This window comes from Lissotriton vulgaris, chromosome 3_1 (genome assembly GCF_964263255.1).
Source record: "Lissotriton vulgaris chromosome 3_1, aLisVul1.2, whole genome shotgun sequence".
Classification (NCBI taxonomy): Eukaryota; Metazoa; Chordata; class Amphibia; order Caudata; family Salamandridae; genus Lissotriton; species Lissotriton vulgaris.
In genome coordinates, this window is record NC_141689.1 from 1,683,297,123 (window position 1) to 1,683,369,211 (window position 72,089).

A 72,089-nucleotide genomic window follows, 5' to 3' on the forward strand; every position below is an offset into this window, starting at 1 on the left:
TGTTAGTGGGTGCTTCAGCGTCAGAGTAGGTGTGTGAGTGGGTGTATCAGTGTCTGAGTGAGTCAGTGAGTGGACCTGTTATTGTCTTAGTGGATTTGTGAGTGGGTGAATCAGTATCTGACTGGGTCAGTGAGTGGGAGTGTCACTGTTCAAGTAAATCTGTGAGTGGATGTGTCAGTGTCTGTGTGGGTAAGTGACTGGGCATGTTAGTGTATAAGAGAGTCTGTGAGAGGGTGAATCAGCATCTGAATGAGCCTGTGAGTGGCTGTATCAATGTGTGAGTGGGTCTGTGAGTGGGTGTCTAAATCTCTGAGTGGATCTGTGAACAGGTGTATCAGTCTCTGAGTGGGTGTGTGACTTTGTGTGTCAGTGTCTGAGTTGTTCTGTGAGTGTTTCAGTGGCTGAGTGGGCCTGTGAGTGGGCCTCTCAGTGTCTAACTGTGACTGTTGGTGTGTCAGTGTTTGTGAAGGCCTGTGACTGGGTGTGCCAGAGTCTGAGGGGATCTGTGATTGGGTGTTGCAGTGTCTTACTAGCTCTGTGAAAGGATATGTCAGTGTCTAAGTGGGTCCTTTTAGGGGTGCAAGAGTCACTGAGTAGGGTTGTGAGTGGGTGTTTTAGTGTCTTAATGGGTCATTGAGTGGGTTCATTAGTGTCTGAGTGGGTGTGTAGGTGTTTGAGTTATTCTGTGAGGATGCGTCAGGCATGAATGGCGTTGTGAGTGGGTGTCTTAGTGTCTAAGTAGATCTGTCCATGGGTCTGTCACTGTCTGAGTGGATCTTTGAGTGGATGAGTCAGTGTCTGAGTAGATATATAAGTGAATGTGTCAGTGTCTCATTGGGTCTCTGAGTGGGTGTCTAAGTCTCTGAATGGGTTTGTCAGTAGGTGTATCAGTGTCTGGTTGGGTCTGTAAGTGAGTGTCAGTATCTGAGTGGGACTGTGAATGGGTGTATCAGTGTCTCAGAGGGTTTGTAAGTGGGTGCATCAGTGTCTGAGTGGATCTGTGAGTGGATGCGTCACTGTCTAAGTGGGTCTCTTAGTAGGTGCATCAGTATCTGACTAGTTCTTTGAGTGACTGTGTCAGTGTCTAATAGGGTCTGTGACTGGGTATGTCAGTGTCTGAGTTGGTCTGTGTGGGGCTGCATCCGTTTCTGAGTAGATCTGTGAGAAGAGGTGTCTGTGTTTGAGTAGGTCTGTGTGGGGGTGGAATAAACTCTGAGTGGGGGTGTGAGTGGGTGCATCAGTGTCTGAGAAAGTCTGTGAGTGGATGCATCAGTGTCTGAGTGGGTCTGTGAGTGGGTATCTGAATCTCTGAGTGGGTCTGTGAATGGTTTCATGAGTGTATGAGTGGGTGTGTCAGTGTATGAGTGGGTGTGTGAGTGGGTGTGTTAGTGTCTGAGTGGGTCTTGGACTCGCTGCATCAGTAACTGAGAGGGTCTGTGAAAGGGTGCATTAGTGTCTACGTTGGTATGTGAGTGTTTGTATTAATATTGTATGGGTTTGTCATTGGGTGTTTTCAGTGTCTGAGAGGGCCTTTGAGTGGGTGCATCAGTCTCTGAGTGGGTTTCTAATTTAGTGTGTCATTGTCTGAGTGGATCTCTCAGTGAATGTGTCAGTGAGTTGCTCTGTGAGTGGGTGTGTCTGTGTCTTATCGAGTCTGTGAAAGGATGTGCCAGTGTCTGCGTGGGACTGTTTGGGGTGCAAAAGTCTTTGAGTGTGTTTGTGAGTGGGTGTGTCAGTGTCTGAGTGGGTCTCCCAGTGGATGTCCTAGTATCTAAGTTGCTCACTGAGTGGGTTTGTCAGTGTCTGAATGAGTCTTTTAGTGGGTGCATTAGTGTCTGAGTGGGTCTGTGAGTGAATGTGTCAGTCTCTGAAAGAATGTGTGAAAGAGTGTGTCAGTGTCTGCCTGGGTCAGTGAGGGGGTGTGTTGGGTCTGAATGGATGTATGAGTGGGTTTCTCAGTGTCTGAGGACATCTGTTAATAGGTCCGTCACAGTCTGAATGGCAATTAATTAAAATGCAGGTGTCTGTTGTGGACCCCCGGGCTCCAGACGACCACAACCTCCCCAGGGCTATTTTGATGAAGTGAGGGGGGCTGTGTGGCCCCCTCCTGGCGCCCTCCATTGCCCTGGGGACTGTCTCCCCCCAGGGCCGGCTCCTGCAATGGCCCAGGGTGCCCACCCCGGGACATTGTGGTTTGCTATGGCAGGGCGGGAGCACAGCTCCCGCCCTGCCATAGAAAACACTGCTTTTATTCTTGGAAACCTGCTCTTACTTCCAAGAAGCAAAGCAGAATTGATGTTGGACAAGTTATCCTGTTAGCAGCTCCCCTTGTCCAAAAGCAATGCCGGCTCCTGCAGGAGGTGGGGAGCTGGGGGATTAAGTCCCCTTGAATCCTGAGTGTCCCTGGGGGCCAATTAGCCCACCAGGTACCTCCTGTAGGAGAGTAGGGTCTGCTTTCCTATTGTCACCCCACTTTTTGCTTTTTGCTTCACTGGTTTTCGACAATATGGCTGTGGGCCTGCTAATCAGACCCACAGCCCAGCTGCTCTCTCTTTAAATTCACTACAATGTTCTTTAGGTGCATTACCAATTGGATACTGGGTCACCTTATGAGCCCCTGTACAGTGTACTATAGGTACCCAGGGCATAGGTGCATCCAAGGCCTCCCAGGGGCTGCAGCATGTATTATGCCACCCTTGGCTGGCCACTCACATTGACACAACTGGCTGATCACTCAGCTGGGGCAAGGTTGTGTAATCACCACTTGCTTAGATATAGTATACCTATATCTAACCCTATATCTAGACACATATACACCTATAAGTCACTCCTATGGCAGGCCTTAACAATCCTGGAGGCAGAGTGCTTGGTTTTATGTGAGATGGTGCTCTAGCATGAGCTAAGCCTGTCTGCAGCTTTCGGAACCATGTCCTGATAGCTGTTCTAGGATGTTGCCATACCATATACTCTTAAGTGAATTATGAACCTCACGGTTAAATGCTAACTCTGGTTTGGCTTTATCAAAACATGTCGAGTAAGGTGTCATACGATTTGGAATACGACCCCCTCGTCAGTTCTGGTGATGGGGGTAGCATTCCACCCTTCTAGAGGGGGAAGACATGTTGTTAATACTATAGCCATCGAAATGCGTCGACGTCACCCCTGCGCAATCAAGAGTGTAAATCTATCCTGTAGACAAGAAAAAAACTGGTCCAGGTTTAGATTTTGTAATTGTTAGGTTCTCAGATGTGCAAAATCTAATGACTAATTAGCAATGTCTCTGTATGTCTCTCCCTTCATGTGATTCTTCTCGCTACAGCAACTTGTGTTGAAGAAAATGTATTGTTAGTTAATGTGTTTTTAACCATTTATGTGTGTAAAAATTGTGCTTATGAAATTGTAATATGTTTTAATGTGGGCACGCTTTGTGCTAAAAAAAATTTTAAGTGAAATTTGTATGAAAAGACTTTATTTTCAACAAAAGAATAAATTTTTCGAACTACATAACTTATGTGTGGATGTACTATAGTGTATGGGACCTAGTGTCTACATGTAGATTATTTCTATGAATATGATGTGTATGAAATTATAGTGTGTCCGCCAAGGGAAAGCCTTTTTTCTAGCATTTTGGACCTTCTGCAGTATATTCAGATTGCCTTTTGTAACCCCTAGATAGAGGATGTTACAATAATCCAAACAGGATGTAACCAGGGCCTGCACTATAGTCCTTTTAGGATCTAGTGGTAGAATATCTAAGATTTTATGTGGCATTCTTAGAATGCTAAAGCTAGTGTCTGCCAGAGCTGGAATTTGACATGTGACTGATAAGGTGTTGTCAAACCAGACTCCCAAATTTGTAATCATCGGTTTGGGAATCAGGGTTGGTTCTAGTTCTTCTGGCCATCAAATGTGGGACCAGATGAAGGGTTGTTTTGCCTGCATCTAATTGCTGGCAACTGAACTTCATCCAACTAGCTAAATCACTCAGGCAGGCTTTGAATTTTGGTCCCGCCTCTACATTCTTTTGCTCTAATGTGACAATCAACTGAGTGTCATCAGCATATGACACTAGTTTCATCCCATGTTTAAATACAATATCCGCCAGTGGGGGCATGTACACATTAAATTATGTTGGACTGAGGGCAGAACCCTGAGGTACCCCTTGAGACAGAGGATGAACCTCAGACTCAAATGGACATTGTAGAACCTGGAAAGATCTGTTCTGTAGGAAGTGTTTGATCCACTCCCATGTGCTCCCTCTGACACCGACCTCCCAGAGCCGCTCCAGAAGAAGACTGTGGGAGACAGTATTGAACGCCACTCTCAGACTTAACAATATCAGTGCTGCTGTCCTTCCCTCATCTGTTGCTATTTTAGTTCCTCTGAAGCAATAGGAAAAGCTGACTTGGTGGTGTGGAGTGCTCTAAAGCCATATTGAGTTTCATGGAGTACCTGTTTTTCGTCCATGAACATAGTCAATTGGGTATTTAGAAGTTTCTCTACAATTTTTGCAAATAATGGAAGCAGAGATACTGGTCTAAGATTTTCTGAGAGTGCAGGATCTAAAGATATTGTTTTATTAACAGGACCACCATTGCCTGTTTCAAATTATTTGGAACCTGCCCCAGGTCAAAGGACATATTCAGCAAGTGTGTGAGTGCTAGTGCAATAACTTCCCTCCCTCGTAGTAGCATATTTGGAGATATAGCATCGATCGAAGAACCCAATTCAACTACTACCATGATTTGGAGAATGTCCCTTTCTACTGGAGTATTAAAAATAAAAACTTCCCTCACCTAATGTTTCATTTTTTGGAGGAGCAAAGACATAATTCCTGCTGGTTTAATGGACAATAGCATTTATTTTATAAATTGTTCCCAGGAAGAAACCTGCTACTTTATTAAAGTAATCTGCGAAAGCTGGCAGTACTGCTGTGACACGCTCTAAGGAGGTACGTTGTTTAATGATACTGAAGATGTTTTTGGGGTGTTTTTAGCAGCTTACATTTTCTCCGTATAGGAATCCCTGCTTAGTTTCCTAATTTGTTTAAGATAGGACTTAGTCCCCTCACGATATTTTAAAGGATTCTCGGTTTGATAATTCATCCTCCAGCAGTGTTTGAGGCATCTACACTCTTTTTAAAACAGTGCTAATTCCTCTGAGCACCATTCTGCTGAAGGATTTAGGCGGATACTCTTGCAGGGTTTCAGCAGTGTTGAAGAGTCCACTGCCTCCCTCGTTGGGTAAATGTATAGTGTTTTTACTACATTGCAGCTGCGTAAAGGGCCGGAAGATGTGTCTCCAGTGACCATGTGGTGTGCCACTGCCCCAAAAGGCTCTGAGGTCCCTTGAGTAAGCTGTCCATCATAGTGGCGAAAGCACAGGAATACATTTCATAGCCATAGTGTGTGTGGTGGGGCCAAACAGACGGGGCTTCAATGCGAGTTCACATGCCTCTTGTTTATGTCAGAGACCGAGCAGGGCAGCAGATAAGAAGAAAGCAGGCTCCTGAGCACAGGAACTACACGGGGATGACGCTCTGGATACTCATGGATGCAGAGACCTCCTCAAGGTTAAGGCTAATTTCCGGCAGCATATATGGGGATAAAGGACACTTTCCCAGCCTCCACATGCTCACAATTTTTTAGGGCTGAATAATCACAGCACCCTCTGGTTCATCACAGCAGCCTCTGGTTCACCACAGGGACCCTCTGGTTCACCACTGCCACGCTCTGGTTCATTACAGCACCCTCTGGTTCACCACTGTCACCCTCTGGTTCACCACTGTCACCCTCTGGTTCACCACTGTCACCCTCTGGTTCATCACTGCCACCCTCTGGTTCACCAATGCCACCCTCTGGTTCACCACTGCCACCCTCTGGTTCACCACTGCCACCCTCTGGTTCACCAATGCCACCCTCTGGGTCATCACAGCACCCTCTGGTTCACCACTGCTACCCTCTGGTTCTACACTGCCACCCTCTGGTTCACCACTGCCACCCTCTGGTTCATCACAGCACCCTCTGGTTCACCACTGTCACCCTCTGGTTCACCACTGTCACCCTCTGATTCATCACGGCCACCCTCTGGTTCACCAATGCCACCCTCTGGTTCACCACTGCCACGCTCTGGTTCACGACTGCCACCCTCTGGTTCACCAATGCCACCCTCTGGTTCATCACAGCACCCTCTGGTTCACCACTGTCACCCTCTGGTTCACCACCGTCACCCTTTGGTTCATCACTGCAACCCTCTGGTTCACCAGTGCCACTCTCTGGTTCACCACGGTCACCCTCTGGTTCACCACTGCCACCCTCTGGTTCACCAATGTCACCCTCTGGTTCATAACAGCACCCTTTGGTTAACCACTGTCACCATCTGGTTCACCACTGTCACCCTCTGGTTCATCACTGTCACCCTCTGGTTCACCACTGCCACCCTCTGGTTCACCAATGCCACCCTCTGGTTCACCAATGCCATCCTCTGGTTCATCACAGCACCCTCGGGTTCACCACTGTCACCCTCTAGTACACCACTGTCACCCTCTGGTTCATCACAGCACCCTCTGGTTCACCACTGTCACCCTCTGTTTCACCACTGTCACCCTCTGGTTCACTACTGTCACCCTCTGGTTCATCAGTGCCACCCTTTGGTTTATCACTGCCACCGTCTGGTTCATCACAGCGCCCTCTGGTTCACCACTGCCACCCTCTGGTTCACCCCTGCCACCATCTGGTTCATCACTGCCACCCTCTGGTTCATCACTGCCACCCTCTGGTTCACCACTGCTACCCTCTGGTTCACCACTGCCACCCTCTGGTTCATCACTGCCACCCTCCGGTTCACCACTGCCACCCTCTGGTTCATCACTGTCACCCTCTGGTTTATCACTGCCACCCTCTGGTTCATCACTGCCACCCTCTGGTTCACCAATGCCACCCTCTGGTTTACCACTGCCACCCTCTGGTTCACCACTGCCACCCTCGGGTTCACCAAATGCCACCCTCTGGTTCATCACAGCACCCTCTGGTTCACCACTGTCACCCTCTGGTTCACCACTGTCACCCTCTGGTTCATCACTGCCACCCTCTGGTTCACAACTGCCACCCTCTGGTTCACCACTGCCACCCTCTGGTTCACCAATGCCACCCTCTGGTTCATCACAGCACCCTTTGGTTAACCACTGTCACCCTTTGGTTCACCACTGTCACCCTCTGGTTCATCACTGCCACCCCCTGGTTCACCACTGCCACCCTCTGGTTCACCACTGCCACCCTCTGGTTCACCACTGCCACCCTCTGGTTCACCAATGCCATCCTCCTCTGGTTCATCACAGCACCCTCTGGTTCACCACTGTCACCCTCTGGTTCACCACTGTCACCCTCTGGTTCATCGCAGCACCCTCTGGTTCACAACTGCCACCCTCTGGTTCACCAATGCCATCCTCTGGTTCATCACAGCACCCTCTGGTTCACCACTGTCACCCTCTGGTTCACCACTGGCACCTTCTGGTTCATCACTGCCACCCTCTGGTTCACCACTGCCACCCTCTGGTTCACGACTGCCAACCTCTGGTTCAACACTGCCACCCTCTGGTTCACCAATGCCCCCCTCTGGTTCACCAATGCCACCCTCTGGTTCACCACTGCCACGCTCTGGTTCACCACTGCCACCCTCTGGTTCACCAATGCCACCCTCTGGTTCATCACAGCACCCTCTGGTTCACCACTGTCACTCTCTGGTTCACCACAGCCACCCTCTGGTTCACCACTGCCACCGTCTGGTTCACCAATGCCACCCTCTGGTTCATCACAGCACCCTCTGGTTCACCACTGTCACCCTCTGGTTCACCACTGTCACCCTCTGGTTCATCACTGCCACCCTCTGGTTCACCAATGCCACCCTCTGGTTCACCACTGCAACCCTCTGGTTCACCACTGCCACCCTCTGGTTCACCAATGCCACCCTCTGGGTCATCACAGCACCCTCTGGTTCACCACTGCTACCCTCTGGTTCTACACTGCCACCCTCTGGTTCACCACTGCCACGCTCTGGTTCATCACAGCACCCTCTGGTTCACCACTGTCACCCTCTGGTTCACCACTGTCACCCTCTGATTCATCACGGCCACCCTCTGGTTCACCAATGCCACCCTCTGGTTCACCACTGCCACGCTCTGGTTCACCACTGCCATCCTCTGGTTCACCAATGCCACCCTCTGGTTCATCACAGCACCCTCTGGTTCACCACTGTCACCCTCTGGTTCACCACCGTCACCCTTTGGTTCATCACTGCAACCCTCTGGTTCACCACTGCCACTCTCTGGTTCACCACGGCCACCCTCTGGTTCACCACTGCCACCCTCTGGTTCACCAATGTCACCCTCTGGTTCATAACAGCACCCTTTGGTTAACCACTGTCACCCTCTGGTTCACCACTGTCACCCTCTGGTTCATCACTGTCACCCTCTGGTTCACCACTGCCACCCTCTGGTTCACCACTGCCACCCTCTGGTTCACCAATGCCATCCTCTGGTTCATCACAGCACCCTCGGGTTCACCACTGTCACCCTCTGGTACACCACTGTCACCCTCTGGTTCATCACAGCACCCTCTGGTTCACCACTGTCACCCTCTGTTTCACCACTGTCACCCTCTGGTTCACTACTGTCACCCTCTGGTTCATCAGTGCCACCCTTTGGTTTATCACTGCCACCCTCTGGTTCATAACAGCGCCCTCTGGTTCACCACTGACACCCTCTGGTTCACCCCTGCCACCATCTGGTTCATCACTGCCACCCTCTGGTTCATCACTGCCACCCTCTGGTTCACCACTGCTACCCTCTGGTTCACCACTGCCACCCTCTGGTTCATCACTGCCACCCTCCGGTTCACCACTGCCACCCTCTGGTTCATCACTGTCACCCTCTGGTTTATCACTGCCACCCTCTGGTTCATCACTGCCACCCTCTGGTTCACCACTGCCACCCTCTGGTTCACCACTGCCACCCTCTGGTTCACCAAATGCCACCCTCTGGTTCATCACAGCACCCTCTGGTTCACCACTGTCACCCTCTGGTTCACCACTGTCACCCTCTGGTGCATCACTGCCACCCTCTGGTTCACCACTGCCACCCTCTGGTTCACCACTGCCACCCTCTGGTTCACCAATGCCACCCTCTGGTTCATCACAGCACCCTTTGGTTAACCACTGTCACCCTTTGGTTCACCACTGTCACCCTCTGGTTCATCACTGCCACCCCCTGGTTCACCACTGCCACCCTCTGGTTCACCACTGCCACCCTCTGGTTCACCACTGCCACCCTCTGGTTCACCAATGCTATCCTCTGGTTCATCACATCACCCTCTGGTTCACCACTGTCACCCTCTCGTTCACCACTGTCACCCTCTGGTTCTTCACAGCACCCTCTGGTTCACCACTGCCACCCTCTGGTTCACCAATGCCATCCTCTGGTTCTTCACAGCACCCTCTGGTTCACCACTGTCACCCTCTGGTTCACCACTGTCACCCTCTGGTTCATCACAGCACCCTCTGGTTCACCACTGTCATCCTCTGTTTCACCACTGTCACCCTCTGGTTCACCACTGTCACCCTCTGGTTCATCAGTGACACCCTTTGGTTTATCACTGCCACCCTCTGGTTCATCACAGCGCCCTCTGGTTCACCACTGCCACCCTCTGGTTCACCCCTGCCACCATCTGGTTCATCACTGCCACCCTCTGGTTCATCACTGCCACCCTCTGGTTCACCACTGCCACCCTCTGGTTCACCACTGCCACCCTCTGGTTCATCACTGCCACCCTCCGGTTCACCACTGCCACCCTCTGGTTCATCACTGTCACCCTCTGGTTTATCACTGCCACCCTCTGGTTCATCACTGCCACCCTCTGGTTCACCAATGCCACCCTCTGGTTCACCACTGCCACCCTCTGGTTCACCACTGCCACCCTCTGGTTCACCAATGCCACCCTCTGGTTCATCACAGCACCCTCTGGTTCACCACTGTCACCCTCTGGTTCACCACTGTCACCCTCTGGTTCATCACTGCCATCCACTGGTTCACCACTGCCACCCTCTGGTTCACCACTGCAACCCTCTGGTTCACCAATGCCACCCTCTGGTTCATCACAGCACCCTTTGGTTAACCACTGTCACCCTTTGGTTCACCACTGTCACCCTCTGGTTCATCACTGCCACCCCCTGGTTCACCACTGCCACCCTCTGGTTCACCACTGCCACCCTCTGGTTCACCACTGCCACCCTCTGGTTCACCAATGCCATCCTCTGGTTCATCACATCACCCTCTGGTTCACCACTGTCACCCTCTGGTTCACCACTGTCACCCTCTGGTTCATCACAGCACCCTCTGGTTCACCACTGCCACCCTCTGGTTCACCAATGCCATCCTCTGGTTCATCACAGCACCCTCTGGTTCACCACTGTCACCCTCTGGTTCACCACTGTCACCCTCTGGTTCATCACAGCACCCTCTGGTTCACCACTGTCATCCTCTGTTTCACCACTGTCACCCTCTGGTTCACCACTGTCACCCTCTGGTTCATCAGTGACACCCTTTGGTTTATCACTGCCACCCTCTGGTTCATCACAGCGCCCTCTGGTTCACCACTGCCACCCTCTGGTTCACCCCTGCCACCATCTGGTTCATCACTGCCACCCTCTGGTTCATCACTGCCACCCTCTGGTTCACCACTGCCACCCTCTGGTTCAACACTGCCACCCTCTGGTTCATCACTGCCACCCTCCGGTTCACCACTGCCACCCTCTGGTTCATCACTGTCACCCTCTGGTTTATCACTGCCACCCTCTGGTTCATCACTGCCACCCTCTGGTTCACCAATGCCACCCTCTGGTTCACCACTGCCACCCTCTGGTTCACCACTGCCACCCTCTGGTTCACCAATGCCACCCTCTGGTTCATCACAGCACCCTCTGGTTCACCACTGTCACCCTCTGGTTCACCACTGTCACCCTCTGGTTCATCACTGCCATCCACTGGTTCACCACTGCCACCCTCTGGTTCACCACTGCCACCCTCTGGTTCACCACTGCAACCCTCTGGTTCACCAATGCCACCCTCTGGTTCATCACAGCACCCTCTGGTTCACCACTGTCACCCTCTGGTTCACCACTGGCACCTTCTGGTTCATCACTGCCACCCTCTGGTTCACCACTGCCACCCTCTGGTTCACGACTGCCAACCTCTGGTTCAACCCTGCCATCCTCTGGTTCACCAATGCCACCCTCTGGTTCATCACAGCACCCTCTGGTTCACCACTGTCACCCTCTGGTTCCCCACTGTCACCCTCTGGTTCATCACAGCACCCTCTGGTTCACCACTGTCACCCTCTGGTTCACCACTGTCACCATCTGGTTCACCACTGCCACACTTTGGTTCACCCCTGCCGCCATCTGGTTCATCAATTCCACCCTCTGGTTCATCACGGCCACCCTCTGGTTCACCACTGCCACCCTCTGGTTCACCACTGCCACCCTCTGGTTCATCACTGCCACCCTCTGGTTCACCACTGCCACCCTCTGGTTCATCACTGTCACCCTCTGGTTTATCACTGCCACCCTCTGGTTCCTCGCTGCAACCCTCTGGTTCATCACAGCACCCTCTGATTCACCACTGCCACCCTCTAGTTCACCACTGCTACCCTCTGGTGCACCCCTGCCACCCTCTGGTTTATCACTGCCACCCTCTGGTTTACCACTGCCACCCTCTGGTTCATCACAGCACCCTCTGGTTCACCACTGTCACCCTCTGGTTCACCACTGTCACCCTCTGATTCATCATTGCCACCCTCTGGTTCACCAATGCCACCCTCTGGTTCACCACTGCCACGCTCTGGTTCACCACTGCCACCCTCTGGTTCACCAATGCCACCCTCTGGTTCATCACAGCACCCTCTGGTTCACCACTGTCACCCTCTGGTTCACCACCGTCACCCTTTGGTTCATCACTGCAACCCTCTGGTTCACCACTGCCACTCTCTGGTTCACCACAGCCACCCTCTGGTTCACCACTGCCACCCTCTGGTTCAACAATGCCACCCTCTGGTTTATCACAGCACCCTTTGGTTAACCACTGTCACCCTCTGGTTCACCACTGTCACCCTCTGGTTCATCACTGTCACCCTCTGGTTCACCACTGCCACCCTCTGGTTCACCACTGCCACCCTCTGGTTCACCAATGCCATCCTCTGGTTCATCACAGCACCCTCGGGTTCACCACTGTAACCCTTTGGTACACCACTGTCACCCTCTGGTTCATCACAGCACCCTCTGGTTCACCACTGTCACCCTCTGTTTCACAACTGTCACCCTCTGGTTCACTACTGTCACCCTCTGGTTCATCAGTGCCACCCTTTGGTTTATCACTGCCACCCTCTGGTTCATCACAGCGCCCTCTGGGTTACCACTGCCACCCTCTGGTTCACCCCTGCCACCATCTGGTTCATCACTGCCACCCTCTGGTTCATCACTGCCACCTTCTGGTTCACCACTGCCACCCTCTGGTTCACCACTGTCACCCTCTGGTTCATTACTGTCACCCTCTGGTTCACCACTGCCACCCTCTGGTTCACCACTGCCACCCTCTGGTTCACCAATGCCATCCTCTGGTTCATCACAGCACCCTCGGGTTCACCACTGTCACCCTCTGGTACACCACTGTCACCCTCTGGTTCATCACAGCACCCTCTGGTTCACCACTGTCACCCTCTGTTTTACCACTGTCACCCTCTGGTTCACTACTGTCACCCTCTGTTTTATCACTGCCACCCTCTGGTTCATCACAGCGCCCTCTGGTTCACCACTGACACCCTCTGGTTCACCCCTGCCACCATCTGGTTCATCACTGCCACCCTCAGGTTCATCACTGCCACCCTCTGGTTCACCACTGCTACCCTCTGGTTCACCACTGCCACCCTCTGGTTCATCACTGCCACCCTCTGGTTCACCACTGCCACCCTCTGGTTCATCACTGTCACCCTCTGGTTTATCACTGCCACCCTCTGGTTCATCACTGCCACCCTCTGGTTCACCAATGCCACCCTCTGGTTCACCACTGCCACCCTCTGGTTCACCACTGCCACCCTCTGGTTCACCAAATGCCACCCTCTGGTTCATCACAGCACCCTCTGGTTCACCACTGTCACCCTCTGGTTCACCACTGTCACCCTCTGGTGCATCACTGCCACCCTCTGGTTCACCACTGCCACCGTATGGTTCACCACTGCCACCCTCTGGTTCACCAATGCCACCCTCTGGTTCATCACAGCACCCTCTGGTTAACCACTGTCACCCTTTGGTTCACCACTGTCACCCTCTGGTTCATCACTGCCACCCCCTGGTTCACCACTGCCACCCTCTGGTTCACCACTGCCACCCTCTGGTTCACCACTGCCACCCTCTGGTTCACCAATGCCATCCTCTGGTTCATCACAGCACCCTCTGGTTCACCACTGTCACCCTCTGGTTCACCACTGTCACCCTCTGGTTCATCACAGCACCCTCTGGTTCACCACTGCCACCCTCTGGTTCACCAATGCCATCCTCTGGTTCATCACAGCACCCTCTGGTTCACCACTGTCACCCTCTGGTTCACCACTGTCACCCTCTGGTTCATCACAGCACCCTCTGGTTCACCACTGTCATCCTCTGTTTCACCACTGTCACCCTCTGGTTCACCACTGTCACCCTCTGGTTCATCAGTGACACCCTTTGGTTTATCACTGCCACCCTCTGGTTCATCACAGCGCCCTCTGGTTCACCACTGCCACCCTCTGGTTCACCCCTGCCACCATCTGGTTCATCACTGCCACCCTCTGGTTCATCACTGCCACCCTCTGGTTCACCACTGCCACCCTTTGGTTCACCACTGCCACCCTCTGGTTCATCACTGCCACCCTCCGGTTCACCACTGCCACCCTCTGGTTCATCACTGTCACCCTCTGGTTTATCACTGCCACCCTCTGGTTCATCACTGCCACCCTCTGGTTCACCAATGCCACCCTCTGGTTCACCACTGCCACCCTCTGGTTCACCACTGCCACCCTCTGGTACACCAATGCCACCCTCTGGTTCATCACAGCACCCTCTGGTTCACCACTGTCACCCTCTGGTTCACCACTGTCACCCTCTGGTTCATCACTGCCATCCACTGGTTCACCACTGCCACCCTCTGGTTCACCACTGCAACCCTCTGGTTCACCAATGCCACCCTCTGGTTCATCACAGCACCCTCTGGTTCACCACTGTCACCCTCTGGTTCACCACTGGCACCTTCTGGTTCATCACTGCCACCCTCTGGTTCACCACTGCCACCCTCTGGTTCACGACTGCCAACCTCTGGTTCAACACTGCCACCCTCTGGTTCACCAATGCCCCCCTCTGGTTCCTCACAGCACCGTTTGATTCACCACTGTCACCCTCTGGTTCACCACTGTCACCCTCTGGTTCATCACAGCACCCTCTGGTTCACCACTGTCACCCTCTGGTTCACCACTGTCACCATCTGGTTCACCACTGCCACGCTTTGGTTCACCCCTGCCGCCATCTGGTTCATCAATTCCACCCTCTGGTTCATCACGGCCACCCTCTGGTTCACCACTGCCACCCTCTGGTTCACCACTGCCACCCTCTGGTTCATCACTGCCACCCTCTGGTTCACCACTGCCACCCTCTGGTTCATCACTGTCACCCTCTGGTTTATCACTGCCACCCTCTGGTTCCTCGCTGCAACCCTCTGGTTCATCACAGCACCCTCTGATTCACCACTGCCACCCTCTAGTTCACCACTGCTACCCTCTGGTGCACCCCTGCCACCCTCTGGTTTATCACTGCCACCCTCTGGTTTACCACTGCCACCCTCTGGTTCATCACAGCACCCTCTGGTTCACCACTGTCACCCTCTGGTTTACCACTGTCACCCTCTGATTCATCACGGCCACCCTCTGGTTCATTAATGCCACCCTCTGGTTCACCACTGCCACGCTCTGGTTCACCACTGCCACCCTCTGGTTCACCAATGCCACCCTCTGGTTCATCACAGCACCCTCTGGTTCACCACTGTCACCCTCTGGTTCACCACCATCACCCTTTGGTTCATCACTGCAACCCTCTGGTTCACCACTGCCACTCTCTGGTTCACCACAGCCACCCTCTGGTTCACCACTGCCACCCTCTGGTTCACCAATGCCACCCTCTGGTTCATCACAGCACCCTTTGGTTAACCACTGTCACGCTCTGGTACACCACTGTCACCCTCTGGTTCATCACTGTCACCCTCTGGTTCACCACTGCCACCCTCTGGTTCACCACTGCCACCCTCTGGTTCACCAATGCCATCCTCTGGTTCATCACAGCACCCTCGGGTTCACCACTGTAACCCTTTGGTAAACCACTGTCACCCTCTGCTTCATCACAGCACCCTCTGGTTCACCACTGTCACCCTCTGCTTCACCACTGTCACCCTCTGGTTCACTACTGTCACCCTCTGGTTCATCAGTGCCACCCTTTGGTTTATCACTGCCACCCAGTGGTTCATCACAGCGCCCTCTGGTTCACCACTGCCACCCTCTGGTTCACCCCTGCCACCATCTGGTTCATCACTGCCACCCTCTGGTTCATCACTGCCACCTTCTGGTTCACCACTGCCACCCTCTGGTTCACCACTGCCACCCTCTGGTTCATCACTGCCACCCTCAGGTTCACCACTGCCACCCTCTGGTTCATCACTGTCACCCTCTGGTTTATCACTGCCACCCTCTGGTTCAGCACTGCCACCCTCTGGTTCACCAATGCCACCCTCTGGTTCACCACTGCCACCCTCTGGTTCACCACTGCCACACTCTGGTTCACCAATGCCACCCTCTGGTTCATCACAGCACCCTCTGGTTCACCACTGTCACCCTCTGGTTCACCACTGTCACCCTCTGGTTCATCACTGCCATCCTCTGGTTCACCACTGCCACCCTCTGGTTCACCACTGCCACCCTCTGGTTCACCACTGCGACCCTCTGGTTCACCAATGCCACCCTCTGGTTCATCACAGCACCCTCTGGTTCACCACTGTCACCCTCTGGTTCACCACTGGCACCTTCTGGTTCATCACTGCCACCCTCTGGTTCACCACTGCCACCCTCTGGTTCACGACTGCCAACCTCTGGTTCAACACTGCCACCCTCTGGTTCACCAATGCCCCCCTCTGGTTCATCACAGCACCCTTTGGTTCACCACTGTCACCCTCTGGTTCACCACTGTCACCCTCTGGTTCATCACAGCACCCTCTGGTTCACCACTGTCACCCTCTGGTTCACCACTGTCACCATCTGGTTCACCACTGCCACGCTTTGGTTCACCCCTGCCGCCATCTGGTTCATCAATTCCACCCTCTGGTTCATCACGGCCACCCTCTGGTTCACCACTGCCACCCTCTGGTTCACCACTGCCACCCTCTGGTTCATCACTGCCACCCTCTGGTTCACCACTGCCACCCTCTGGTTCATCACTGCCACCCTCTGGTTTATCACTGCCAACCTCTGGTTTACCACTGCCACCCTCTGGTTCACCACTGCCACGCTCTGGTTCATCACTGCCACCCTCTGGTTTACCACTGTCACCCTCTGGTTCAACACTGCCACCCTCTGGTTCACCACTGCCACCCTTTGGTTCATCACTGCCACCCTCTGGTTCACAACTGCCACCCTCTGGTTCACACCTGCCACCCTCTGGTTCATCACTACCATCCTCTGGTTCATCACTGCCACCCTCTGGTTCACAACTGCACCCTCTGGTTCACCACTGTAGATTATGGGGAGAAAGCACACCAGCCCATCCTCAACTGGGGGCTGGTTAATGTGTTACTGAATTTGAGCTTCAAGTCTGGCACCTGCTTCCTTATCTGTAAGGGCTTCCTGTTGTGGTTTAATTTTTGTGACAGCCTGGAGCATTGTGCCATACGTGTAACTATTCTCTGACCCTACTTCGAGGGTTAGAGCAGGGTCAGAGAATAGTTGCAAGTAGGCAACAAACTCTGTAGGCGCCGCTCAGGAAGCACTTACAGGGTTACAGCAGGTGTCCAAGTTGAAGTTAATTTCTTTGTAACCATTTTGTAAATGGTTACAAAGAAATTAGCTTCAACTTGGGCACCTGCTGTAACCCTATAAGTGCTTCATGTACTTCAGTTTTTGAAAATCTGTCCCGCTCGTGATTTCGCAGATTTTCTGCAATTTTGCAAGGTTCGCGGACCGCGAAATTACAGAAAATCCGCAAATTCCGCGAACGGAATGGATTTTACGCTCATGCTTATTTATGACTCTTGAGTTCAAACATAGGTCTTTAGGTCCCCATTTAACATAGTTGATCCAGGGCATCGCCAAAGCATGATCCTGGGAAAGATAATTTTACAATATGTCTTTTGAAAGTGAATCCCTCTATTTTCCCCAAATTCTAACCCAGAGTAAGAGCGGATGCAACTTATGGCCTCATTACGATTTCGGGCGGACGTGCATCCGCCCGACACCACAGTGGCCTGGACCCGCCCGACCCTAGGTCGGCGTTTCTGATCTAACAATTTGGATGCGACCGACAATAGGGCAGTCTGAAATATCCATTTTGCTATGGGAGCTTGTGCAAGGGGCAAAAAAGGCCTGCAGAACTAGCTGCCATAGCCAAATGGATGTTTGGAAACATCCTTGCACCTCATGGTTCCTGCAGACCCCATAGCGGAGGGCCAGGTGAGAAAGATGCCCTGCTAGGGATCCTCAAAGCATTTTCTGACAGTCTTTCCATGTCAGAAAGGCCGACATGGAAAGGCTGTTAGAAAATGACATCATAATCCCGACAGCGGATCTGAGGCTTGCTCCTCCATCATTAAGGGATCATGAGCATTTCCAGATCAATCAAGGAGACCGTCGGAACGGCAGCAGACGGTCCCTCTGCCAGATGCCTCCACCTGCCTCTTTGCAATGCGGTGGGTGCACCGCAATATCAGATGTTAGTCAGACCGCAACAGACGGTTGGTCGGTTGCAGTCCTTCTGACATCATAATCAGCCCCTCAGTCTTTTCCTCCAGAGGGTACAGTCCCACTTCAGAGTGGCATATGAAAGAGGGGGCAGCTTGGGGAATAGCAAGACGCCTTCTTAAGAACTTGTTCTTGATCTTCTCAAGTGGACCAGCACCTTTTATACCTATACACCCAAGCTCCATACAAAGCTACGGAAGTGCACTTTCGTAAATGCTACTCATCTTGCACACTGGCTTATGTCCTAGCCAGAGAGCAAAGGTGAACATCGCCTCCTTGGCTCTTTGGGATTGGATCACCCTTTTAGAAAATAGACTGTGCCAAGTTAAGTTGTGGTTAAGAGAGATGCCTAAATAATTAAAAGTCTTTACCTTTTGAATTTCCATACCACCCAAATTAAACATTCAGGTTTTAACATTTTTTGGACTGATACTCATAGCAAATGATATGCTGAGATGAGTTTGCAAATGGAGAGCACCAACACATCTGTAAAAAGAGTTTAAAATACATTGTAAGACGATTGTGGTTCTTGAGATAAGGACAGCATCATCAGCATACAATAAAATGGGCAGGGCACTTGACTTCAATTTCGGGAGTTCTTTCAGTACATTGCAGAAGATGGACTCTAAGTCATTGATGTAAATAATGAACAACATAAGGGCCATCACGCACCCCTGTCTGACCCCATACAGGATTTAATCTTTGGAGAAAGTTCGCCCTCCATATAGGACCTAACCCTGATCAGACTATTCCAGTGCATCCTATGCAACAAGCCAATTATGGCTTGGTCAATTCCCATTCTTGCCATTATCCCCCAGATCTTAGATCTTTTAAGCGTGTCAAAGGTTAAGGAGAGGTCCACTAAAGATAGGTGAATGAAATCTCTCCTTGCCTTAACATACTTTCCAATAACCAGCTAGAGATTCAATTGTTGCCTGACTGTCCCCAACCCAGAACGTAACCCATTTTGGACTCTAGATAGGGATGTTGTTTCCCCCAGACAATCCTCCAGTTTTCTTTCTAAAATTCTACTAAGGGTCTTGAGGGAGCTATTTAGAAGGAAAATTGGTAGGTAGCAATGGGGATCATGATGGTCCCTTATCTTAAAGATGAGGACTACTACTACTTCCTTCCACATGTGTATAAGTTCCCCTAAATGCAAGCTTTAAAAGCATTTGCCAAAATCTGTGCCCAAAGAGCAATATTATCTTTTAAGAGATCTAGCGGGAAAACAACAGGCCGAGCACTTCCTCTTCAGCACTCTTCCTAAGGGTGGCAATTACATCCTTGACTTCAATAGCGTCAGAAATGTTGGAATGCAGCTCTGGGTTGACATTAACTGTCTCTTCTCCCTTTTGATTAGGGAATCTGTTATCAGAATTACAAATATTATTATAATGGGCAACTCATGCCACCACTGGTATGACAGTATCTATGAAGGGTTTCTCAAACCCTGTAAAGAAAGGCCAATTAGCAACCTTCCATCACAGTGCTGGGTCCTTCAACATGGATGCTCTTGCCAATCCTCCCAAGCCTCTTCCCTCAGGACAGATCTCCTAGCCCCCAGAGTAGATTTATAACTTCTTCTGGCATTCATTATGTCACTTTTTGAACACGGTCTAGTAGTAAGGGCCAATATCAATTTCTTGTAGCCCCTTGTACAGGCATGGTCGAAGCAGCCTAGGGAGGAGAGGTTTTTTGAGACTTTTAAACTGCCTCGGCCCCGTATCCATCACAGAACATACAGTTCTAAAAGCATTAGAGATATTTTCTGAGGTCCCCTCTTCCCGGGGAAGTAGGAGGAATGCCTCACTGTTATCACAAAGCAGTTTTCCCCGAAACGCATCCCTATCCACCCTCTTCATATTCGATGTAATCTATAAACATGTTAAATTATGTTAACTTGTTGCTTTTGATGAAACGGTAACTCATAACTTTAATATTGCTATACCCGCAATTACTAAGCTCCATCGAGATTCTTTTATATAGTGACAAATCAGAATTTTACATAAATGTTTAACAAATGAATCACAATCGCTACACTTGAGTGAGAACTTGCTAAATTTGGAAAACGGTAAATTAAATGTGCAACCTGTATGCTGTATATGACGTAACACGTTACATGCTTAGCCAACGTATGTTCAGCTGGATAACGAGAACCTCTTTATTTGTCAGACTTGGTCTGGAAGGTACTAAATAGTCGTTTCAGATTTTGCACAGTTTTTACCTTTTTATTTCAACTTTTTGCGTTCATGTGTATTCTTGTTATGCCCCTATCGATCTGTCTGCTTCCTAAGACGCACTGGAGCCATGCAAACTTCCAGACGAAAGACCTCAAATGGCATCAGATACTCCATTTGTTAAGAGAGTTAGTTGAGCTCGTATTTGGTTTACATCTGCTATGAACACATTCAGCTACTGTTTCTTTTTTGCGTGCATTTGTAAGGTTTCCATTGATTAAGGTGAAATCGAAAGATCTGATATTTCGGAACAAACAAAGGAACAACATTTGTTGGCAACAGAAAAGCTGTTTTCGGTTGGGAGGTGAGCGCTTTGATTGGATCAGCTTACTTCGAGTTATTGATTATTGGCTCCCTTTCACTTTGTTCAGGAAAAGACCAGACCTCAATGAACCGTAGTCATCATTTTTGGGAGGAAAGGCGCACTAAAATACATTTACATTTGCATTCCAGTACATCTGCCCAATTTCCGAGATTTATTAGTCATGTTTCTGATTTAACCCTTCGAGACCAATTCGAAACCGCAACTATGTTACCGTGAAAAAGGTAAAAACAACCCTGGCCTGATTTTGTGGTTTTCTTGAGGTTTTTTTTTTCCATTCTGCAACCTTGAAATGGAAGTGAATGAGCTTCATCACTTTATGATGTAAACAAAAATGCGGTCTTGGGGCCTAAATACAGTGAACAGTTTTGATGTAGCCTTAATTGAATTTGTCAGTGATATCACTCTAACAGATTGGTAAAGGTGTGTGTGAACGAGCCAGTGGTAAAAGCGGCTATCCCTTTTTTCATCTGATTACAAAAATGTTACAAGTAATAATGAGAAATACATATGTAACTATCAGCCTGATTCATCATAGACCCGTTTTGCGAGTCTATAATAGCGATTCATAAGGAATCGCTATTACAGACTCGCAAAACGGGATTCATGTAGGAATCGCAAAAAGATTTGCGATTCCTACACAATCCTTATTTGCGATTAACAAATTGCTAATCGCAAATAAGGAATAACTCCCCATTCATTCCCATGGGCCAAAAGGCCCATAGGAATGAATGGGGAGTATTCCTTATTTGCGATTAGCAATTAGCTAATCGCAAATAAGATAGCGATTTAAGGTTGCCAGGGGTGTCCAAAGGACACCCTGTAGCACCCCTTAAATGAAAACTGAAACAGGTGTTGCGCACACACATGTCCAAAGGACATGTGTGTGTGCAACATGCAACTTGGAAAAATGCTTTTAAAAGCATTTTTCAAAGTTTTCGCTATTTACCACGAGGTTTGACCTCGCGGTAAATAGCGGCCGAAATTTGCGAATTCGCAATTTTAAAATGTTTCAAGAATAGCATTTAAGGAATCTCCAATAGAGATTCCTTAAATGCTATTCCTCGCAAAATTGCGATTTTCTAAATAGCGATTTTTGCATTTGGGATGATGAATCCCAAATGCAAAAATAGAGCTCGCAAAGGGCCAGATTCTCAGAATCTGGCCCTTTGCGAGCCGATTTCGGCTTGATGAATCAGGCTGATAATGTATATAATGTTCTAGTATAGTGAAAAGCACTATGCAGTTTACTGGCAATAACAAATTATAATGCAGTGAACTCAGATTTGTTTAGATCATTGGCTCGTAACCTTTTGACTTCTGTGGACCTCACTTAATAATTACTGGAAGCCAAAGACCCTGGCCTAGGTATTTTGGCAGAATCGAATATCTAAACAATACACGGCAAATATAGAAACAGGCATTCATGAAATATACAAATAATGAAACATTTGATTTAATCCGCAGACAAATATAAAAAAAAGTAACATTTTAGTTGGAAGGTAGCAGTGTGTCTAAACTCAATTGAGGTCACTCATTGTTCATGCAATATTCTGTTTGATGCACTTCCACTGCTTCCCTGAATTATTCTGATGGTACTAGTTTATTTTAACCTCAACTTTCAAATTCCTTCACATTTAAAGAACTTTAAAACATTTTAAATGGCACATATTGCTTCTTTATTTCTATGCACTATATTGTTAATACTATTTAATTTTATAAGCAGTAGTAAAATCCCTGAGGATCTTCGCCGACCCCCAGTGGTCCCCAGACAACAGGTCAAGAACTACTGGCTTAGATGATGTAAGCAATACCAGTGTCAAATTGCAAGAAAATGGACACAAACCTGGTTAGTTGAAAAAACTCTACCTTGATGCACATTCCCGTCAAATCACTGATCTACATGATATGTGTGTCTGACCCAATAATGTTGATATTTTGTGAGTACCTGTAAATTGGCTATTAGTAGCACCTACTATTTGTGGGGCTTATGGACTGTGAAAGTATGCTATGAAGTGCAATTTACAAACACCTAATAACCATTACTATTATTATTGTTATCTAGGAATGCAGACAAAAGGGTCACTGATGACTCAAGGGTAGACATGATCCATATATATATATATATATATTCACTGAAAAAACTATAGGTTTCAAGGATGTTATAGTTAGAAATAAGCATTTATAAAACATTTGAAATTCACTGAAAAAACCATAGGTTACAGTGTTGTTATAGTTAGTTGGACATTTCACTCATACAAAACCAGAGAAATTCCACTGTTATAGTTAGTTGAGCTAACTATAACTCACGACCCCGCAATGCACTGCTGATGACGTCACATATTACATCAGGGGTCTCCAAACCGGTCCTGGAGGGCCGGATCCATGACAGATTTTGTGCATATCCCCATTTAAATACATGTAATTATTTAAAAAATCGGGCATGGATCCGGCCCTCCAGGACCGGTTTGGAGAACCCTGTATTACTTCTATCAAAAAAGAGGGAAGAGGATTCAAGGTCCATTCAGTTCCCCTAGTTAGATACTGAATTAATCAAAAGGGAATGGACACTGGTGTCTACTAAACATGCGGTTAGTCTTTGAGAACCCTCATAGACAGCCTGATATAGTCGATGCGGTGTATCTTTTATCCGCCCCGTCAGGCGTCATGGCATATTCATAGGGTAGTCAAATAACGTGCGGTATGCCTGCCTCACCGAGGCTACCTCTGGTCCAGGTAGAAGTGTCCAGAAATAATAGGAAAGGGAAAAATATAAAAAACAGTGTGTCACCAAAAAAGAATTTTTAATGAAAAGGTTGGCACTGTTGTTAAAAGAGTCGCTAGGAGTGGTCTTTGCCACGAGGACCAGCTTTCACTCCCTGTGCTGACTCTGCCCCTGGTCAACCAGGGGCAGAGTCAGCACAGGGACTGAAAGCTGGTCCTCGTGGCAAAGACCACTCCTAGCGACTCTTCACTCCTGTAGAAGCCTCTAAGAACGCCTATTAAGGTGACTGTATAAGAAATTCTATAATAGCTATAGGAACCTACACAAGTTGTGTAAGTACCTTCTGTGTATGTATTTTTGTCTTTTTGTCCTGACGAAAGCTCTACAGACCCGGCTGGGCTCATAGAGCTGAAACATGTTGACGCATCCATATATATATATAGATATATGGTAATCTAGTTGCCCGATTACATATATATCGAATTTTTTAACAACAGTGCCAACCTTTTCATTAAAAATTCTTTTTTGGTGACACACTGTTTTTTATATTTTTCCCTTTCCTATTATTTCTGGACACTTCTACCTGGACCAGAGGTAGCCTCGGGTGAGGCAGGCATACCGCATGTTATTTGACTACCCTATGAATATGCCATGACGCCTGACGGGGCGGATTAAAGATACACCGCATCGACTATATCAGGCTGTCTATGAGGGTTCTCAAAGACTAACCGAAGGTTTAGTAGACACCAGTGTCCATTCCCTTTTGATTAATTCAGAACCCTGTATTACATCATTCATGATATGGTAAGTGACATCACTGATGACATCTCAAATGACATCACTGATCACAGCTTCCAGTACCAAATACATTATGCAGAAAATGAAGTACGGAATTCTGTGTAGTTTCCAAGTTTAGGTGGAGAGTAGCTTCTTTATATCGAGCTCCCTAAAACACCACCAACACTCCGAATCTGCTCACCTCAAATATCTGTTTCTCTAACAGAGTTTTTAAGCGAAAGATTAGAACAGTGCCATCCACGTCAAACAAGAGGGTGACATAGCCTTTTGCCATTTTTGGCAATGAAAGACTGAATCCATGATGTGAGTTTGGCCTGTAGGACTTCTTTAGATTTCTCCGCAAGGAAATTAATAGAGGACAGCTGCCTCTCATACAAAGCTGTGTATTTATTATTAAACAGTGAGTGCCTGTTTTATGCTGGTCAACCTGAATATTAACTTGACGGAGAAGTATTTTGGTTTCCACTTTTAAATAACCATAGATTCTTAATATTTGCACTTTTTGAACAGAGTCTGACTATATCTGCTCTTTCTATGTGTTATGGTATACACTTAAAAAGGTTGTTTTTAGATTGGACCTTCCAGACTGCACATGTTGCCTGGTTGCAATAGGCATTTTGTGGGCTTACCAAAAAGATACAGGGGCTTCGATTCCACCCGTGTTTATCATTAGTTCTTTACTGCCACTCTAATTTTCCTGCTTCTTATTACATGATTTTCTTGTCAGTCTAACGTTTGTCCCTGCCAAGAAGTACAGTCTCTTTAGGGTCAGATGTAGGTCAAATCAAATTTGTGAACCCTTAATAGCGAATTTAAGGACTCGCAAAATTGAATGTTGGTAGGAATCGCTAAAATATTAGCGATTCCTTAAAATTCCTTAATAACAAATCACAAATTGAGATTCGCTAATAAGGAATACCTACCCATTCATTCCTATGGGCTAGGAGGCCCATAGGAATGAATGGGAAGATAGTCACTATTTGCGATTCGCTATTAAAGAATCACAAATAGCGGGTGCTATTTCAAGGTTGCCAGGGTGTCAAAAGGACACTCTGTTGCACCCCTGAAATGTGCATGTGTGCACATGTGGCGCACATACATGTGCGCCACATGTGCATGAATGTGTGCCACATGGTACTTTAAAAAAAGAAAAAAGTGCTTTTTTTAAAGGAAATCGCTAATTACCAACAACTTGAAGTTGGTGGTAATTAGCGATTCCTTAAGTCTAAAGTGCACTTTCTTTTGTGCTACTTACATTGCATTTGCAATTCCTTAAATGCAAGAGCAAAATAGGGAATGGCAATTGTGCGATTCCTTATTTTGCTAGTAGGTTTAAACTCACCTACATTGCTCGCAGCCATATTTCAGTGTTAGCGCTCGCTATTTGGCAACCTACATCTGGTCCTAAGTCGTGTCTTTTATTGCATGGCTGTGCTTCCTTTGCTTATTTTCAGGGAACTACATTTTTCTTTTTATTTAAGCACTCCATGAGAGTGCATGTGATTTCCAACTGTCTCTCTTGTGTGCTTTTCTCCCCCTCACTCTCTCTATCCATGTGCTTCTCTCACACCACTCACACTTGTGTAACTCTGTCGTCCTTGTGCTTCTGCCCCCGCACTCCAAGTTGCTCTCTTTCACTGTGTGCTTCTGCCTCCCATACCCCACACCAATGTATTTCATTGTGTGCTTCTGCCCCCACACTCCACATTGCTGTCCTTCACCTATATTCAATCACACTTGTTGCTTTTCCCCACCCACTGTGTTGTTTCACGCCACCCACTCCTGTAAACAGCTTGTCAATTATTATTATTATTTTTAAAGCACTTCAATCTCCATTTTAAAACAGTGCTTTCATGCTAGATTGTTTTAATTTACTGATCCATCATGGATTGATAAATAAAAAGACAAAACAGTGCTTTGCAAGTGGGTGCATGTGCTGAACGCATGTGTGTGCCCACAAAATGACATGGCAGTCACATCATTCGATTTTTTATTTTGCCCTTGTGCACAGCACTTGCGATGTTGTTCAACATGGCTAAAAACACTAAAAAAACACAATAGGTCTCAGGGTGGGACCAACTGGCTTTGCCAATGCTTGCATTCTTGCTACATCATTTCAATGAATTACCAGGTGTAGAATATAGTGTAAACAATTGAGGCTTCTAATGGAGGCTGTACAGAACATACAATTATAGATGGGGAATAGTGAAATAAGGGTCTGTTTTTCACCAAGGAGAACTGAGTGACATCAAATGGACAATGAGAACGAAGCTCGAGTTGTGTATCATGTCACTCAGAACCCTGAGGTGAAAAACCTTCCCGTAATTCACTTCAGATCCATGTTTAATTGTATATTATCTGTGGCCTTCAAGTCATTTGTGTTTACTTTCAACTGTTGCTTTAGGGGTATAGGAGTAATGGGAAGCTATACTTAACATGGCATCTTCTCCCTGACCCAAATGTGAAAAAAATACCTTAACAGCCATCCTTAACCAAACCCCACCACCTTCCCTGGCTTCCTTGCCCCTCTTGCAACTATGTCATCTGCTTTCAATAAAAGCATACATTTAGTGCTGCATATGTAGGCTCTCAGAGTACCCTGTCAGCCTGGCCTAGGTGGCCTTTATGACTTACCACCAGTGGTTAACAAGCTATGTTATCAACTATTGCTACGTCACAGCAGTGAGTTACCAGATTTAAACTCTGGTATAAGTGACAGAGTCTTCCCATGGGCGCCATGCATAACAAGGTGTTCATGTTTCAAAAAATGTCCATTATTAATTACTAGGTGGAAGATGGTGCATTGTATTTGCATTGGGCATCTGGGTCTGTTTCTGCCTCTTTCATGTCCATGTAAAGAGACAGACCTGTGTTGTTGCCTTAACAATAGCAGACGGTTATTGAGGTGCTGAACCATGACGGCTCACAGCTCTTTCCTGAAAAGAAAGAAGGCAATGCTGTTCCAAGAAGTCACTACAAACCTGAGCTAAGAGAAACTATTTGAATGGAATGCGATATTTTAGAATCCAGCAGATCTTCGGTGATGCCAGTGGTGTGTTTTATTGCCAGCTGCCACACATCACGCTTTTAACTACATGTTTGACGACATGAACACTCTTTTAAGAGCTGTGCATTTATTGTACAGAACAATCAGGTAGAATTGTAAACAATATGGCTGCAGTAGAGATGGGTTGATAAATAAATGTTAGAGACAATGGCAACATCTGTTCATAGTAGCCCCACTTCTCAGAGCAAAGAAAGGGGAAAGGAGGTGGCAGTATAAGCAATATGGTGTGGCTGCTTTAAGTCAGCAAAATCCTCTTTATGATGCTAATCACTAGTATACAAAAGTTTCATCACATATTTGTCACTAAAACATAAAATGAAATCAGAAATAAAAGCGCAAGCTGCTCCCTAGTCTTGGCACTAAAGAGAATTACTTTTTAGGCACATGTGCACAAGCTAAATGCTGTAACTCATAGTGAAGAGAGCCAAACCCTGAAGTGGGCTGACCCATACCCCATGTTGTATACTGTAGTGGGAGGAAGCAACATTTTAATGACACTTCTATAGACCAATGAATGAAGAGGGGTGACAGAAGTTTGTAGATATCATGTATATATATATATATATATATATATATTTACTGAGAAAACCATAGGTTTCACACCAGTTATAGTTAGCTGGAAATTTTACTGACATAAAACCATTGAAATTCCCACGTTATAGTTAGTTGAACTCACTATAACTTGCGCGCCTGCAATGCACTGCTGATGACGTCACATATTACATCACTCATGACATGGTCAGTGACATCACTCATCCCGCTTCGGACTGTTTCGAATGTTTACAGACACCCGAGAGCCAATCAGCTTTCCGTGCGCAAGTAGCGTAAGGCGCCCGGTGCGCTCCCAGGTGCGCGTCCGGGGGAGCGGGCATAGATATATATATATATATATATATATATATATATATATATATATATATATATATAGATAGATAGATAGATAGATAGATAGATAGATAGATAGATAGATAGATAGATAGATAGATAGATAGATAGATAGATATAGATATATATATATTACCTACTGGCAGTCGCCAGTAGGTAGTTATAGTTAGGATTTTTCTCAATGCAAAATCTCAAAATTCTATTGTGAATAACTTTGGCGCCGATTGACGAATCTGCCTGAAAATTTCCTCAAATTTGCCTCGTGGAGCGCCGGTCCTTCCCTGAAAGTTTCGGGGGGATTCGTCAGGCGGGGGCCGAGATAAAAGTGGGGTCCCTAAACGTGTTTTCCCCATGTTAATTTCCATAGGGCGGTCAACCTCACTTTTAGCCCGAACGGCTGAATGGATTTCCACCAAACTTGGCAAAATTGTAGGGACTGGTAGCCCGATGTGCCTTTGCTATGTCTCAAGATATGTGCTCCAGTGGTTTTTACAAAAATTAACTTTGAAAAAATATATATTGGGCTACATTGGGCTATATATATGTTAGAGCCCAAATGTAGCCCAATGTAGCCCAATGTAGCCCAAAGATGGCCACCAGAGACAAAAAAAAACAAATGTAGCCCAAATATCAGCCAGATGTAGCCCAACTATAGCCCAATGACAGAATGTCCCAGAGTGTTCTAAAGAACAACTAGAGCGCTAACACTTAAATCATTTAATTTGCAAAGGAACAAACTGAGGGGGTTCATTTTACCATAGAAATTATGATTAGTGCTGAAGAAAGAAAAATTAGGGCACATTTTGAGTGACTTCTCAAATCCTCTTATATTTCATTAAAAAAATTCTGATATGCAGTCTCCCAAGATGGCCACCAGAGACAAAAGAGCCCAAATGTAGCCCAAATATCAGCCAGATGTAGCCCAACTATAGCCCAATGACAGAATGTCCCAGAGTGTTCTAAAGAACAACGAGAACGCTGACAGTCTTACTTATGACAAAAGTATGGCACACCTGAAGTCATCTTGATTGGAATAAAGTGGTAACACTTAATACATTTAATTTGAAAAGGAACAAAATGAGGGGTTTCATGTTACCTGGATCTAAGAGTGTATATTGAGGATAATCAATTGCATACCACCTTGCATAGAAAGGACACTGCTGGCAATTCTACACTCTTTGCCAGCAGTAGCCATCCCACCCCACTCAAGAACAGCATTCCCTACGGAGAGCTATTGAGGATCCGTAGGAACTGCTCCAAGGATTCTGATTTCGAGGTGGCTGCCTCGGAGTGTTTAGAACGATTTTCCATGAGGGGTTACGGCACTACCTTACTTACTAAGACCCTTAAAAAAGTAAGGAAGTTGCAGAGATCGCAACTGTTGGCTAGTGATACTCCCATAACTGGAAGGAACAGAAACTCTAACAAAAGTGAAGGTAAATTTAGACTCATCACTCCTTATTCAAAAGGAGCGGGGGATCTAAAAGCAATGCTAACGAAGAATTGGAACATTTTAAGAACCGACAGCGTTCTTGCAGATGACTTACCTGCTTACCCCTTAATCACATTTAGTAAGGCCAGGTCTCTCAGTGATATGCTCGTCTCAAGCCATCTTAAAAAACCAACACCAAAAGCTAACTCCCTGAAGCGGATGGCGGGCTTCTTCCCCTGTGGCCACTGCAAGGCCTGCAGTGGAAGCAAACGGGTGCTATCATTTGATATACCAGACACCGGGAAGAAAGTGCCTATCAAGCACTTCATTACATGCAGTTCCCAGTTTGTGGTGTATTGCTTGGTCTGCCCGTGTGGCTTACGCTACATAGGCAGCACGATCAAGGAACTCAAGCTGAGGATCCTGGAGCACCAACGGGCGATCGAGAAAGTTGACATCTCCTATCCGGTCGCCCGACATTTTGCAGAGGAGCACAGCAAAGATCGCAAGCTACTCCGATTCTTCGGATTGGACATGGTCCCTCCGAATGCAAGAGGAGGCGATAGGCTGAGGCGACTCCGCAGATTAGAGTCCAGATACATAATCGATCTATCCACGAAACAACCTGGTGGGCTCAACAGCGGGGAGGAACTAGCATACCACCTGGGCAAGTAACAACATAGTATCTGCTGAGTGTCCATTCCCATAGGAAGCCCTATACACTGTAATGAACTCCCAACTAGAACAGGCGTGCTCCATGGGAGAATGTATATGTGGACCTTGCAGACCAGCAGGACATTTCGTACTAAATTCTTACTAAACTCTGTCGACAGTGCTCCAATTATGAGATCTACGAACCTAACTTATGAATTTCTGTACACTGTGTATACCCTACCTGTACGAATATGTACATAACGATATCTATATACTTTTGTCCCCCGACGACAATGAGGATGGACTACCATGGAAGTGCTAACGCACCCTTGGACACTCAATCTCTAACGATTAGACATATACACTATAGATGAGCAAGGCGATATCCTATTGTATATGTATGTGGTTATATCGGGATGAAGGGTATAATTTTGAACTGTAGTATCCTTCCCTTTCGGATAACCCTGTTATAATTTTCATCTTTGAAACAAAGCTATATCGAGTTTAGTCCAACCTCATTTCTGTAAATATTGTAAATACTTCTTTCCTTTGCGAACTCTATCTATCGAAAAGTATGTTCTCCTGTTATACATCCTGTAAATAGTATCATTTAGGAACCATGATGAAATATGACGAAATATTGGTTCACTGGATAGGATAGGACAGATGATAATAATGCTTTTCGTTTTTTCCTTGCATGTGCCTGATGATTTTTGTGACTTCCTTCTGTTTTTTATGCACTAACGTGATTACCTGAGCAATATACATATGTAGCATAGGACACCAGCCGATCCACGGCTTTATCTTAACCATGATTATTTCATGCTTAAATTTGTAAAGACCCCTCAGGGAAAACACCATTCCAAGATGGCGCTCACAGTGGCGTAAGGGGTGTAGTCCTATGTCTATGACAATGCTTATGGTGTATGTGTTTGTTTATAACATGGACTGTTGGATGTGGACGAATGACACACTGACGAAGGCTAACGCCGAAACGCGTCTGTGCTTTCTTTTCTCCCTCTAATTAAACCCTGGTTTGACCTTGGTCCGCGAGTGCTGCCTCTTTCTGTTGGATTTTTTGAAAGTCGAGCGTAATATATATATATATATATATATATATATATATATATATATTATATATATATATATATATATATATATATATATATATAGATAGATAGATAGATAGATAGATAGATAGATAGATAGATAGATAGATAGATAGATAGATAGATAGATAGATAGATAGATATAGATATATATATATTACCTACTGGCAGTCGCCAGTAGGTAGTTATAGTTAGGATTTTTCTCAATGCAAAATCTCAAAATTCTATTGTGAATAACTTTGGCGCCGATTGACGAATCTGCCTGAAAATTTCCTCAAATTTGCCTCGTGGAGCGCCGGTCCTTCCCTGAAAGTTTCGGGGGGATTCGTCAGGCGGGGGCCGAGATAAAAGTGGGGTCCCTAAACGTGTTTTCCCCATGTTAATTTCCATAGGGCGGTCAACCTCACTTTTAGCCCGAACGGCTGAATGGATTTCCACCAAACTTGGCAAAATTGTAGGGACTGGTAGCCCGATGTGCCTTTGCTATGTCTCAAGATATGTGCTCCAGTGGTTTTTACAAAAATTAACTTTGAAAAAATATATATTGGGCTACATTGGGCTATATATATGTTAGAGCCCAAATGTAGCCCAATGTAGCCCAATGTAGCCCAAAGATGGCCACCAGAGACAAAAAAAACCAAATGTAGCCCAAATATCAGCCAGATGTAGCCCAACTATAGCCCAATGACAGAATGTCCCAGAGTGTTCTAAAGAACAACTAGAGCGCTAACACTTAAATCATTTAATTTGCAAAGGAACAAACTGAGGGGGTTCATTTTACCATAGAAATTATGATTAGTGCTGAAGAAAGAAAAATTAGGGCACATTTTGAGTGACTTCTCAAATCCTCTTATATTTCATTAAAAAAATTCTGATATGCAGTCTCCCAAGATGGCCACCAGAGACAAAAGAGCCCAAATGTAGCCCAAATATCAGCCAGATGTAGCCCAACTATAGCCCAATGACAGAATGTCCCAGAGTGTTCTAAAGAACAACGAGAACGCTAACAGTCTTACTTATGACAAAAGTATGGCACACCTGAAGTCATCTTGATTGGAATAAAGTGGTAACACTTAATACATTTAATTTGAAAAGGAACAAAATGAGGGGTTTCATGTTACCTGGATCTAAGAGTGTATATTGAGGATAATCAATTGCATACCACCTTGCATAGAAAGGACACTGCTGGCAATTCTACACTCTTTGCCAGCAGTAGCCATCCCACCCCACTCAAGAACAGCATTCCCTACGGAGAGCTATTGAGGATCCGTAGGAACTGCTCCAAGGATTCTGATTTCGAGGTGGCTGCCTCGGAGTGTTTAGAACGATTTTCCATGAGGGGTTACGGCACTACCTTACTTACTAAGACCCTTAAAAAAGTAAGGAAGTTGCAGAGATCGCAACTGTTGGCTAGTGATACTCCCATAACTGGAAGGAACAGAAACTCTAACAAAAGTAAAGGTAAATTTAGACTCATCACTCCTTATTCAAAAGGAGCGGGGGATCTAAAAGCAATGCTAACGAAGAATTGGAACATTTTAAGAACCGACAGCGTTCTTGCAGATGACTTACCTGCTTACCCCTTAATCACATTTAGTAAGGCCAGGTCTCTCAGTGATATGCTCGTCTCAAGCCATCTTAAAAAACCAACACCAAAAGCTAACTCCCTGAAGCGGATGGCGGGCTTCTTCCCCTGTGGCCACTGCAAGGCCTGCAGTGGAAGCAAACGGGTGCTATCATTTGATATACCAGACACCGGGAAGAAAGTGCCTATCAAGCACTTCATTACATGCAGTTCCCAGTTTGTGGTGTATTGCTTGGTCTGCCCGTGTGGCTTACGCTACATAGGCAGCACGATCAAGGAACTCAAGCTGAGGATCCTGGAGCACCAACGGGCGATCGAGAAAGTTGACATCTCCTATCCGGTCGCCCGACATTTTGCAGAGGAGCACAGCAAAGATCGCAAGCTACTCCGATTCTTCGGATTGGACATGGTCCCTCCGAATGCAAGAGGAGGCGATAGGCTGAGGCGACTCCGCAGATTAGAGTCCAGATACATAATCGATCTATCCACGAAACAACCTGGTGGGCTCAACAGCGGGGAGGAACTAGCATACCACCTGGGCAAGTAACAACATAGTATCTGCTGAGTGTCCATTCCCATAGGAAGCCCTATACACTGTAATGAACTCCCAACTAGAACAGGCGTGCTCCATGGGAGAATGTATATGTGGACCTTGCAGACCAGCAGGACATTTCGTACTAAATTCTTACTAAACTCTGTCGACAGTGCTCCAATTATGAGATCTACGAACCTAACTTATGAATTTCTGTACACTGTGTATACCCTACCTGTACGAATATGTACATAACGATATCTATATACTTTTGTCCCCCGACGACAATGAGGATGGACTACCATGGAAGTGCTAACGCACCCTTGGACACTCAATCTCTAACGATTAGACATATACACTATAGATGAGCAAGGCGATATCCTATTGTATATGTATGTGGTTATATCGGGATGAAGGGTATAATTTTGAACTGTAGTATCCTTCCCTTTCGGATAACCCTGTTATAATTTTCATCTTTGAAACAAAGCTATATCGAGTTTAGTCCAACCTCATTTCTGTAAATATTGTAAATACTTCTTTCCTTTGCGAACTCTATCTATCGAAAAGTATGTTCTCCTGTTATACATCCTGTAAATAGTATCATTTAGGAACCATGATGAAATATGACGAAATATTGGTTCACTGGATAGGATAGGACAGATGATAATAATGCTTTTCGTTTTTTCCTTGCATGTGCCTGATGATTTTTGTGACTTCCTTCTGTTTTTTATGCACTAACGTGATTACCTGAGCAATATACATATGTAGCATAGGACACCAGCCGATCCACGGCTTTATCTTAACCATGATTATTTCATGCTTAAATTTGTAAAGACCCCTCAGGGAAAACACCATTCCAAGATGGCGCTCACAGTGGCGTAAGGGGTGTAGTCCTATGTCTATGACAATGCTTATGGTGTATGTGTTTGTTTATAACATGGACTGTTGGATGTGGACGAATGACACACTGACGAAGGCTAACGCCGAAACGCGTCTGTGCTTTCTTTTCTCCCTCTAATTAAACCCTGGTTTGACCTTGGTCCGCGAGTGCTGCCTCTTTCTGTTGGATTTTTTGAAAGTCGAGCGTAATATATATATATATATATATATATATATATATATATATATATATATATATATATATAGATAGATAGATAGATAGATAGATAGATAGATAGATAGATAGATAGATAGATAGATAGATAGATAGATAGATAGATAGATAGATAGATAGATAGATAGATAGATATAGATATATATATATTACCTACTGGCAGTCGCCAGTAGGTAGTTATAGTTAGGATTTTTCTCAATGCAAAATCTCAAAATTCTATTGTGAATAACTTTGGCGCCGATTGACGAATCTGCCTGAAAATTTCCTCAAATTTGCCTCGTGGAGCGCCGGTCCTTCCCTGAAAGTTTCGGGGGGATTCGTCAGGCGGGGGCCGAGATAAAAGTGGGGTCCCTAAACGTGTTTTCCCCATGTTAATTTCCATAGGGCGGTCAACCTCACTTTTAGCCCGAACGGCTGAATGGATTTCCACCAAACTTGGCAAAATTGTAGGGACTGGTAGCCCGATGTGCCTTTGCTATGTCTCAAGATATGTGCTCCAGTGGTTTTTACAAAAATTAACTTTGAAAAAATATATATTGGGCTACATTGGGCTATATATATGTTAGAGCCCAAATGTAGCCCAATGTAGCCCAATGTAGCCCTAAGATGGCCACCAGAGACAAAAAAAACCAAATGTAGCCCAAATATCAGCCAGATGTAGCCCAACTATAGCCCAATGACAGAATGTCCCAGAGTGTTCTAAAGAACAACTAGAGCGCTAACACTTAAATCATTTAATTTGCAAAGGAACAAACTGAGGGGGTTCATTTTACCATAGAAATTATGATTAGTGCTGAAGAAAGAAAAATTAGGGCACATTTTGAGTGACTTCTCAAATCCTCTTATATTTCATTAAAAAAATTCTGATATGCAGTCTCCCAAGATGGCCACCAGAGACAAAAGATCCCAAATGTAGCCCAAATATCAGCCAGATGTAGCCCAACTATAGCCCAATGACAGAATGTCCCAGAGTGTTCTAAAGAACAACGAGAACGCTAACAGTCTTACTTATGACAAAAGTATGGCACACCTGAAGTCATCTTGATTGGAATAAAGTGGTAACACTTAATACATTTAATTTGAAAAGGAACAAAATGAGGGGTTTCATGTTGCCATAGAAATGTTATATATATATATATATATATATATATATATATATATATATATATATATATATATATATATACATATTCACTGAAAAAACCATAGGTTTCACACCAGTTATAGTTAGGAATTAGCATTTAAAAAACCTATTAAATTCACTGAAAAAACCATAGGTTTCACACCAGTTATAGTTAGGTGGAAATTTTACTCGCATAAAACTATTGAAATTCCCACGTTATAGTTAGTTGGACTCACTATAACTTGCGCGTGCAATGCACTGCTGATGACGTCACATATTACATCACTCATGACATGGTCAGTGACATCACTCATGACATCACTGATGACATCTCAAATGACAACACTGATGACATCATCCAGTGAATGTGTATCTTTCTGAAAAATAAATATTTTTTATATATGTATATCTAAAGGTTAATGGAAGAATAAATGGGTAAATAAACGTCTTAATGGATGTTTTTTGTGTGTAAAATTGATTGGTTAACTGACTTATTAAATGTATCTTAGTGAATACATATCTTAGCGAGTAATGTTTAAATATTTAAATATCTGTATCTGTGTCTCACTTTGTGTATAAGTGGCTGCATGGGTTGGTGATTAGCTACATGAGTGTGTATATGGGTTATTAGTTGTTTTTTGGAGTATCAGTATCAGTGTCTGTATGGTTCGGTGGGGGATATTACTTAGAGCACAGATGCATGAATACGTGACTCACTATTTGTATGTATTTTGAAGACAGCATGTGTGCAAGACTGTATGGGTGGATGATTGTGTGTATGGGTGGGTTAGTGAGTATGTGTTTTTATAATTGATTGTTTAAGAGAGTATATATGTTTCCGTTTCTGTAGAAGTATGTGTAGTGGTGTGTATATAGCAGTATAATCAAGTAAATGTTTTTTTGATAGTTTATTTGCATGTGTGAATTTGTGTGTGAGTAACTATATGGATGAGTATTAGTGTGTAACAGGATGTATAGGTGTATGAGTACATATGATGAGTAAGTACATGCATGAGTGACTATATAGAACTGTTGGTGAATGAGTGGATGTGTATGTAAATGTTGGAATGACCTAATAAGTTGTTGTAATTGGTATTGGTTTCTCCTTTTTTAAGAAAATGTTAGTTTCTATTTTTGAATGTGTGTGTCAAAGGTTATTTTATGCTGATAGGAGGTATGCCACTTTTTCACAAGGATGTTGTCATCAGTGATGTCATTTGAGATGTCATCAGTGATGTCATGAGTGATGTCACTGACCATGTCATGAGTGATGTAATATGTGACGTCATCAGCAGTGCATTGCACGCGCAAGTTATAGTGAGTCCAACAAACTATAACGTGGGAATTTCAAGGGTTTTATGCGAGTAAAATTTCCACCTAACTATAACTGGTGTGAAACCTATGGTTTTTTCAGTGAATATATATATATATATAATATATATATATATATAAGAGTGAACATACACATTCTAAAAACAGAGTAAATGTAAATACCATTGAATGGGTGGAAAATTCAGATTTCCAAGGCATTTTTAGCATTTTATGTTTGTGAATATCCACACATATACATCTTTACTACATTCACAAACTCCTCTTATTCTCATTTACCCCCGGGAAATGGTAATGCTTTTATTCCAGCCAAGAACTGGCATAAATCACTTTCCTTGCCTGGGAAGGCCCAGCTCCACAGTAACATAGAAAGTTAGCTAGACCTCTGAAGACAATCACAGAAGGGACTGTCCTTTGAAGTTTAGAGGGAAGGGCCAGGCTGATGTGTAAGTCAATGGTATAAGTCTCTCAGAGAGCTCTTTCCATAGAACACTTGGAGTCGCCATCTTGAAAAGCTAAAAAATACAGTGTAGGAAGATTGAGACAGCAGGGAGTGATGATAGGTCATCTTAGGTTTGGTAGAAGCATTTACCTTCTAGATTTTTCCACCCCAGCTTAAAATGTTTTGCAAAAGGAAGAGTCTTTTGAAAACATTCTAAAGCTGGGGAAAACTACTCTGGAAGAATGCCCAGCTGGAATAAAGAAGACACTTCCTGCTGGAGGGTACTCCTACTGCGAAGATGGGCAGAATGACTTCTGAGCCCAAGTGGAAAAGATGATTAAGGGGCTTCTAGCTTTAGCTTGAATTCTGGAACTATGATTTTGATTGATAGATAGAAGTTTATTGTATTGTTTATAAAACCTTTACAAAATGATAAAAGGAAAATAACCAGCACTACTGGGATTTGTTTCCAGGCAGGTGGAGCTAGCACATTGGCAGAATAGACCAACTTGGGGGACTCTGAAAAGTTCTAATGTTTCTTATGTTGTCATGATCCAGGCCACTGCATGGTATTCTATGTCCTTGTGATTTGGGTGGGCATTTCTCAATTTTTCTTACCCTTCCACAAGGTGCATGTTCACTCTGTGATGTGGGTGGCTGTGTGTGCCCTTCCTGGTGGCATGGTGGGAAATATTGGCCTTAGCAGTCGGTTGACTAAACTCAATATTCGATAGTCTGCTCACTAAAAGTCCATTAGACGGCTGCAGAATCTTGGCAACAGTGACAGGTGCCCCTATTAATCGAATTCATGATGAGAAACTGTCAATATTAATTGCTCTGCCCAATCTGAACTGCTCCCACCACTGTTTCCTGCTTGGCCTCTTTGTCCCACAATCACCTGCTTCCCTTCCCCGAGTTCCTTCTTCACGATGGTTCGGCCATCATCAGTTCTCCACTTTACAAAATACAAAAATAGTGACCAACAAAATTAAGGGGAAGGTACGAAAGGAATAGGATTCAGTTCCGTGAAGATAGGTCACCGTAGCATCATATATATATGGGGCAATCTCGAAGAAATTGACATGGAAATGTTAAGATTTACACATGTCCAGAATACTAATTATTTTTATAAATATAAAAAAATAACAAATAAAACATAAACAATTATACAAAAATGGAAAAATGGAACAATGGTAAAACTAATTTTACTTAACACGATGCACTGATTTTTGTATATGTATACAGTCGTTTTAGGCCCTGATGAAGCCCTTTTAAAGGAAGATACGTGCTGGCTGAGTCTGCACTAAAAAAGTGATGTTTTTGAAGTAAATAAACAATCATAAGATAACGGACATCGTTTGATGATTTCATTTAAAGTAAAAACAAGAGATGAGTAATTTACGATTAGAAAAAAGAGGCCTACATGCATCAAAGCAAAAATCAGTTGCAAACGGGCAGATTCTCAGAATCTGCCCCTTTGCGACCGGTATTTTTGCATTTGGGATGCATCATCAAAAATTGCAATTTAAGTAATCTCTAAATTGCGATTACTTAAATTGCGAATGCATTTAAGGAATCTCAAGGGATCTCAAATTGAGATTCTTTAAATGCAATGCATTAAAGTAAAATAAACTTCATGGTACGTTGCAAAAACTTAGAAAAATGCACTGAAGTGCATTTTTCAAAGTTCCATTTTACACACACACATGCCCTTGGGGCATGTGTGTGTGTGCAGGATGTATTCATATGCAGATTTGAGGGGTGCAACAGGGTGTCCTTTTGACACCCTGGCACCCTTGAAATTGCATTCTCAGTTTGCAATTCTCTAATTGAGAATCGCACATTGGGAATGTCTTCCCATTCATTCCTATGGGCCTTTAGGCCCATAGGAATGAATGGGGAGGTATTCCAAATTGCAAGTCGCAATTAAGGAATGTTTAGAAATTGCTATTTTTAGGCGATTTCTACATGCATAGCCTTTTTCTATTCCTTTTTAGTCAACCCTTATTTTTCACTAATAAGGAATAGCAAATGGCTTTGTTGATGCATGTGCCAGAGAGTGATTACAGCTACTAAACTTGATGGCCATTAGAAGGAACAAAACAGGATTACATTGTTGCCCTCTCATATTTGAAAAAAAGGAGTAGCACATGTTCTGATCCCTGCTCCCCATCCCTATCTCCCAGGGAGCACAGTGCACCAGCAAATCTATCTGGGAAGAGGTGGTTGGGAGGATAAGCAGGAAGAAGTTGGTTATCACACTAGTTGCCAGCTGATTATGCAGAGTGTGGGGTGCCATCTGAACTGCTGAGCAGTGGGGCTTCCTCAAAGCCTTCAACTTCAATCACCTTAGTTGTTCACTTTAAGCTGGCACTCATAGTAGAAAATGAAAGTGCCTGAGAGCATGCTTACCAAAAAAAAAGGAAAAATGCATTTAACTTTGAGAGGCCACTTGAAAAACAAAGGATTGTCCAAAGACAAGGGTGCATCCCATATGTTGAGTGTATTATGCATATTTGGCATGCAGTGCGATAACTACAGCGACACTGCAGCATGAGAGTCTATGGTATGGTACTGCAGTTCTCTCCCCTGTCTTGCTCACATTTGGACTGCCTTGTGCCATGCACCATCGCACCACAATGGAAGGGTGTGTTTGATGTCAAGCATAGGTTTTTTATCAGAAGGGTAATATTACAAAAGTTTGCATGTAGCTGTACAGTAGAGCACACATTGAAAGTTAGAAAAGTGTTCCTTAAGGACGTGTACTTTTTGTTTGTAAAGCCTTGTCTACCTTTTTCTTACTAGGGCTTTGCGTCAAAAACTATATTGTGCCCCTGATGCAAATTGGCGCAAAGTAGTGCATAGGACTACTTTGTATTAATTCATGGCTACTTTCCAGCACAAAAGAAGGTTTACGCTAGAAGGTAAATCCCAATTCAACACTTTTGCCAGTTTGTGACTCAAACCCGGCACAAAGTGTTAGAAAATACGGGCCACACTCTGAATTCACACTGAACCAGTTTGTGCCACTTTTGTGATTCAAACCCGGCACAAGTGTTAGTTAATTAGGGCCTTGGTTCAACCATTATTTCCTCATGATGTGAATACATGGTATTTAATATAAATATGTTGACAAATTTTATGGCACAAACCTAGGTTTGCTGAACAGCGACTGAGAGCATTAGGATTTGATTCAAGTTTGTTTACAATTTGGTGGGCACAAGATTTGTTCTTGACGTGTATTTAACAAGGACCCCCTGAAAGTGTGGATACCATGGTTCCTAGGTCAGGGAAAACAAAGCTTTCGACAAAAAACAACCTAGGCAACTAATGTTTTAAGACATACAACAATATAATATATAAGGACAATTGGCTACAGATTATTACAAAAATACTTGTTTTATTATTAGTTTTAAACATTTAAGAAAACCAATGACACAAATGCAATTAAAAATGACAAATGAACAAAATTTGAATCATATATCATACAACATCAATAGAAATCATGCATTCAAAACAATTTATATGAACAAAGGTTTAAAAAGATTAAAAATCTAAGTGGCAGAATGGGTCTCTACGCGCGTTTCGGCGAACCAGCGCCTTCTTCTGGAGTAGCCACATAAACTCTAAAAAATACATATAAAGAAAAATCAATAATTATACATTGATCAATTAAAAGTAACAACATAGTATCTTTAGTTCTAACTGAGTAGCCAATTTGTACCTTTTCTAATCAAAATATTCATACATGAATTTGATCAGATTATTTGTCTTTTTCATTTCCTTGCATTATCTGGGAAGTTATCATTAGGATAAGGGGTCAGGGGGGAACTGATAAACATAGATTCACTCTCTGTCCTTCAACAAGGATTTTGTGAAAAACTAGTGTATAATGAGTCAATGCATCAAAAGAAGTTTAAACAGTAGCCTTCTAGGCATATTTGCCTATGGTGTCTATATTCTTGGAGTGGGGAAACATTCTTGACTGCTATTCTCAACTCTGACTTTTATTGATTGTTACAGGTCAATTTCTTATAAGCAGTTAATACTTACGAGCAATAGTGACAATACAGCTAAAGTTGATAGTGTTTCAATTTGTTGCCCGAATATTCTCTTTGTTGATTGAGTGTTACAGGCGCTTTAGAGGAAAAAAGATAGTACATCTCTTTTGTTTAATCTGTACAGTGCTTTTGCCCTTCTTTAATTATTTGTGTTTATCGGACTCTTTTCGAGTTTACCTGATTAGATGCAGCCTATCGGAATAGTTCCCGCCAACCGGAGACTTGTAGCAAGCTGGTTATATGGACTTTGTTAGTTGGGTCTTCTTTTTTATATTCGAAAATCCATATATCAGATTATCTATTTTGAGAGTAAGAGTCAAGACAGGGATATCTTTTATTATTTGTTGTCTTTAAATTTAATGTGCTTGATTTAAAAAAGGTACTCTCTTTGACTTGTTCCATAGGTACTCTCTTTAACTTGCTCGATAGGTAGAGAAAGATCTAGTGAATAACTCAGAAATATTTTCATTTCCCTTATTAATTTTATTATATTATTCAAATTCTCATTTGTCCTCTTATTTAAATGGTTTTTAACTCTTGATTTATATGATATAAGCAGTACAGGGCTTGTCTTTCTTTTAGGTTTGAATGCTGCAGATAAATATCTGGTATGTTATCTCCGTTTATATGCAGCAGTCGTGCAGCGCACATGAGTAAATGGGTTAGGGTTAGGGAGGAGCAGCTGTGATGCAACGTAACACACAGTGATGCCGCTCATATGCCACATGCAAGACATGACAGAAATGAATCCCAAAGTCGCACTCATCCCACCCCACCCCCAACAAGCCACTTCACATTTCATGAATTCAAGCAGATTACAAACTTACACTAGAGATGAAAGCTCCTGTGTCTGAACTATCAGGCAGAAGCACATCTGCATATCCGAACTCTGAATTGCATGTGCCCGGCAACCCTTGACAGATACCATAGCAGCGGATGCTGATTCCGACACTACGCACAGCCCGACGAGGGACCAACGTATACACACCCAACACACAGGAGTCCTTGCTCGAAGTTATCTTGCATGGAATGGCCTTCACACTTTCTCCCACAACATCCTAGGCGTACAACTGGTGCACACTAAAACAACTAATTGATCCAAGATGTGGCATTTCATCCACAGAACTGTCACAGGTCAAAATAGTGTCGCTTCAACAAGAGCCACTAACACAATGGCCCAACATCCCAGACACATGCACAACCCCTGTCATGTGAAACTGTACTGTGCACAAGTGCTGATTTACGGGGGGCACTGTCATTGGCAGTGCTGCGGATCAGTTACCGACTAAGCTTCAGCCTTGCCCAACGTCACCTGCGTTCAACCTGTGTTACATTGCGAATCGTGCATATTCAAGTGGTCCATGGATGTCTGCCTATCCAACAAGGCTTAACTGACCTGGATTTTGACATGTGTGCGCACCCCCTGTTGTCCCACGACCAGGAGTGTTACTGTGATACCCGGATGCCTTGATACTTGGCATACATGCTGGCAGCTGGACCTGGGAGATTGCACAAATCCTTGTGTGCAGTGACCACATTGAACTGCTTCCCTATTGGGCTGTAGTGCAAATTGGTGTAAAGTGTGGATGCAGCACATCTGTCCAGACCTGCTAATGGATCGCCTCACCGTCCGTTTTGATGAAGTCGACAATGACCTCATGTTGGAAATGTTAGCCTACGAAGCTGCAATCGCTTTAATGGATGAGTAACTATGTATCTGCAGCCACAACAGATTGGAACACATTGCACATGTCCCAACACCTTGTTGCATCTGGGAGATCTGGTCACATATCCCCCTACAACAGTGGACATCGCTGCATTCACCTGGACTCCGAATACATGATCAGACAACAATGCGGCTTAACACACACCTGTGGTGAGGCACTCCCTCGGAGTGGATAGAGGGGCTTGGCAACGTTCCTCATTTTGACAGACTGCTGCATTGGCCTGCATGTTGTGGCACTTATCTTTCCCATACTGACACGCATATGCTAATAAAGTCTATACACCTTCACTTGTATTCAATTGTGATGAGTGTTGATTTGAATGACAATGTGTGTCTCTCAATGCCTATCTGGGTCACAGCCATACATGCACAGTGATAGCATTACCCAGGGAGTACTTTTTTGTTGGATCACTGTTCTACATTCATCCATACTTTCATTCTTGATTGATCATGACCATGACACATCTGTTTGAATTGTAATGTTTTATTCACATTCAATGGAGTGTTGAAGCTGGACCAGTACAGGGCCATGCAAACCCCACTTTACATTGTTGGCCAGTGGAGGGCCAGCCAGAGTCCCTTTGAGATTGACAAGTTCATAGTGAGTAGAAGACTACAGTCTGCAGTGTGATTGCTGTGTCATTGTTACCCAAACCAAATATGGCAGTCCATGTCGAGGTTCAAGGTGAGTGTCGCTCAGTGTATAGCGGGACAGTGGGAGGTGCTATTCCAGGGCATGATGCAGAGGGCAGTACCAAGCTGAACTCGGCCATATGGCGAAGATAAATGCTACCACTTGTTCCAGCCACAAATCCAGATTCATCATCATCTTCCTCCTTCAATGTGTCAGGTACCTCACATGCAGGTGGTTGTGTGTTGTCTGCATCACTGTGTAGCAGTGACACATCAGGGGATGGAGGTGGAAAATCTACCGCACTGTGTGGCACTGACACTTCAGGGGGAGGAGATGCATATCTAGTATAAATACATACTGGCGTCCGCAACTCCTACCACTATTCCTGGCATAGAGGGCCTGCACTTTTGCCTCCAAATTAACCCCAAACTGTCCTTAGCCGGTCTGATCATTTACAGACCCCCGGATTGTTCCTCAACAAACACTTGCGAACTTATGGACTTTATAGTCCAAAGTTCTCTAGCTCACTCATATTATATTGTAGTTGGCGATTTTAACGTCCACGTAGATAGGCCGGACTGGCCCCTGGCCACTCAACTTATCACTACGCTGAAAGCGGCTAACCTAACTCAAATTATTTCGGGACCAACGCACAAGGCAGGTCATATGCTGGATCTAATTTTTTCCAACATATTGGATACAACAGTTAAACCTCCGCAGCCACTGCTTTGGACGGATCACTTTCTAATTCCCTTCTCACTCTCTCTCCCTTCCCAGTACCAAACAAATGGGAGACGTTCATATGTACGTAGAAAATGGGATAATATATCAGCAGATACCCTTTGCCCTGCTCTTGCAGTTGCTCCCCCAGCTCTGACCACAGACGTGAACACCGATGCGGTGGCACTGAACCGCTGGATAGGAATCACGGTGGACACTATTGCTCCTGCAAAAGTCGCCACGTCACGCAGAGAATCCCCCTCCGCCCCATGGTTCTTGACTGAGCTGATGGCTGAAAAAAGCAACTGCAAAAGGTTAGAGCGACTATGGCGGGCCAACTATTGTGACTCAGCAAAAATTTGCTACAAGGAAGCCCTCCGTGGTCTCCACCAATCGATAAAAAAAGCAAAAAAACTATTCATTGTGACTTCCATTCAACAAGCTGAGCAATCAAGCAAAGAAGTTTTTAAGATTGTTCAATCCTTTTTCAAACCCAGGGCTATTGAGACTGAAGTCACTCCGTCGGAGACACTTTGTGAAGACATCTCGGACATCTTTGATAAAAAAATTATGAAAGTCTACGATGCCTTCACTAGTCCTGAGCCTACAGTTATGACGGACATGGCTGATAATGTGTTGACTCCCCTTTCCTTAGTCCAATTCCATCCCATTTCCCTTCCCGAAGCTCTGAAGGAAATACAAAAATGTAAATCAGGGGCCCCTGATGACCCCTGCCCGCCCAAGCTCTGGAAAATGATGTCGGACTCTATTGTTCTACCACTCTTACACATTTGGAATACGTCCATTACAACAGGTACATTCCCTGAGTGTTGGAAACACGCCACACTCCTTCCTCTGAAAAAGAAGCCCAATGGCGCCCCGGACGACCTAAGTATTCTCCGCCCAATTTCTCTACTAGCTGCTCCAGGTAAAATGCTCGAAAAGCTCATACAATGCCAACTGAATAGATTTATTGAGGATAAAGAGATTTTGCATGAAACTCAGTCGGGTTTTAGATCAGGTTTCAGCACCGAGACCGCCCTCATTGAGGTGGCTGAGTCGATTAGGTGGTCCTTAGATTCAGGAGCATCAGCTATGCTGGTGCTCCTGGATCTATCTGCCACATTTGACGCGGTGGATCACGGCAGACTGCTGCTATGGCTGGAGGACATAGGTTTGGAAGACAAAGCATTGAGTTGGCTCCACTCCTATCTTACAGATCGCTCCCAGAAAGTAGCCTTGGGCACCTTCTTCTCTAAACCAAAACGCCTCTGGTGCAGCATCCCTCAGGGGTCGGCACTCAGCCCTTTACTTTTTAATGTTTATTTAGCCCCACTCTTCTCCCTGATTGCAAAATGGGGGGTCAAAGCGATCTCGTATGCAGACGATACGCAATTAGTCTTCCCCTTTTCTGACGTGTCGGATGCAGCTTTTAGTAAAATGAGGGGCTGCCTTCGAGATGTGGCCAAGTGGATGAATACCAACAAATTAAAATTAAACGCAGTAAAAACTGAGGTTGTCTTCTTTGGCAAACATACTCATCCCCCCTCGGACCTGTGGTGGCCTCCAGAAATGGGTCCACCTCCTTCACCCAGCTCCCATGCGAAGAATTTGGGAGTAAGATGGGACGAGAATCTCTCCTTCTCTTCGCATATACAGCAGGTCACAACAGGGTGCCTTTACAAACTTAGGAACCTCCGCAAGTTTCTCTCTCTTTTGCCAGAAGACTGTCGCAAAATGGTAGTCCATGCAACAGTTACTTCCAGATTGGACTATGCGAACGGCCTGTATCTTGGCCTACCTAAATATCTGATCCAACGCCTGCAGATCGTGCAGAATGCGGCTGCAAGACTGATAAAACACATCCCTTTCAGACAGCATGTCTCTCTGCATCTGCGCGAGCTGCACTGGCTCCCTGTGGCTAGTGGAATAAAATTCAAAGGTCTAACTCTGGCGTTTAGAGCACAAAAGGGGACTTGCCCCAACTACTTAAAACTCAGACTCCCCCGATACCATCAGGAGAGGTGCCTGCGATCCAATTCTCTGCTTCAGCTACTCGTCCCTCGAGCCAGAAAAGCTAGACTTGATGGCAGGTCCTTTTCCACTGGCACGGCAAAACTCTGGAACGCCCTGCCTCCCTCCATCCAATCTGCCACGACTGAATCTAGCTTCAAGAAGCAACTAAAGACCTGGCTCTTCTTGCAGAAAACCTAAGCTCTCCCCCCCCCTTCGCTCTGCCTAAAAATGTTCATTATAGCGCCGGGACACCTCCTTGTGAGGTAGCTGTTCGCGCTTTATAAATATCAGTATTATTATTATTATTATTAGTAGTAGTAGCACCAGCATCCATCTGCGCGAGGCCTTGTGGTGACAATGTCATGATGAGGATCTGCAGGGCAAGGAAGATCACAGCTACATCTCGCTGGTGTGCAGCCGTGGCAAAAAAAAATTCTGCCTACATCCCCTTCAAGCTCTCCATCATTCTCCTTATGTGTCCCAACTCACGGATGACATCGCGGGGGCCACTGTGATTAGACAGTTGTTCTTTTTTTTTGTAGTCATCATACATGCCACCAGATGATAGATACTCTAGATGGGATCTCCCTGTGCCTTTCACACTGACAAACTCAATTGCCGCCCTGGTGTCTGTGTGCGGCTAGCAGGAATCCCCCAGAGGTAGGCTGTCTCCTTGTCCAACTCCCTTTCCCTCAGATGGACCGCCACGGGAACCTGGAAGGACCAAACCACAAACCTCTGGCATAATCATTGGACCACCGTTAGATCTTCGACCAGGCCACCAGTGCAGACCAAACCATGTCAATACTCGCTGCATCACAAGCTATATCTAACTTACTGACCATCATGATATTTTTTAAACAGTCAGCAAACCTAGGGGGGTCCTCCGACTTCCATTCCCTACAAATTTCTCTCCATGCTATGACAATCACATAGAATAAAAATTGTGAAGCAAAGCTATTCATGTTATATTCAGGTGCCAGACCCAAAAAAAACAATCTAGGAGAACATATAATCAGGATAGATAGCACCTTCTCCATAAGCCGCAATCGGCCTCCCAATATCCAGAGATCTCTGAACATTCTAAAAACATGTGTTGGTCGTCTGCTGCCGGAAGTTTACATCTAGGGCAATGATAGTTATCTAGCGTGACCTTGGATAATTTGGCCGGGGTCCAATAAACCCTGTACGCTGTGAACAGAAGATTTCTTCTCAGATTTGCAGTTTTTATTAATCTCTGAGACATAGAAAATGAATCTTTCCATATATTTTGAACCTCCTCTGAGCTATCAGAGAAAACATTACCCCAGAGGTTCCCCAATTCCGAATCCTAGGTATCTTTTAACTCTTATACCAAAACGAGACCTCCCGTTTCCAAACTCCGCCCCTGCAGATAGAATCTAGGATCCCTGTGTCCCCTTCGATCCCCAGCGATTGCCTTGAACACCAGGCAGAAAGTTGATAGAACTTAAATCTTGTTAAAGACCTATTCGTCAAAATTGCTAGAGACTCCCAGCTCATAAGACATGAGTTGACACAATGATCCCCCCAGTTCGTAAAGCCTGCCGCTTTAAGCGGCTGAGACAATTCGTCTTGAAGACATTCCGGAGTGTCAGGGAAATCCCAAATTGGGGCATGTGTATTATAATAAGGAATCCCCAAAGTTCTCCGAACATATGTCCAATTCTTAAGTGCTGTCTGCAGAATCTTAAGACAGACTTTTTAATAAAATTTTTGGTCACCAAATTTTAAAAAAAGAATTCAAGACCCTGTGGCTGGTCATGCAATAACGCCTGAAAAAGAAGGCCCTGTGAAGAAGAATCTAATTTATTGGCCAGTATTCGAAAATTCTTGAAGTGAAAGGCATGGCAGTATAAAAATAAATCCGGTAGGGCCAAACCACCAGGCAATCCTGGGTGATTTTGTAGCCCATATAAAGGATCCAATCTTCCCTTGTAGGCTAGTGATGTCTTTAGGGACAAAGGGTAGCGGGATAGTGTTAAAAAGAAAGGTTATTATGGGACGTATAGTCATTTTTACAAGATTGACTCTCCCATATAAATTCAGTGGCAGGCTTCCCCATCTTATTAACATTTTAGAAATGTCCTTCAGAACAATCTGCCAACTGACTTTAGGGATATCAGTCAATTTTTGAGTAAGATGGATTCCCAAATACCTAATTTTTTGTCTAGCCTCCTGGATGACTGATAAATTGTTCCACCCCATTATATCTGTTTTCTCCTTATTAATTTTGTACCCGGATAACCTTCCAAATTCCTTAGCCAGTTCAAATAGCCGAGGAATTGCCTCAACATGATTGGAAGTATATAAGAGAAGGTCCTCCGTGTACAAAGCAGTTTTGAGCTCCAGATCTGCTATTTTAAAGGGTGAAATTATATGATCGGCTCTAAGTACACACAAAAAAGGCTCTATATAAAGATTAAACAATAGGGGGGACAGGGGACATCCCTGCCTGGTGCCATTGAGAGATATTAAACCAATCCGATAGACCTCCGTTTACCAGGACTTTTGCTCGCGGACTCCGGTAGAGAGATTTAACTCCCTTTATGAAGATCGGAGGGAACCCGAAACTAGCCATAGCAGCCCAAAGGTACGCCCAATTAACCTGATTGAATGCTTTAGCTGCATCGATCGCTATAATGGCTAGTGGCAACCCCCTCTCTTCAGCGAAGTCAATTGCCCCGATCACCTGAAACGTGAACTCGTTTAGCTGCCTCCCTGGGATAAACCCTCTTTGATCTGGGTGGATAACTTTTTTTTATATTTCTGGCGAGTCTAGTGGCCAGTATCCCGGAGTAAATCTTCAAATCCGAATTTAACAAAGAAATTGGTCAATAAGACTATTTTTTGGGATCTTTATTCGGCTTGGCTATAAGAGTTATCGTAGCTTCAGACCATGAGGGGGGAATACTATTGCTGTGAATAAAAACTACTATTAAAGAGTGTGGTAAGCACCGGAACCACTGACTCAGATATATCTAAGTATATCTCAACCGGCAAGCCGTCTGGACCGGCAGCTTTACCACGGCTCATTTTCTTAAGTTGTTCTCTTATTTCCCCCTCCATGATCTCACTTGCTAAATAATTCATATTTACTTCGGACATCTGGGGCAGATCTCTCTGGCTCAACCATGCCCTAACCTTCTCTGGTCCGATGCTAGTCTCTTCTTGATATAAGCCCTGCATGAACCCCCTAGCTTCCTCCCCGATAGCCCTATCCTCTAAAATTGGAAGGGCTGACTTCCTCCGGAATAAGAGTTTAATGTTATTCCTGACTCTCTTCGTCGTAGATTTCCAAGCCAGAAGGGCCCCAATTTTTCACCATACTCAAAGTTTTTTAATTTGCTGACCTCCCACCTTACCTTAATGATCTTATCGGCTGCTACTTTAAGAGATGTTTGTAGATCTAGCAGCTCTTTCTCCAACTTTGGAATCCTCTCCCAATCTGACAAAGCAGCCAACTGCAGTTTTAGATCTTTTTCTTTTATTGCTTTCAGATCGTCTGATTCTTTTTTCTTGATAGTTTTTATCTTATGAGTCATTAATGAACTCACTAAACCGCAGAGAAAGTGTAAAGATGAGGCGGAGGCAGGAGGTTGAGGTTCAGGATTTATTCAGGAGAAGAGAGCCGTCCAGCTTGAGGGGAAGACACAGCAGCAGCAACGGCCAAAGAGGGAACACAGGGGAGGAATGCTCGGTACAGGACAATCTAAAGGGTGACATCACAGGGTGAGGGGATGACAGCAATGGCAATACAGATCACCACACACCTCCCCCCTTTTTAAAAAAAAACAATTTAAGGAACACAGTAAAACAATAAGAAAAGGCAAATCAGATATAATCACGGTATTTGTTGGGCCTAACAATAGCCCTCGAACTTTTTCTTAAACGATTGTCAACACAAACATTAGAATCTTCATTTAAGCTATTGCCAACATTGATATTCGATGAGAGAGCAGTTGCACGGGAAGGATCTTTGGCAACCCGAGAAGTGCTCCACCAATTGCCATTAGACAGTTTGACAGCATTCTTGCGAACATCAACAACCTGTTGGGATTCAAGAAATTTCGAAAGGCCTTTCTTAACTATGACAGGATTCTTGATTCTAACCCAGTCACCAGGATGAATGTTATGGGAAGACTCTTTTCTAGGTTCAGTAGAACAAGGTAGAGAACTGGAAGATTTTTTGTTGGCACACTCCCACACTGCTTCCAAATCACAGCCCCGGTGGAGACTCTTGACCATCCAAAAGGGAAAAGCTTGGGAGCAAGCTTTTCTTCCTCTCATTAGCTCGAAAGGAGAAAAACCTGTGGCAATATGGGGAGAAATGCGATAAGACCATATAAGATCTTTTACAGCTTGAAAGATACAATTATTTGACCTGAAAGCAGCTTGCACGCATTCGACAATAACTCTGTTAAATCGCTCGGTTTTGCCGTTGCTTTGGGGATGGTACAACGGAGTTCTGGTATGTCTAATACAGCAATTGTTAAGGAAGACACCCATCTCTTTGGAAATGAATTGGACCCCGTTGTCGGTGAGGATTTCTTCTGGACACCCTTCCCTGAGGAAGATTCTGCTTAAACAATCAATAACACTCTTGGAGTTAGGAACATTGATAGGTTCGACTTCGACCCACCTGGAAAGATGATCAACAAGGACCAGGAAGTATTTGGAGGTGTTGGGAAGGACATGGAACGGACCTAAGAAGTCCAGACCAATTTTTTGCCAGGCCCTAGCGGGAGGGGGAACAACAGAATTAGAAACACCTTCTAAAATGAGAACCTTGTCACTGGTGTTGCAACGTGAACAGAGTTTGATGGCTTCAATAATCTGGTTGTCCATTCTTGGCCACCAAAAATTCGATCTGACGTTTCTCTTGGTGATGGTGGCACCAAGATGACCGGAATGTGCATCAGTAATAATTTTCTCTCTGTAAACAGAAGGGGGAATAAATTTATCACCCCTAACAATTTTACCATTCTCCAAAGAAAGTTCAGAGTTAATTTTCCAAAAAATTTGAAGCTCAGGAGAAAGAGTTTTTTCTTTAGGCCAACCTTTTTGTATGAAGGAGATGACATCTCTGACGATGACATCATCCTCGACAGCCTTGATCCAGTCACATTCAGCAAAAGAAACAGACGTTTGGGAGATATTAGCAACAAAACATTCCTCAATGTCAGTTTCGTCATTCTCATCAGGTTCTTGTAGAGGTAGCCTTGACAAGCAGTCTGCCCGTCTATTTTTGCCGCCAGGGATGTAAACAGCCTTGAAATTGAATTCCAAAAGTTTAGTGGAAAGTCTAGCCAATCGAGCAGTGGTGCGATTGACGTTTCTGCCTGATAAGATATCAACAAGGGGACGATGATCGGTTTGAAGAATGAACGGTCTACCCCATAGATAAGACTTGAATTTCTCAACACTCCAAGCACAAGCAAGCAGTTCCTTCTCTATGACTGAGTATTTCCTTTCGACAGGACGGAGAGTCCTGGAGGCAAATCCGACGGTAAATTCTTTACCGTAGGCCATTTGAGAAAGAACAGCTCCTAAGCCATATTCGCAAGCATCAACAGTGACAACGGTTTCTCTGTTGCCATTGAAAGGTTGAAGAGCAGGAGCATTGGTAATGTGCTTTTTGATAAGCTGAAAACCTTTTTCACACTCATCAGACCAGTTGAAAGTGGCACCTTTTTTAAGTAAAAGTCTAAAACACTCGGTGGTCTTGGCATAGTCTCTCATGAATTTTGAGTAAAACTCACAAAGACCCAGAAAGGACAAAAGCTGTTCCTTGTTGGAAGGGGCGGGAGCTTCAATGATGCTTTTGACAAGACCAGATCTTGGCCTGATGCCATTTTCAGAGATGATATGACCAAGATATTCCACCTCTCTGGTTTTGAAAACACATTTACTCTTTTGTAAGGTCACGCCTCTATGTTCCAAAATGTGAAAGACCTGGTCAATGACTTTGTCATGTTCATTCTCAGATTGAGTGAAAATAAGAATATCATCTTGAAAGACGACTACATTGGAAAGTTCCTCAAACATTTCTGACATGATGCGCTGGAAGACAGCGGCAGCAGAAGCCAACCCAAAGGGAAGGCGACGAAATTGGAATACACCATCAGGTGTAACAAAGGCAGTGAGATGACGTGAAAGAGGATGCAACTCAATCTGGTGGTAGGCCGCCTTTAAGTCAAATTTTGAAAACCAAGTGGATGAACCTACTTTTGCTATTAAATCCTCAATACGAGGGAGGGGAAAGCCATCAACCCAGATAGCCTGATTGAGACTGCGTAAATCCACACACATCCTAAGGTCACCAGACCTTTTCCTAGCAAGAACGATGGGAGAAAGCCATAATGTCGATTCAACCTTTTCAATAATTTCATGTTCGCACAGGGATTTTAGATGTTTGGACAAATCCTCTCTGATACTGAGTGGGACATTTCTAAGTTTGTGTTTGACTGGAGTAATGCCATCTTTGACTTTGATGAAATGTTGAAAATTGGTGATTTTACCAAGGCGATCTTCAAAAACTTTTTTATATTTTTGCTCCCACAATTTATCGTTCAAAATGTTACATACAGGAGCAGGGGATGAAGACATAGAATGAGAAATATTGCACTCTTCAATAAATACAGGATTGGGTAGACCAGGTTTAATGGTGATACCAAATTCTGCCTGATGGATGAGACCCAGTACGTTGATGCCCCGTTTAGCAACATAAACCTTTCCTTTGATAAATTTGCCAAAAATGGAAATCTCAGCCCAGAAATAACCTAAAAGGTTAATTCTACTTCCCTCAAAGGCTACAGAAAGAACATCAGGAGGAAGTAAACACTTGTCATGCCAGAAGTGAGAATACTTTTCGTAAGAAACAATAGTGATGCGAGCACCAGTGTCTACAAGTAGTTGAATATGACATTTGTCAATAGTAGCATCAACTTCGGGATCAGGAACAAGAAAAGTACGACTAACAATATCATTGTCTTTCACAACAACCACATACTCCTGACTGGTAACATCATATTCAGAATATTCAGTTGAATGCTCAAGAGAATTTAAATCAGGGGAAGGATCGTTCTCATTCATAACACAACGTACATCACCTCTTTTACCTCTCATACAGACCTTTGAAAAATGACCGTTTTTGCCACATTGACTGCATTGTTGGTTGGCAGCAGGACAATTTCTGAAATTAGAAAAATGGTAAGAAGAACCACATCTAAAACAAAAAGTGTTTCGGTTAAATTGTCTATTTGGCATGAAGGGTCTTCTGGTGCTAGTATTTCCCATTCTCCTAAAATAACCACGTGAATCACGAGGAACAAAATTAGAAGTCTTGATAGAAGCGGGCAGTTTAGTGGAAACAGCACCAGAAATAGAAGTATTGGAAAGAGAAACTTCTAGTTGTTTGGAATCTTCCAAGGAAGTCTCAATACTCTTGGCTATGTCAATAGCTTTATCAAGAGAAGGATCCTTGCATGATAACAATTTTCGTTGGATTTGTTTACAAGAACAACGAGCAACAAGTTGATCTCTAATAAGTTGAGAGGTGAAATTGTCAAATTCGCATTTAGAAGCAAGAATTTTCAAAGCGGTAACAAAAGTGTCAATGCTTTCTTCAGGTTTTTGAGCCCTAGTGAAAAATTTGTAACGATGAACAACCATGTGTTTGGTTTTGACAAAGTATTTGTCTAACTTGGCTATGGCTATGTCGAATTCATCAGGAACTTCACCAGGAGGAGGAACATAAGGTGGGAGATGGTCAAAGACATTCTGGCCTTCGACACCAAGATGATAGTACATTAAACTCTTTTTCCTTTCAGCACGATATCTAAGACCATCTATTGCACCCAAGTAGGCCATAAAGGATCTTAACCATAGTTTCCATTCGAGAGGAGGATCACCAGGAGTCTGAAGAAATGGAGCTGGAGGAGAAACGCTTTGCATTGTGGTATCTTCTATTTTTTCTTGGAGTGAAGAATTTAAATTAAAAGAAATGAGCTAGTAAAACAAAAGAAGAAAAGAAAACTGTGCACGTCAGTGTGCAAATGCTGTGCACATCAGCGTGTAAACGAAGATAATGTAGACATCAGCGTGTAGAACATAAGTGTAGAAGTATTGATGAAAAACGTGAAAGCTGTGCGCATCAGCGCGAAGTTGAAGTTGAAGTCTTTTTTTTAAAACATGTAAAATGCTTAATCAGCTGTGAGTGGTATAATCTGCCAAGCGCAGGAGCTGTGCGCGTCAGCGTGATGAATACAGAAGATTGCAGCGGAGTGAAGCCTTTGTGACGTTACAAAGTTCGATGACTGGGCAGCCGAGTACAGCGAGGAGAAGCCTTTGTGACGTTACGGAACCAAGCGGTGACTGGAAGCAGGAAAAGCGTCAGAGTTGCTATGGTAACCGGCGTGCGTAGTACGTGAAGACGCTTGATGCGTTGAGACGCTGGGTTGCTTGACGGAGCCTGGACGTGAGAGTTCTACGACGTCATCACTCTGAGGCACAGCCCGAGGGGAGAAGAACAACGAAGGAAAATGCGCGCAGTGCTGAGAGCGCGAGGGAAAAGGTAGGAAAGTCTAGAAATGTGGTGAAAAGTCTAGCGAAAGTCAGCTGATGGAAGCGGAGCGGGCTGGCACAGAGAGTAAGGCAAATAGCACACAGCTGGGTGACGCGCAGTAAAGGACGTGCAGATGAGTTTAATTTGCAGAATAGTAGCATGGCGAAATGTGATGAAAAGAGTTCTGTAGCTGTGACGGCTCTCAGTGAGTAGAGCGAAGAAAGTAATCTGTAAATGTACTCACATAATGATGAAGGTCGTGGGAAGAATAATAAAAAGTCCTGAATTTCAAAACGCTTCTGTGATGAAGTTGTTCTGTAAATTTTAACAGCAGCTGAAGAACTGCTGACCATCCTCTGTCGCCAATGTAAAGATGAGGCGGAGGCAGGAGGTTGAGGTTCAGGATTTATTCAGGAGAAGAGAGCCGTCCAGCTTGAGGGGAAGACACAGCAGCAGCAACTGCCAAAGAGGGAACACAGGGGAGGAATGCTCGGTACAGGACAATCTAAAGGGTGACATCACAGGGTGAGGGGATGACAGCAATGGCAATACAGATCACCACAGAAAGGCTTTAAAAGACTCCCAGTCTATTTGTTCAGTAGAGGAACCAATATTAAAAAGAAAAAATTCAATAGTTTTCTCTTTTACCTCTACCTTCACTCTATCATCTAAGAAGAGCGCCCTGTCTAGTGTCCACCTGATCTCTGTGGGCCTGGAACTCAACTTAAAAATGAGTTCAACTATTGAGTGATCAGAGATCCCCACCGGAGTGTGGCAAACCGATACTATATCTACAAGCAGTCGCTGATCCGTCAAGAAGTAATCTATTCTAGAATACTGCTTGTACTTTTTGCTATAGAATGAGTATTCTCTCATAGCACCATATTTGGCTCTCCACACATCCAGCAGTTTAAAATCTTTCATGATGTTTCTAAGTGTTGAGATAGTTTTAGTCGGAGCTCCACATTTCACCCTGGAGGTCCGATCAAAGGCCTGGTCAAAGACCAAATTAAAATCTCCCCCGAGTATTACGGGGGCCTAAGTCTGTAGTAGCCCTACACCCAATTTCAGAAGTGGACCGGGTTTGTCATCATTCGGGCCATAATAGACGGCACAGGTAAAAGGTGTACCGCATATCGAGAGGGTTGCCACAAGCCACCTGCCTGATTGATCGGTATCCCATTTCAGCTCACTTATCCCCCTATTTGCCCTAACCACGATTGCAACCCCCCTTGTGATCCCTTTCTGCCTTGAGCACAATATATCCTGAACCCATCCCACTCTACCAAATACTTGTTCGCACGCATTTGACTCTAAATGGGTAGATGTGGGCATCCGAGTTTTTTAAGTATTCGCAGACCCTGGATTGTTTCCTCCCTCCCCCTAGACCATTCACATTCCAGGAGAGGATTTTATACTTGTTGACCTACTCATGACCCGACCAGAACTTGCCATACAACTAGAGCTTTAAAAAAGTGATAGCTTTATTACATATAAGGACAATTTTTCCGTTTTCCCCTCCACCCAGTGATCCCTCCCAAACCCACCCCCGAGGAACCTTCCCATCATACCTGGCGATGAAACCACTTTTAAGGGCCCCATGAGGACAACATTTGGCTGGATTATCCTCTGCTAGACTAAAAAGCGACATGCTTTTATGGCTTATATGGCTATTAGTATAAATGTAGTACCTAAATGTAGTACAGGTGTATTTTATATATGTTTTATTATTGTTTTTATCTCTTTTTTTTCCTTTCTCCTTTCTCCCCCCCTTTTTTTTAAGACATTATTATAACATCCTACACCAGTGCTATCGATATTCGTTCCTTCTCTTCTTCTTCATTCATTCGTACTCTTCTCAAATTACAACCCAATTCAGTATCCTCCTTCCCCCCTTTTTATCATTCTTATTTTATTTCTGTCTCATTTGAGATAGGAGATCATCCATATCTTCAGGCTGGCTGCAGTTGTACATTTTATTCCGCCACATAATCTGTAATAAGGTAGGGAACTTTATTTGAACTTGTGCCCCGAATGATCTCAGTTCGGGCATTCTGGAACCCAGTTCCCACTGCCTCTGGGCTGTTCTTCCTCCAATATCTGATCGAATTTGATATGGGTTGGCCCGGTGGTGGAGAGCTGGTCGGGATAGACATCTACATAAAATTAGCTCCTTGACGCTGTGTGTCTGAAAATTAACGAGGATCTTCCTGGGGGCTTTTCTGTCCGTGTGTAACTTAAAGGGGTCCCTATGCACCGTTTGTATCTCCGCCTCCAGATCAATATCAGGCCGATCTTTTAAAAGTCCATCCCTTAATAACTTACAGACGAACCCCTTGTTATCTTCCTGCTCTTCCCCTTCTGGAATCTTCAAAATTCTGAGATCATTCCCGTGGGCTTGCGTCTCTAGTCTCTCCAAGTCCATTGCAAGGGATCTATTCTGAATTTTTAGGGTATCGATATCCTTGGCGTTCCCCTGAACAGATTCTGATAAAGCTTTAACTTTCAACTCCAGAGTTCCTGTCCGGGTGTTATTATCATCTAATCTAGACTCAAGGAGGTCAAACCCATCATGGATAGCTTTCTGGTTACTCTCAGAAATTTCAAACTTAGTCATTAGGTCCCCCCTCTGCAACTGAAAAAGGGAGCCCAACCTATCTCCGTCCAGACTATCTGACCGCTGCCGGTTCCCCCGGACCTGAACATCGAACTGAGCTGCAACTTTAGGATGACAATGGGTACTACCCTCTGCTATAGATAGCAGAAGCGGGGGTTCCACTATCTTTAAAGACACCGGGGGGGTCTGTAAGGCTTGTAAGGCTTGTGTGGCTTGAGGAGAAGGGGGGCTATTTACATGGCTATCCGCTGACTGACCTTCAAAGGGTTCAACAGTAAGAGTTTCAATCGGCTCCACCCACGTCCGGCAAGCCCTCCAAGAGCGTATAGCGATTTTCCAGTGGGAGCGGGGGGCAACTGGCCTCATGAGCTGCCACAACTGTATCTGATTGCGCTCCAGAACCTACAACCTGCTCCATTATTTTAAAAAAGGTATCAAGTGATGGAGTGTTTTTTGGAGGCAGTTGGACAGATTTTGAACCCTTTACTTTTTTAATGCCTCCCGCTTTTTTTTCCCTTATAGGGAGTTAATGGTGTACGTCCCTCCTTTTCAACAGAGTCTAGCACACCTTTTGATCTCAGATCCTGCTGTGATCTAAGCTGGTATCTATTTTTATGTTTTCTTGGTGGGGAGATTGGTGAAATTGACAGCTCCCCCTGGCCCCTTGTGGATTTTGTACTACTGGAAGCAAGAACAGGAGTGGAACAACAACCAGGAACAGAGTCTGGAGAAAAAACAGATTTTTCAGCCTGCCCCTGCCCCTGGTGCTGCACTACTACCCCCCCCCCCAAGGGGTTAACTGAAAGAGCTCCCGTGGACTCCAGATCCATACAGTCACACTGCTGCACCACCCCTGCCTGAAAACACCTTGCCGCAAAGGGCTGTGTTGAAATGCAGCAAGAATGAAAAGGATCCTTACAAACTGGCCCCCGAAGCTGGAGATGTGCCAAAGCAGAGCGGGCGCGACTCCAGAGGCTCGTCTGACGATCTCCGAACCGCCGCCCCGGAGAGAAGCCTGCTTCCTGGAGAGACCGCCCGCCTCCGTCACTGCCTCGAAAACCATGTGCTCCTCCTGGGTCCTAATGCCGCCGAAAGTGCCAAAGTGCCGCTGGAGCCTCGAAAAAGTAAAAAACGAGCGGATTAATCATTTTACCCCTCACAACTTCAAGCCAGCACCATCGTATTCTTACCCCGACGATTACCGCCGTATATTCAGCCTCTTCTCAGCCTCTTCTCATGCCGCCCTATTTCTCCTGTGTCCAGCCTAGGCTGCCTCCCGGAGCCCCTACGACCGGCGTTAAGCCTGCCGCCGCCATATTCCTCCAAAATTTGGACCACTCCTCCAAAATTAGAACCACCAGGGCTTGTAATCTTATGGATCTTGGTGTTCAGGCAAGACAGTTGTTCTTGGCTCAGAGGCATTACACCAGCGATGTCAACCATGGCTTGTTGTAGAGGTAGAAGCGGACAGTGGGTGTCCGTTAGGGACTGTGAGTGGTCCCTGATGGCACTTAGACACCCACGTATGGCATATAGTTTGACTGCCATGAGGTCAAACCTCACCCACACCCTAACACACGTCATTGGAAGGCCATGTGTTGGTTGTGGGGTCCTGAGAGACAGCCTTGGTGGTGGGTGCTTCCTGCTGTGTGGTCTGTGCAGGGGGTGGAGTCTCATGGATGCAGCTGGGCTGCCCTGCTCCTAGAGGTGGGGTGCCGGAGCTGTCTGTGAGCTGTTGGAGTGCATTGGTGTAGATGTTGGGGAGGTGCTCTTTAACATCAGTGCGGAGTTGTTGTGTCTGCTCTGCAGGAGGGGCTGATTCTCCCTCTAGAATGTGAAGGGGAAATACAGATTGACATTGTGTTCACATGTATGTTCACTCATTGTAGAAGTTTACTGTCAGACTGCATGGCAATGCACATTGTGACTGTTTATGAGGAGATGCCTATTTGTAACGGGACACTTGGCATTTCTACACCATCAGGGATGTAAGGTTGTACTTGTACATTGTCATCTCACAGTTTCCTGCTATTCCAAATGCGAATGGCCATTTTCTACAAACAAGCGGCAGCAGTTGTGTCCTCTGTTCAATGGTGCAAGTGTTGTGGTGTGTACCATATTGTTGTCAATGTTGGGGTGCTCTGCATCTTATATGCGCGTGCTGCATTGTGGGTGAGTTACCCCTTTGGCTCTGATTTGGCTGGCCCTTATCCCTTTCAGGCGGTGTACCTTTCACTTCTGTGCTTATACAGTGCTGAGATGTTGCAGCCTTGCATACATTGGGCTCTTGGTTGGAGTTGTGACTCTTGGGCATGGTTTGTCCGCAGATGTGCTATACTTACTTGTGCATGTGTGTCATTGTGCCCATCTCCCCCATCTCCCCAGTCCCTGGTTGCTACTCACCCTGTTGCTGTTGGCTCAGGTCATGTTGTGCAGTGTCCAGTACCCTCACTCCTGCCACCATCTCCCCAATGATGGTCCCAGGCTGGTCCTCCTTGGGGTTTGTGGGGTTCTGGTTGTCCTCTGTACTTACCCTTGCCACCTCCATGGAGCTTTGCAGTTGTTTGGGTCTTGTTTGTGTTTGTGGTTGCCGCTTTTATAGTGATTTTGGCTGCCTGACTTGTGGGACTTGCAGGCTAGTGCTGCTTCTCACTGGATTTTTTATCGCAGTTGTGCACATTGCAAGTTTTTTCATGTTGGGGTTTAGATTAGCCCTGGGCGAAGTACTACGCTACGCTCACGTAATTTGCGAAGTCTACACTACTTTGAACTATGCAAATTGCACTTAGCACAGTGAAAACACGCGTAGCAGTAATTTTTTGCTTGCTCGCGGTCCTCAACATCAAGTTGGTGACCGCGAGCAAGCAAAATGACATCACAGTGAGACTTTTTCCTCGTTTGTGATCAGCAACATCAAGCTGTCATTTGCGAGCGTGGAAAATAAACCTCCCGCTGAGATTCTCAATGCGGGGAGGTCAGGTTTCTCATTGCGAGTGGTCGCGTATGCTTGCGACAGCTCGCGATGAGAAACTACCAGTCCGCGTTGAGAAAGCTGCCGCTCGGGTAGAAATCTACTTGAGCGGCAGAAAACGACTGCTTCCACTGTGCAAGATGTGGTTTGCACTGATTGCACAGTGCGGACAAGCATCCGGCACTGTGCAATCAGTACGAACAGCATTTTGTACAGTGCACTATGCAGTTCGCGTAGCTACGTGAAGCTCACGTAGTGTGAAGTACTCTTCACGTAGCTGCGTATAGCGCTACTACGCGAACTACACAAAGGGTTAGTTTAGATTTTTATAGCCGTCCAGGTACTTTTATCGTGAACATTTGACATGTTGTCAGGAAACTATCTCATGTTATGGCTGTGTTGAGAAAACTACGTTGACACAGAGTTATTTTCCCACGATAGATGGCGGTATGAACCAATTTTAGCGATGATTATCGCACATTCTTGGGAATATCCCCCCTTAGAGTGGCGCTGGTGTTGAGGGTGCTCTATACAGGAGCTGCTTTGGACCCAAACTTGAGAATTACCCAGAGTTCTCTGCTTCTTTTTTGCATCAATAATGCCTCACTCCATGCCTGCAAGGGTATTGTTATAAGGGTATATATATATATATATATATATATATATATATATATATATATATATATATATATATATATATATATATATATATATATATATATATATATCACAGCAGCTTCCCCCGTTCAAGAAAGAAGAAAAGTGACACAGCGGAGCTCGTCTGGACGCTTTATTCACAAGAATTTCAGCATGACCGGTTTTAGCGCTCAGCCTTTCTCAAATACCTCAGTCCATTGAAAAGAATCCCCTCTATTATTCAAAGAGCTCCTCCCACCAAAATAGTGAAGGGCCCAGCTGCAACTCGTTGTGCTGACATCCAGTAGTCCCATGCCACGTACTACCAGTCCCATCATGCACCAGGCTGGAATAACACAAGCCGCAGAGGAAGTCTTTGATGGAAATACTGCGGGAATAAGCGTCCTTGTGTCCCCAACTTCCCACCTCCTCACGAAGCACCACATCAGCTGGAGGCACAACATCCTGAATATATATATATATATATATTCACAGAAAAAACCATAGGTTATAGACCATATATAGTTAGGAATTTGCATTTACAAAACCTTGAAAATTCAATGAAAAAACCATAGGTTATAGACCATATATAGTTAGGGATTAGCATTTAAAAAACCTTATTTTATTTGCACAAAACCATTGAAATTCCATATATAGTTAGTTGCACTAACTATATATCGCGGACCCGCAATCCACTGCTAATGATGTCACATATTACATCATTCATGACATGGTCAGTGACATCACTGATGACATCACTGATGACATCTCAAATGACATCACTGATGACATCACTGATGACATCTCAAATGACATCACTGATGACATCACTGATGACAACACCCAGTGACTGTATGTTTCTGTAAAGTTAAAATATGTCTTACATATTGAAGAATGAGTGGATGTATAAGTGTCTGGATGAAGGATTTAGTAGGTGCATGACTGACTGTATGAGAGAATGATTAAATGTGTCTCACTGAGTGCATGGGTTAGTGATTAAAGTGTCTTAATTTGGCAATCATTATTTATGTTGTTCTGTAAACTGCTGCATGTTTAAATCAGTAGCTATATCAGAAACTATATGGGTTATTGAATGGTTGCCCAAGTATTTGTATGGGAGACTGAGTATGTGTGTAGGTGGCTGGGAGGTGTATAACTCTGTGCATAGATGTGTGAGCAGTTGATTCCCTAGGTGTATGGGTTCAAAAGTGCATGTAGAAACAGCTGTATGGACAGTTGACTGTGTGCATGAGTATATTGGTGAGTGAATGGATATCTCAGTGCTACATGTCAAGGTAAGTGCATATGTAAAACACACTCCATGTGAGAGTTGACATATATAAATAACTGAACATAAGAGCCAGTGAATGTGAGAGTGGCTGTATGAATCATTGTGAACTTGTATCAAGGATTGTATAAGAGAGTAAATATGTGTTAGTATATGTTTGAATAAGTAAGGTGTGTATAACTGTATAGTTGAGGAAATGGAGATGTGATTGATTCTTTGCATGACTGACTAGGTGTGTGAGTAACTCCATGGATGTGTGACAGTCTGTGAGTGCCTGTTTACACTGAGTGTATCTATGGTTATATTACAGCCTGAAGATGTATTATCACATAAATGATATCATCAGTGATGTAATCAGTAATGTCAAATGAGATGTCAGTGATGTCATCAGTGATGTCATTTGAGATGTCATCAGTGATGTCATCAGTGATGTCATTTGAGATGTCATCAGTGATGTCATCAGTGATGTCACTGACCATGTCATGAATGATGTAATATGTGACATCATTAGCAGTGGATTGCGGGTCCGCGATATATAGTTAGTGCAACTAACTATATATGGAATTTCAATGGTTTTGTGCAAATAAAATAAGGTTTTTTAAATGCTAATCCCTAACTATATATGGTCTATAACCTATGGTTTTTTCATTGAATTTTCAAGGTTTTGTAAATGCAAATTCCTAACTATATATGGTCTATAACCTATGGTTTTTTCTGTGAATTTCATTGGTTTTTTAAAAGCTAATATCTATAGCTGTAAAATATATTCTTTATTAAGTGACGTATCACGTAGCCCGTGAGACGCCTCATGATGCATCGCATAACCGTGACGTATCGTCTCTGCAGCGCAAACCAAACCCAAAACGTAAGCGCGCCAGAACACGCTTAAAGATATATATATATTTTTTTAACCTTAATTAGACAAAATTCACACGTGCACATATCACAAACGTTCAAAAAACACAATATGTCGGACTCCCGTTACGCTGCCGGTTAACTGCCCGGTTAACGTACCAGGAAGCACCTTTACCGCGAAAAAACGCAATTTTTTTTTCTTTTGCCCCGCAGGGAACTTTAATAGCCCCCTCATCAATCCTAGGGGTTCAGGAGGGGTCTGCCTTACCCCTTTCATTCATTTACACCTTTTTTATTTCCACCTCTTGTCTCTCGATCCCACAGAGAGACAAGATGGCGGCCGCTCCAGACTGTTTACAATGATAACAGCCAATCAGCTTCTCCTCAGACTCCCGTTACACTGCCGGTTAGCTTCCCGGTTAGCTGCCCGGTTAGCTGCCCGGTTCGCGTACCAAGACGCGTCTCTACGGCGAAAAAATCGGATTTTTTTTTTTTTTTTGGCCCCGCGTGGCTTTATAATATCCCCCTCATCAATCCTAGGGGGTCAGAAGGGGTCTACCTTGCCCTCTTTCCTTCATTTCCCCCTTTGTTTTGGCCTCCTCTTGTCTCTCGATCCTACCGAGAGACAAGATGGCGGCCGCTCCGGACTGTTTACAATGTTGACAGCCAATCAGCTACTCCTCAGACTCTCGTTACACTGCCGGTTAGCTTCCCGGTTAGCTGCCCGGTTAGCTGCCCGGTTCGCGTACCAAGACGCGTCTCTACGGTGAAAAAAATCGGTGATGTCATCAGTGATGTCATTTGAGATGTCATCAGTGATGTCATTTGAGATGTCATCAGTGATGTCATCAGTGATGTCACTGACCATGTCATGAATGATGTAATATGTGACATCATTAGCAGTGGATTGCGGGTCGGCGATATATAGTTATTGCAACTAACTATATATGGAATTTCAATGGTTTTGTGCAAATAAAATAAGGTTTTTTAAATGCTAATCCCTAACTATATATGGTCTATAACCTATGGTTTTTTCATTGAATATATATATATATATATATATATATATATATATATATATATATATATATATATATATATATATATATATATATATATATATATATATATATATATATATATATATATATATATATATATATATATATATATATATTCACTGAAAAAACCATAGGTTTCACACCAGTTATAGTTATCTGGAAATTTTACTGACATAAAACCATTGAAATTCCCAATTTATAGTTAGTTGGACTCACTATAACTTGCGCGCCTGCAATGCACTGCTGATGACGTCACATATTACATCACTCATGACATGGTCAGTGACATCACTCATGACATCACTGATGACACCATCCAGCGAATGTGTGTCTTTCTGTAAAATAAATATGTTTTATATATGTATATGTAAAGGTCGATGGAAGAATAAATGGTTAAATAAGTGTGTAAATGGATGTTTGTTTTATAAGAAACTATGAAGACGTCACTTCGGCGCGCAGCGTAAGCGCCCCCGGAAGCACCTACATTCGCGCCGCGTATGCGCCCCGGAAGCGCCTACGTTCGCGCCGCGTATGCGCCCCAGAAGCGCCTACGTTCGCGCCGCGTGTGCGCACCCGGAAGCACTCCGGTGCGCGCAGCTTCAGCGCGTCAAGTCATGTGACCTTAAAATAACACTTTTCATTGGTTGCTAACATTTTTTTTTACAAAGAATGAAATCCCCACCCATTTCCTTCACTTCTTCTTTCACTTTTGTGACTGAAAGACCTGTTTTTTGCTCCTGGATCTTTCTTGGTTTACCATGGCTGCCAGAGAATCCAGCAGTGATGAAGAGCCTGAATTCATCAATGAAGAGCCTCCTCAGCCAAAGGTGAAGGAGCATTTTATTTGGACATTTTTTAAAATACCACCTAACCAGAAAAAGGTGAATGCTCCAAAAGTGGAGTGCAGGATCTGCAAACAAGTCCTGTCACGGGGTGACCCCCCCAAAAAATACTCTTTTGGGAACTTTACGATGATCCGGCATGTGGAGAGGAGGCACCCCCAGAATTTTGCCCGGGAAAGTGTCAGGGCTCTGGCACAAGAGGTTCCCAGTGATGGGGCCTCTACATCCACCGGAAGAGCAACTACTTCTGGGAGGGGGCAATCGCAGGAGCTCGTGCCAAATATTCAACCTGCTTTTAACAATGGTGTCCTGAGATGCAGATACTGCGATCAACTCCTTACCTATGGGGAGAAAAGTGTCCAGCTCATGGTTCGAGCATTGGAGAACCATCACTGCCGTTCCCACCCCTAATTTTTTTTGTTTTTTTTTGCTCCTGTTGAGCAGTTTCCATTCCCTGTTTTTGTTCCTGTTTTGAAAAAAGAAGAAAACAAAAAGTTATTTTCAGAACTACCACCAATTCTCATCAAAGAGCTATATTCTTAAAAAAATGAAAAAGAGTAATTGAAATGGAGTGCATTGATAATGGAAAGGAAAATGAGTAAGAAAGAACAGAATGGTATGAGAGGAGAAAGGAAGTGAATTAGGGGGACTGAAAGAAGGTGAGTGTTGGGAAGGAAAGTAAGGAGAAGAAGAGTGAATATGGGGAATGTTGATATTCAAAGAAAATGATGAAGAGGAACGGGGATGTGGAAGGGTTTAGAAAAGATGCATTGCTGGAGTTGAAGACTGAAGGCCTCATTTATGAAGCCATGCGTCACTTTAACGCCACCAGAGCGTCACTTTTTGTGACGCATCAGTCCAGTAAAAAATGCACCTTATTTGGTCATATTTACAAAGTGGCGCATCTAGGTAGATGCGTCACTTTGTAAGCCCCTGCGCCATATTATTCCTACGTCAGGTGTAATGTATGCAAAAGGGACGTATTGACGCAAGAAAGGGTCGTGGAAGTGACGCAGTGAAATCTATGAGATATCACTGCGTCACTTTTATGACGCTGTTGCGTCCAAATCTTACGCCTGTTTCACAGCAGGCGTGCAGGCCCTTTCACATGGGGCTTGGCCCCATGTGAAAGGATACATTGCTGGAGTTGCTTCATTTTTGAGACACACTCCAGCAATGCATCACTTTTGCGCTAACAGATACGTCTAAAATACTGACGTATCTGTAAGAACTTCCAACAAAATACGTCATAAATTTAATATGACGCATGAGTAGAAGACTGAAGGACTCATTTATGAGGCCATGCGTCACTTTAACACCACAGGAGCGTCACTTTTTTTGACGAACCAGTGCTGTAAAAAATGCACCTTATTCAGTCATATTTACAAAGTGACGCATCTAGGTAGTTGCGTCACTTTGTAAGCTCCTGCGCCACATTATTCCTACGTCAGGTGAAATGTATGCAAAAGGGACGTATTGACGCAAGAAAGGGTCGTAGAAGTGACGCAGTGAAATCTATGACATATCACCGCGTCACTTTTATGACGCTGTTGCTTCCAAATATTACGCCTGTTTCACAGCAAGCGTGCAGGCCCTTTCACATGGGGCTTGGCCCCATTTGAAAGGATGCATTGCTGGAGTAGCTTCATTTTTGTGACACACTCCAGCAATGCTTCACTTTTGCGCTTACAGATACGTCTGAAATACTAACGTATCTAAAAGAACTTCCAACATAATACGTCATAAATTTAATATGACGCATGAGTAGAAGACTGAAGGACTCATTTATGAGGCCATGCGTCACTTTAACACCACAGGAGTGTCACTTTTTGTGACGCACCAGTGCTGTAAAAAATGCACCTTATTCAGTCATATTTACAAAGTGACGCATCTAGGTAGTTGCGTCACTTTGTAAGCCCCTGCACCACATTATTCCTACGTCAGGTGTAATGTATGCAAAAGGGACGTATTGACGCAGGAAAGGGTCGTAGAGGTGACACAGTGAATAAACTGGGGGCCTCATTTCTGAAAAGTGACGCATCACTGCGTGAAAACAGCGATGCATCATTTTTCAGTGCGCACTCCTTACGACATTCCTGATGTGTCATATTTAATGTATGACGAATCATGTCGCAAGGAGTTACAGATACGTCAGTATTTCTGACGTATCTGTAAGCGCAAAAGTGACGCATTGCTGGAGTGTGTCACAAAAGTGACGCAACTCCAGTAATGCGTCCTTTCACATGGGGAAAGCCCCATATGAAAGGTCTTGCGTCAGTCTTACGCCTGCTGTGAGGCAGGCGCAAGATTTTGACGCAACAGCGTCCTAAAAGTGACGCAGTGAAATCTCATAGATTTCACTGCGTCACTATTACGAGGCTTTTTGCGGGGGAATGCTCCCTCTGCATACATTATACCTGGCGCAGGTATAATGTGGCGCAGGGTTTTAAAAAGTGACCCATCTACCTAGATGCGTCCCTTTTTAAATATAGCGCAACAAGGCGCTTTTTTTACACCGCTGGTGCGTCACAAAAAGTGACGCACCGGCGGCGCAAAACTGTTGCAAGGCCTTCATAAATAAGGCCCTGGATTTTCCCCATGCTTCGCTCCCCGGTGCGCTCCCCGGTGCGCGTACCGGGCGCTCCAACCGCACAAATCGATTTTTTTTTTTATATAAATGCCCCGCGGGACCCTATTTTAGCCCCCACATCAAACCTAGGGGGTCAGGGGGGTCTACCCTGCCCCCTTATAGTCATTTCCCCCTTTTTTTTATGCCACCACTTGTGTCTCGATCCTACCGAGACACAAGATGGCGGCCTCTGCGGACTGTTTCGAATGTTTACAGACACCCGTGAGCCAATCAGCTTTCCGTGCGCAAGTCGAATAGCACGCCCGGTGCGCTCCCCGGTGCGCGTACCGGGCGCTCCCCCCGCGCAAATCGATTTTTTTTTTTTTATAAATGCCCCGCGGGACCCTATTTTAGCCCCCACATCAAACCTAGGGGGTCAGGGGGGGGTCTACACAGCCCCCTTATAGTCATTTCCCCCTCTTTTTTTATGCCACCTCTTGTGTCTCGATCCTACCGAGACACAAGATGGCGGCCGCTCCGGACTGTTTCGAATGTTTACAGACACCCGTGAGCCAATCAGCTTTCTGTGCGCAAGTCGCGTAGCACGCCCGGTGCGCTCCCCGGTGCGCGTACCGGGGCGCGCCTATAGATATATATATTTTTTTTAACCTAAATTACTCAAAATCCACTGGAGCACATATCTTGAGACATAGCAAAGGCACATTGGGCTACCAGTCCCTATAATTTTGCCAGGTTTGGTGTAAATCCATTCAGCCGTTCGGGCTAAAAGTGAGGTCGACCGCCCTATGGAAATTAACACGTGGAAAACGTGTTTTGGGACCCCCTTTTATCTCGGCCCCCGCTTGACGCATCCCCCCAACTTTCAGGGAAGGACCGAAGCTCGACGAGGCCATTTTGAGGAAATTTTCAGGCACATTCGTCAACCGGCGCCAAAGTTATTCCAAATAGAATTTTGAGATTTAACATTGAAAAAAATCCTAACTATAACTACCTACTGGATATATATATATATATATATATATAGATATATATATATATATATATATATTACCTACTGGCGATAGCCAGTAGGTATATATAGTTAGGATTTTTTTCCTATGGGACTTTTGAAAATTCTATGTCTAATAACTTTGGCGTTTGTGGACGGAATCGGCTGAAATTTTCAGGAAAATGGCACATTTTGTTTCTGAGCAGCTCCTGAAAATTTGGGGGGGGTTCGTCAAGGGGGGGCCGAGAAAAAAGGGGGGTCCCAAAACGCGTTTTTCCCATGTTAATTTCCATAGGGCGGTTGGACTCACTTTTAGCCCGAACGGCTGAATGGATTTCCACGAAACTTGGCAAAATTGTAGGGACTGTTAGCCCGATGTGCCTTTGCTAGGTCTCAATATATGTGCTTCAGTGGATTTTGAGAAATTAACGTTTAAATCAAGATATATATCTGTAACAGCGCTCCGGGCAGCGCTCCGGTTCGCGAACTTTTCGCGTATCGGAACTTTGCAAAGCGAAGCTGATTGGCTCTCCGGTGTCTGTCAACATTCTAAACAGTCCGGTGCGGCCGCCATCTTGTCTCTCGGTAGGATCGAGAGACAAGAGGAGGCCAAAACAAATGGGGAAATGAAGGAAAGGGGGCAAGGTAGACCCCTCCTGACCCCCTGGGATTGATGAGGGGGATATTATAGAGCCACGCCGGGCCCAAAAAAAAAAAAAAAAAAATCCGATTTTTTCGCCGTAGAGACGCGTCTTGGTTCGCGAACCGGGCAGCTAACCGGGCAGCTAACCGGGAAGCTAACCGTCAGTGTAACCCAAAAAAAAAAAAAATCCGATTTTTTCGCCGTAGAGACGCGTCTTGGTTCGCGAACCGGGCAGCTAACCGGGCAGCTAACCGGGAAGCTAACCGGCAGTGTAACCCAAAAAAAAAAATCCGATTTTTTCGCCGTAGAGACGCGTCTTGGTTCGCGAACCGGGCAGCTAACCGGGCAGCTAACCGGGAAGCTAACCGGCAGTGTAACCCAAAAAAAAAAATCCGATTTTTTCGCCGTAGAGACGCGTCTTGGTTCGCGAACCGGGCAGCTAACCGGGCAGCTAACCGGGAAGCTAACCGTCAGTGTAACCCAAAAAAAAAAAAAAATCCGATTTTTTCGCCGTAGAGACGCGTCTTGGTACGCGAACCGGGCAGCTAACCGGGCAGCTAACCGGGAAGCTAACCGGCAGTGTAACGGGAGTCTGAGGAGTAGCTGATTGGCTGTCAATATTGTAAACAGTCCGGAGCGGCCGCCATCTTGTCTCTCGGTAGGATCGAGAGACAAGAGGAGGCCAAAACAAAGGGGGAAATGAAGGAAAGAGGGCAAGGTAGACCCCTTCTGACCCCCTAGGATTTATGAGGGGGATATTATAAAACCACGTGGGGCCAAAAAAAAACAAACAAAAAAATCCGATTTTTTCGCCGTAGAGACGCGTCTTGGTACGCGAACTGGGCAGCTAACCGGGCAGCTACCGGGAAGCTAATCGGCAGTGTAACGGGAGTCTGAGGAGAAGCTGATTGGCTGTTATCATTGTAAACAGTCTGGAGCGGCCGCCATCTTGTCTCTCTGTGGGATCGAGAGACAAGAGGTGGAAAAAAAAAAGGTGTAAATGAATGAAAGGGGTAAGGCAGACCCCTCCTGAACCCCTAGGATTGATGAGGGGGCTATTAAATTTCCCTGGGGGGTGAAAAAAAAAAATTTGCGATTTTCGCGGTAAAGGTGCTTCCTGGTACGTTAACCGGGCAGCTAACCGGCAGCGTAACGGGAGTCCGACATATTGTGTTTTTTGAACGTTTGTGATATGTGCACGTGTGGATTTTGTCTAATTAAGGTTAAAAAATATATATATGTCTTTAAGCGTGTTCTGGCGCGCTTACGTTTTGGGTTTGGTTTGCGCTGCAGAGACGATACGTCACGGTTATGCGATGCATCATGAGGCGTCTCACGGGCTACGTGATACGTCACTTAATAAAGAATATATTTTACAGCTATAGATATTAGCTTTTAAAAAACCAATGAAATTCACAGAAAAAACCATAGGTTATAGACCATATATAGTTAGGAATTTGCATTTACAAAACCTTGAAAATTCACTGAAAAAACCATAGGTTATAGACCATATATAGTTAGGGATTAGCATTTAAAAAACCTTATTTTATTTGCACAAAACCATTGAAATTCCATATATAGTTAGTTGCACTAACTATATATCGCGGACCCGCAATCCACTGCTAATGATGTCACATATTACATCATTCATGACATGGTCAGTGACATCACTGATGACATCACTGATGACATCTCAAATGACATCACTGATGACATCACTGATGACAACACCCAGTGACTGTATGTTTCTGTAAAGTTAAAATATGTCTTACATATTGAAGAATGAGTGGATGTATAAGTGTCTGGATGAAGGATTTAGTAGGTGCATGACTGACTGTATGAGTGAGTGATTTAATGTGTCTCACTGAGTGCATGGGTTAGTGACTAAACTGTTTTAATTTGGCAATCAATATTTATGTTCTTCTGTAAACTGCTGCATGTTTAAATCAGTAGCTATATCAGTAACTATATGGGTTATTGAATGGTTGCCCAAGTATTTGTATGGGAGACTGAGTGTGTGTGTGGGTGGCTGGGAGGTGTATAACTCTGTGCATAGATGTGTGAGCGGTTGATTCCCTAGGTGTATGGGTTCAAAAGTGCATGTAGAAACAGCTGTATGGACAGTTGACTGTGTGCATGAGTATATTGGTGAGTGAATGGATATCTCAGTTCTACATGTCAAAGTAAGTACATATGTAAAGCACACTCCATGTGAGAGTTGACATATATAAATAACTGAACATAAGAGTCAGTGAATGTGAGAGTGGCTGTATGAATCATTGTGAACTTGTATCAAGGATTGTATAAGAGAGTAAATATGTGTTAGTATATGTTTGAATAAGTAAGGTGTGTATAACTGTATAGTTAAGGAAATGGAGATGTGATTGATTCTTTGCATGACTGAATAGGTGTGTGAGTAACTCCATGGA